The sequence below is a fragment of the Mus caroli genome, unplaced genomic scaffold (genome assembly GCF_978045245.1).
Source record: "Mus caroli unplaced genomic scaffold, Mus_caroli_1 scaffold_2, whole genome shotgun sequence".
Taxonomy (NCBI): Eukaryota; Metazoa; Chordata; class Mammalia; order Rodentia; family Muridae; genus Mus; species Mus caroli.
The window spans coordinates 31,435,844-31,507,932 of NW_028227257.1; the positions used below are offsets into that span (position 1 = coordinate 31,435,844).

The window sequence follows — 72,089 nt, forward strand, 5'->3', positions numbered from 1 at the left end:
ACATACCAAACCAAGGATTAGTCATGAAGAAAGTTCTCTCTCTCTCTCTCTCTCTCTCTCTCTCTCTCTCTCTCTCTCTTTCTCTTTCTCTTTCTCTTTCTCTCTCTCTTTTCTTAAAAAAAAAAGAGATAGAGGGGAAAGGGGAAGAGAGAACAGCTAAAAAATGTCCAACCTTTAAAACTGCTTAGAGCCATCTTATGATTGACGTGTTTATTTCAAAGTGTCCATTTGCAAAAGTGTCCCTTAAACTTGCAAAAGTGTCCCTTAAACTTGCTGCCAGTAATGGTGTTCCAACTGCACAGATCTGTCTGGGGACTGGAAGGCATCCCTGGTGAGTCACTTCAGGATCTCTGGGAGGCTTCATCTTAGTCGTCTCTGCTATTGGAAAAACTGAGACATGGAATGTGTCTCCATCATGAGGTTCAGAGTCTTTGTTCTCAGACTAGAGAACTTGGGTTTCTAGGATCAAAAGCACCCATCCCTCAAGTTGATATCGAGGAATCGAAGGTTAATAACAAGCAGATTCAAGACCTTTGGAAATATCTTAGAGAAATATATTATAGAAATACCTTTTTTTTGGCCAATTTAAAATGAAGATATTTTCATTAGTCAGTCTCTCTCTCCTCTCTCTCTCTCTCTCTCTCTCTCTCTCTCTCTCTCTCTCTCTCTCTCTCTCTGAAAACACAAGGTGGAGAGTAATGGGAAAAAGATCGGGCTCAGTGGGATGCCTGAAATGAGTGCATTTAAAAATCAACTCAGCATCTGGCTTTCAGTTGAAGTTTGGATGTTTGGAACAGGATCCCTGGCAATAACTGAGATTGGCAGCTAATCCATTACCAGGAGACCAGCACCAACCTTTCAGATCATTCAGATGAATTTAGAGCCATGGCAGTATCTGCATAGACGGACATGACCCTAAATGCATCACTTTTACCTCCAGGCCTTCAACTGCTCACCTTTATGGCTGGAGATGAAGAAGATAACTGAATCTAGGCTCCCCACAACCGTGCTTGATTTATGCCCAGGCTGCTGTGTAGGACTTCAACTGACCAGGATGACTTAGGGGATAGACATGAAGCTCCATTTCCAATACTCCCAGGGGTATAGGATCTACTCTGTGGGACCCACAACAGGGAAGGGAATGATGAGGAACATATTTTCTCAAAGTGTGCTTCAGCATGAGCCACTCCCATGGAGACAGAGCTCTCTCATCTCCTGACCTGCCAAAGCCTTCAGGAGAACCATACCTCATGTGGCAAAGCCAATGGAGCCACTCACTGTTCCTAAATGGGTGCTTTATTTTCACATATATTCTTTTTTTTTTTTTTTTTTTTTTTTTGAGACAGGGTTTCTCTGTGTAGCACTGGCTGTCCTGGAACTCACTCAGTAGGCCAGGCTGGCCTCGAACTCAGAAATCCACATGCCTCTGCCTCCCAAGTGCTGGGATTAAAGGTGTGTGCCACCACTGCCCAGCCTCACATATATTCTTGCTGTCCTCATAATTGAGACTGGAAAATTCTGGCTTAGGGCATCTAAGAGGCAAAGCAATAAATAAGGGAACTTCTACTGGACCAAAGGTGTGTTTAGGCTATGCCTTCTCTACCCATGACATCAGTGAACAGAGACAGAACACTCCTCTGCCTGTGAGGACCAGAGGAAGTACTACTTGGCAACAGAATTTCCTTAAGTCCAGACCTGGAAAAACTGTATTTTGGAGGGGCATACCTTTAAGGCTTCCAGCCTTCCCATTACTGAGTTGCAGGTGGCCATCACTGCCCTTTGTATATTATGTGGTTCTGGGGATGGAAGCCAGCACATGAGTATGGTAGACACTAGCCTTCCAGGATCCCTATACCCCTAGTACCTTGCATTATTTTTGTTCATTATTAAAGATAGACAAAGAACAATACCTCCTCACCCCCAGTAATTTGAGGAGTTAAAAAAAAAAAGCCAAAGTACTCAGAAAGAAGTGCCTCGGGAGGGAGCCCTGAACACTATTTGCAAAAGAAGTCTAGCCTCAGTTTTCCCTGGTATCTAGCATGGCTTTGATGCAACCCCAAATGTATGCATTTTCTGGCATTGGAGACCCACTTATTATCATTACTACCATCACCATCACCACCACCACCATCATCATCACTGTCATCACCACCTCATGGTGCTACGCATCCTCATGGTGCTTTATTAATGACAGTAACTGGATGAATCCCACCTGGCTCTAACTGAGGGCAAAAAGGCCAGATGAAAGAGGAGCAGAAAGAAAAGAAGCAGGCTGCTTTCCTTCAGCTTCATACCCGGGGGAAACACAGTAAGCCTCTGGGAAGGTCTATCCTGACTCCTTCCCCAGAGCACTGGATAATGTGGAATGAAACACAAATACTTTTGAGTACATGTTCACAGTGCAGGGCAAGCTGCCTAGGAAGAATTCTTTACCTTCTCATCAAGTTTTCCTTCTCTTTGAGTTCCTAACTAGGAGCCTTGCGTGGACTGTTATTACCAACGAAACTTTCAATAGGTGGATGGGATCACTAGGTCGTTTTGTTCTGCCCCTCTTTTCTCATAAATATTTCTGGCAAAACTAAAGGAACAGAGATGAGATTTGACCAAAAAAGGAAAAAAAAAGATTACTCCATTCAAAATAACATATTTTTTGAAAGCAAATATAGGAAAGCCTTTTCCTATTATTTTTCTTCTTAGCTTCCCCATTGTCTGAATTGGGAAAACAGGAAAGCATTGCTTTCTAGCACCTGCAAAATGGTTTAATGCCCCTGCATATTTCCATGTCCTTCCAACAATAGATTTAGCATGGGAATCTGAAATAGACGCCCTGAAAACATCTGTCCCTTCCCCGGTTCCTAAACCCAGGCTTTGATTATGTATGGTTTGTGAAACCTATCAACCAAAACGGGGACAGACACACCTCAATCCTCCATGGGGTCAACAACTATATACCCCCAGTGACCCCTTTAGGCAAGGACTTGTTGAGAACTGCATCACATTTTGACCCGTTCTCAACAGTACCCATCTATTTCAGGTGGGATCTCTGGACCTTTCATCCTTCCCATCTTGTCTGCAATTTGGCAAATGGCTTCTTTTTACATTTTTACTGCCCCCCCCCCCCCCGCCCAAAGCTGAAGTTCATTTGCAGATCAGGGATTAAGTCTGAATTGTGTGGTGGTCAGTCATGTTTCTTGTTGTCAGGGGTTATTGTAAATGTTAGTAATTTCGCCTCAAGCCCTCAGTAAGAACATAAATATTTTAAAATATGTGCGTTTGAAATCTGTTTCATGCATCCTGGAACTGTGGGATGCTCAGGCAAGAGTGACTTTAGTCTTTCAGTGAATGCTGCCCAGAATGTGGGTAGGGAAGGCTCACAGGTTAACTCTCCTCCTTAGAGCTACAACATAACATTCTGAGGGGAGTCACAGGGTTGCCTTTAAAAAGTGGGAGCTATGTCATGCTTTGAGCTTTCTGTTAAGCACCTCTCCTAATAAACTCTGAAAAAATATTTGTTTTGAACTTGTTTTGTGTCATTTGTGGCAACTTAAAGTACGTGGCAGAACTTTATTTGTGGTTATTAAATTCATGTTCCCCTTTGCAAAGAGTTACTTTGATGGACTTATTTCTGCCTCTCACTGGAAGGAATGCTGGTCTGGGTCTCTGTTGGTGCTGTCTCTCTGGAAGTGACTTTGGGGATGTGGAATACAGAGTGAGACTGCACTATAGTGGGGCAGTGTCCAAAGCAGCTGAGAGCAAACCCTAGGCCTCCTTCCAGATTTAGCATCTTCAGCCTGGTTGCCATGGCCACCTTTAATTCCCAGTATCTTATTGATTGCCTGAGTGATGCCTGGTGGGGGATTAAATGCAGCCAATTGGTGTGATGAGAAAACACCCCCTGTAATTATCACAGAGCATTATCACTGCTTTGTCAGTGAAGCTCGGTCAGTTTACTTAACTAATTGAACGGGCAGACAGAAACATTGCTTGTTGGGCTGCAAAGATCTCACGGAGATTTTGTGTTGTTGGAAGCAGATGATAACTCGTGATTTTCAGATGGTGTGCTTGGTAAAGAAGGGTTTAAGTGAGATAAAGGGCTCTATTCTATAATGCTAATCACATAGGACAATTTCAATAAATATCCATTAAAATTAAATAAAGCAGATCTTCTAGTAGTTAAGCCACTAACAAAACACACTGACACATTGGGAAATCTCAATTTATTCTGAGACTTCCAACACACACACACACACACACACACACACACACACACACACACACACCCCTATAGACATAGTCACAACATACAAACACAAACACACAATCTTAACATCTATTTCATAATGAATCAACCAGAGATCAATGTTCCCTGGTTTAGGGAAAGCTCACATTTTAATAGCAGCATCTTCTCCATCCTGTAAATTACTCAGATGTCAGGTAAGTCTGTCAAGTGTTTACCCAAATGCTCAATATACAGAGTTACTTGTATCCGTGGTACATTTTCATTGTCATCAGACAGTTGACTGAGATTGAAGAGTCATAGAGATAGTGCGGACGTTCTGTGGTATTCAGTTGAGTTAAGTGAGCATGCTAAGTTCTCGGCCAATTCTTAAATGTATTTCATAAGAAGGGAGAGTAGTATCAGAGAAAAACATACCTCCAAACCAAAACATTCTCAGCTTAGACTTCTTCTAAATGGCATTTTAATGTGACACAGGCTTTCAAAGAGAGTCTGTGGACTTGTTCTTCTAGCCTCTTGATGTTCCCAGGGAGATCCTTTTCATAGGAAAAAGAGAAGAAAGATCTAGGGCTGGTGGTACACACTATCTGAGAACTTGAGAGGAAGAGTCAGTAGACAAGTTCATGGTCAGCTTGAGCTATGTAGTGAGAGTCTTTCTTGAAAATAAAGTGAAATTTAAAAAAGGATGGAGCAAAGACAGGAAGGGGGAATGAAGGAAGGGAGAAAGGAAAGAAGAAAGCAGGAAAAGACAAACTAAAAGAACTGATTACATTTTTAGACCAAAAATTATTCAAAGAAGTTCAATTTGACAGACCTTCACGGGGTTTCAGGGCTGCTTAGCTCAGTGAGGGCACTGTCTTGCCTCCAGGAAGTGCACTGCTAGAGGTGGTCACAAGCCACTGTGTCTCTATTAATCCTATTTGTTGGGTTTTTTTTTTTTTTAAATTGAGATTCATTTCCATTGTCTTGGGTACTGATCTGATTTCCTATGTTCCACCCTGGTTCATAGTGTTTAAATTGATGGAAGGAAGAAGAAGGAGGAAAGCAAAGAAGGGAGGGAAGAAGGGGAGGGGAGGGGAGGAAGAAGGAAGAAGGGATGAGAGAAGGGAGGGAGGGGAGGGGAGGGGAAGGGAGGGGAGGGGAGGGGAGAGGAGAGGAAGGAGGAGGAAGGGAGGAGAGAAGGAAGGGAGGGGAGGAGAGGAGAGAGAACACAATGAGAGTCAGCCCCTGCAGAGTCAGCCCCTGCAGTGGTGATGGTCACTGGGATCAGCTATCACAGCTCTCACTTCAGCTGCTGAAGGACTTTTTTCCTCAAAGTCACACAGATCGTCTTGGCCGTATTTGAAGAAGCAAAGCTGTCTGGGTAGACCCTCATGGAGACAACACATCCCCTGTCTAGTGTTCATGTCCTCTTATGCTGAAGAATGCAGCTTCTCTCTTCCATATTAAGCTAAACACAATGTTCAGAAGAATATGTAAGAAGCCATAAGCTGAGCCTATGACCACTTCTGTTATATCGGATCCTTCTCAATTAAAATTCAACAGTAAAGTGGTAACTAAAAATAAGAATGTTAAATTTTATCTTTTTTTAACTTTCCAAGATCTTGCCCCTCACCTAAGATCATGTACAGAAACATTTTCCTTCATTGTCAAAACTACCAACTCTCCTGCCACACAAGAGTGCCGTGCGAATATAATTCCTACATCCTCCCCTACCGCACTTTGCCCACTGCTGCTCAGCCCTCCAGGCCTTGCTGAACAGTCTTCCTTCCATGTTAAGGTCTGTCAAAATCTCCCAGGGTTTTATCAGTTCTGTTTCTGATAAAAGCTGTGTTGTATAGGTGACTGAAAACATACTTGGTAGGTTGCTGCTTTTGTAGTTATAATTTCTTACTATAACTACAAATTCAAATTACATGTTGTCTGACTTTAATATACTGGGTTTATTCCACTGTAATTTTCTCCTTTTAACGTCACTTTGTTTCATCACAAGGCGCTACCTTTCACTTTGTGTGGTTTCTTTTTCGTTTCTTTCTTGTTTTTAATCTAATATTTTTTTTCTATGAAACCACCCTATTTGCATTTCCAAGGTTGGGGGTGCCTAGAGGTTTAGTTTATACATTCCCTTTTGAATGGTACTTTACTAACTATGTTGATCCATTACAATGGTTCTCAACCTGTGGGTCATAACTCGCTTGGCAAACCTCAGTCTCCAAAAGTATTTACATTATGATTCATAACAGTAGCAAAATTACAGTTATGAAGCAGTGACAAGAATAATTTTATAGTTGGGGGTCACCACAACAGGAGGTACTGTGTTAAAGTGTTAGGAAGGTTGAGAGTCTCTGATCTATTAGAAAGTATACCCTACTAGGCTGCCCCGACGTCTGGTCTGTAATACGTTACAGCCATCCAGATCAGGGACTGACATGTGATGATACTTGATACATTCATACCAAATATGTGACTGACTGGGAGATTGCAGTCAGAGGCAGCATGAATCGTTTCAAGGCCTTGAGGATCCTGTTGGAGGCCTGCACTTTCCATGAGCATTTCCTGACTACCCATCTCCTGAGACCCTGCAGGTACCTCTCTACTGGCTGCTCCTTTGCCTTGTATTTACTTGTGGGAACTGTCTACATTCAAGCCTGCACCCCTGCCTGCCTGGACAGTGGTCATCATGTCTATCTCGTCTCCAGATCTTTCCATCCACCCTCCTTATTAATCCCTTGCACCCCCATGAAAATAGCTCATGAAAACAACGAGAGGGGCAATAATGTCACTGGAAGCATGTGATAACTACGCAAACACATTGGATACCCAGCTTCTACTGAGCAGTGATAAAGAGCTGTTCAGATGCTATAGATGGTAAGTCCCAAAAGTTCCAGGTGACCAAATACTGAACACAGTGACTTTCTTCTTGGAGTAGTAGGGTCTCAGAGTGCAGATGAGACACTATCAGGTAGAATTTGACCTAAGTTCAACAACTGGCTACAGTCTGCTAGGGGAACACCACATCCCCTGTGTTCCTTATACCTGCTTTCTAAGTCCTCAATACTTACTCCTTTGAGAAAGAAAGGAATTGGTTTTAGAATTCCTCTAATTTCCCTCACCACAATAGTCAAGTAGCTATATGTCCTGGCTTCCTGGCAAGTGTAAGGCACTTGAGAGGGCAAAGGCAGATTCTTCATTATACCCTAACTCTTAATCCAGTCTCAGCTACAGTTAGACAGAAGGAGAGCAGGATACATTATTTCATATTATTTCATAATATTAAGGCAGTATCTGCCAGTGACCTTCCCAGCATCTATAGGGTTTCCCAGGGAAGGCAGTGACTCGGGGAGCAGTGTAGGCAGTTGGAGTCATGCTGATAGCAGAGAGGGAAGGTGACAGCAACTGGCAATCTATGGGGTCAATGCTACTGATAGAACAAAACGCATTTATCTGGGACTGGCAAGAATGTTTGGTGAAAAACTCTGAGCTCTTTTAACTCTTAAGCATGCATACATATGGACAGACAGATAGATATACATTTGGTAATTAACTGCTGCTGGTTTTTAGCAAGTGCTAAAAACGTAACTCTATGCTTAAATAAGTGCTGGGGAAATTTAACTCTTTATTACTGTTCTGTAATGACATAAATGCTAAATTCTGGCAAGTGAACACAACCTGTTCAGCTGTAGAGTTCCTTTCTCTGGCAAGTCAGCCAGGAGCCCCTCACTGGCCAACTGAGAGACTCTCAGAACTCTTTAACTCTTTCTGAACCAGAAAGAAAAGACAGGAAAGGGGAGGAGTCCCTCACACAGACCACACACACTGGGTGAAAAGGAAAACAGCTACACCACCTCCCCTTAGTGCTTTCAGCTATTTATAGCTTTCAGACAAAAAGTTGTCTATGTAAGAAAGAATTACCTCACAGAAAAAATGTTACATAAGAGGGGAGTCACAAAAGGACATCAATAACAAGTTCAAAGCAGTGTTTTCTACTGTAAGCTCATAGCAAGTTTTTACATGTCCTTGCCTAATAATGCACTCCTATGGCTTTAGCCTTGAACTTGAATTTTTTACCTTGAACACAAATTTGTCTCAAGCTTATTTCTCTTTTGTGTGTAATTATGAACACTCATTGGATTTCTTATTATGCAGCCTTTGCTTACTGTTAGGAGGAGGGGGCACATTCTATTCTTGATTCTAACTTTATTACATCTTTCTAGCAAAACACTTAAAACCATCTCTTAAAATTTTCTTCCTAAGATCAAATCAGGACTTCTATAAAAATTATTACCATCTAAGTAGTATTAATTCATAAAAGTTCATCTTTAAGTTGGTCTGCACCAAATCTGCTCAGTAGGGTAGACTAATGCCCAGGAGTCCCTAGGCTATGTTTAGTGACAGGAAAGGCATGTCAGCAACAAGATGAAATCCTGAGATGAAGTCTCTTGGGATCTTGCCTCTCAGAGCTCACCTATCTTAAGCCATGCATAAGGTAGGCCACTTCCAGGAAAGTCACCTGCTAGCTTTAGCCTTTTCTAGATAGCTCCTGACAAGTATCAGGAAAATCATTTAAATTTTACAACTTATTAAATATGAAAGTAGCGTGTATTTATTTAACAATAAAGTATGTTTCCGCTCCCCCAACCTTGGTAGGGACATTGGAGCAGAGAATTCTAGAATCTGTTCACAGATGACAGATGGTGATATTGGGTATGAATCACTAGGTTTCACTAACTCCTACTAAACATAAACAGGAACAACATCTGGAAGCTGTAATATGAAAAAAAATGCATCAACAAGTCATGAATAAACTGTTATTTTAGCCTTTACTGAGGATCTCATAGGAGACCCTTAACAGGAGACTTCTCAACAGGGGACGTGGAAGACTGAGCAATATGTGCATTTGACAATGTTTTATGTTCAAATAAGCACACTTGTGTCTGCATACCTGCCTCATCCAAACACAAGTGTGCTAAACACACTCAGTGCAGTCCCTGAGTTGTTGCACACACTGCAATGGGATCTGCCTGATTTAAGGCAGAGCCCGTTGATGTTCCTTGCTTACCCAGTGTGATCATCTTCTCTGCCTTTGTCAGATGATATACTTGTGTGTAGTAGCAGAAGAGGGAGAGGGGGTACTCACAGGTTGCCCTATGGTCGTATCTGGCCATCAGAAGAAGCTCAGTTGGAACTAGTGTAGATGCTGTTGGAAAGGTCAGTGATGTTGCTTCTTCAAAATTAGCCCCTAGTTTTTTTAAAGAACTAAACACACCCTCACCATTCATTTGATTTGGGTGTGGTGGATGAGAGTGTGCAGTGCTGGGGATTGAACTGAAGTTCAGTCTACCTCTTAGACCCTCACAATCCAGCAATTCTGCTCTCAGGTAGTTATTTAATAAAAATTAAATCATAGCCTATGCAGCCTTGGATATAGATCTTCATAGTTTGTTTATTTGTAGAGCCTCTGTCTGAAAGCCATTCAGACATCCATCAGCAGCAAACTGTAGATGCTCAAGGATTATCTATAGAGGGGAGCACTCCTCACTAGGAAATATCACATAGTTAATGAACAATCGAGGAAGATTCAGAGGGACAGGGAACCCTAGATGCTTAGGAATTAATTTGTATTAAATTCTTGAACAACAAAAATTAATCTATGATAAGAAAAGTTGGTAAGCAGTTATGTGAGAGGGAAGTGACGTTTTACTGCAAAGAACTATAGGACCTTCACAGAACCGTGGAAAATATCGGATCATATCTTGATCAGATATTGGTTGCATGGACATTTGCATTTTCAGCACTCATTAAACCCTAAACAGAAAATGGGTACATCTTATTGAATACAAATTACAGCATAATAACATTGATTTTAAAATGCTCCCTGTCAATGTATGAGGAAGATAAAGGCTTACAAGTTATAGCTTGATTAATTTTTCTAGAGGCATGAGATGTATTTTCCCCCAGGCTTTATTATTTCAGAGGTAGTAATAAGTGAATGAATCTCTTGTGGTGTTGAGTGGCCTAGTATTTCTCTACTGTTGATCCTTGTACAAGCCCACTAATCAGGGTTAATGATTGTGGAGACCCACTCCTGTGACACCGCTACCCTGAAAGCCTTTCCACACAAAGTAGCTGGGTGATCAGGAAGTTCTTTATTATACTAACCTATATCCAACCATTCAAACTCATCCTGAAGGATCTCCAGTCTACTCCAGTGCCATCTTCTTCCAATGTTGTGTTAACTTTGCAAATGAAAAGTACTGGACTCTTTCTTTCACCTCCTTTTGCTTCTTAGACAGAGCCAATCAATCTGGCTCTGCCTTTTTAAGGGAAGCTTTTTTTTTTTCACTACGGAGACAACCTTTCCTATTATTAAACTTCATGAGGAAAAAACAACCATAGCAAAGCTTCTGGCAGAGTCTACAGGTGCCAAGATCATAGTGGAACTGGGATCTTGGATAAAGTCATGGCTTTTCATTAAGAGGGATTTTGGGTTTGTTTTGTTTCCACTGCATAAAGACCAGATGCCCAGTTTGACTTGTTTAATGCTTGCTGGGACTGGATTGGATGCTCAAAGGGTTTCTGGCTGAAATTAAGTGATATCTATTAACTTTAATTGCATGTTGAATGGTCTTTAGCATGAGTTATTTATTCTTTCTGAGCAAAGGAAAAGATGACTCATTTAAGCCTCATTATTTCAAAATCTGGAGTCACATGGAGTTGGAACCAACCCATGCACCAGCTTCACAAACAAGAAAACAACCCAAAAATATTTTTAAGAGTTGGTTAAAGGAAATTAGTTTCATAAGTAGGCTAAGCTGCTGGTCTACTAAAAATTCTTCTGGTGGGACATTTGCCTCTATGTTTACATTTACACATGTATATTAAAAGATGTATTGTAAATGAATAATATGCAAATATAGAGGACCAAAATATCTTGTAGATACTTTAATCTGATTCTGATTATGTATAAAAACTATATTTAACAGTGAAATTGCTTCTATATGATAAAGTCTAATGGTCAAAACATTTGTGTTTTTCTTAAAATGAGACATTCAGAGTATCCAAATGAGGGTTTCTGCAATGGCTGTTCATTGTATTTTCTTTGTCTCTGTGGTCTTCCATCACCAGTGTGTGACTTTCAGTCTCATGATTGCCAGATAACATCTATATTTCTCAGTCTCATGCAAAAGGTCCACCCATTAAGGCACTCTTCTTGGAATTTTCTTTGGGAGGGGTGCTGGAGAAAGAGCTTAGCAGTTAAGAGCAATTACTGCTTAACTGCTCTTACACAAGCTTTGGATTTGGTTCCTCGCACCTACATATATCTACTTATATATCTATCTATAATCTATTTCCAGTGGATAAAACGATCTCTTCTGACTTCTAGGACTTTTGTATGCACATATAGATACACAGACATGCTCAAGCTCCTGAACACACACACACACACACACACACACACACACACACACACACACACACACACACATAAAATAAATAAATAAATGTTTTTAAATGTTTTGTTTGTTTGTTTGTTTTTATTTTTTGGAGACAGGGTTTCTCTGTATAGCCCTGGCTGTCCTGGAACTCACTCTGTGAACCATGCTGACCTCAAACTCAGAAATTTGCCTGCCTCTGCCTCCCAAGTGTTGGGATTAAAGATGTGCACTACCACGCCCGGCTTTTTTTTTTAATTTTTAAAAATTATATGCATGTGTACATCTATCTGTGGGTATGTGCTTGTAAATGCAGGTACCTGTAGAGGACAAAGTCATCAGATGTCCCTGGAGCTGGAGCTGTAGGCCATTGTGTGCTGCCTGACATGGGTACTAGGAACAAAACAAAGGTCCCCTGGAAGAGCAGTACATGTTGTGAAATGCTGAGCCATCTATCTAGCCTCATTGCTTTGTTTCTAAAATACTGTCTTGCTGTTCAGCTTGTGGTAGCTCCAAACTCTCAAACCTCCTTCCTCAGTCTCTTACAGATGAGTGTGCCATAAGCCTTTGTTAACACAGAACTTGTTACATACAGAGTTTTGATACATACAGAGTGATTAACTATATATTCTACCACAGCAATATCAGACATGGCAGGTTTAGTGGCAGAAATGTCCCTTGTGCTCTGTCCATTCATTCATCCTGCTTCTCTTGAGAACTATGACTTTGTTTATTGATTGCATAATTTTTTTCCTGGAATGTGTCTTGCCTACTGCATTGCATTTTTCAAATTGGCTTCTTCCACTTGGCAGAGTGCATTTAGGGCTTCTTCAGCCATTTCCGTGACTTGATCATTTATTGATTTTAATCACTGGCTAATATTCTATTGCCAATTATCTACTCATTCATGAAGAACATTGTGGCTACTTCTGCTTTTGACACTCAAAAATAAATCTACTAAAATATTCTCATACAGATGTCTATGTGAAACTAAGTTTTCAATTCATTAGCATAAATGCCTGGAGGTGGGATTAATGAATGATAGAGTTAGGGTGTGTCTAGTTTTGTAAAGAATGGCCAGCCTTCCAGAGAATCCAAGTCACTCTGCATTCCCACTACCAAGGGCTATGATTCTGTTCCACACTGTTCTCAGCATAGATGTCATCAAGTGTTGGATTTTAGTTATCCTAATAGGTGTGTAAGGTACACCACTGCTTTAATTTGCAGTTCCCAATGAGATATGTTGCTTACATACTTCCCTGCTATCGGTGTCTCTTAAGATTTTCTGAGCCATTTTTTCACTTATGTTGTTTGTTTTCTTACGGTTGGGTTTTAGGAAATCTTTGTGTCCTTTGGACAACAGTCCGTGATCAGATAGGTATTTTGCAAATATACCATCCAAGTTGTTGGTAGTTTGTCTTTGAATTCACTCAGCAGTATCACTCACACAGCAGCTGTATTATACTGTTCACTTTTGCTTCTCTTGGGTGTTAGGAGTTCACCGAGTGGTGGAGTGGTGTTGTGGTATGCTCCAAAGTGTGTGGTGATACAGAAACTGCAAGCCAAATAAAAGCAAGTGCTTTAATTACAGTGTTGCTGTATGCAAAAGGCTGGACCCAGGGAAGATGCTTTCTCTGTCATTTGACACTCCCCCCCCCCCCCTGTGAACAGTAGGCCATCAATTGAGAGTCAGATTTGAACTTATCTTGATATTGAGGGAGTTGTGAAGAAAGGATTTCAGCACTCTACAGACCTGAAGTTGGAAGGGAAGCCGTGGAAGGAAGGGCAAGACAATTCAAAGTTGAAAAAATCTGCCCCAACTGGAAGAAGATATGGATGAAGATCTGAAGAAGGCACCCCCAACGCCATGATGTAGGTAGGCTTCATCCTTATTTTGAGAGAAAAGACTGGGCTCAGGGAGATTCGCTAGCCCAGAAAGCCAGCTAAGAGTTGAAATACATGCTCATGTTGATGTCATGGCCTGTCTCTGTGTTAAGTGTAATGTTTGAGAATCAGTCACACATTCAGTTCTTTAAGCTCAATAAGCCACTATGCACCCATTGTCCTGTTGATTAGAATCTGGTGCTATAACTTGTGTTCTGGAAGCTTGATTACCATTATTATACTGAGCAATTAGTGGACTCTTTAAGACACAGGGCTTTCAAGAGATTAGGGTCTATATCAGGGAGTGAGTTAGTTTGCTTAGTAATGTAGTACTTTAAATGAGATCGGGTTGCTAATGGCAAGGTTTTTGCCATGCTCAGCCACTTCCCTGTGTATGCTCTCATGCACTCTTGTCATGTGACACCATCTGCCACAGCCTGTGAGCTGAATGACTCTCTTTACTTTATACCGTTTCCAGCTTTAACATTTTGTTACAGAAACAGAAAACAAACTAATACATATGGGTCTTTCTGCTGTGGGACTATTTTGAATACTGTGCCTGTGCATCCTGATCTATCCAATGCCCCATTCACAAGACTGTCTTAATGAAGACTTGGCACAGCTCAAAGGCAGACCCACACACTGTATATAAAAATAGAAAAGCTCATATTTCTTTTGATGTCTCCTTTTGCATAAGCCATTTCAAGGGTAGACATGTGGTTACAGGCCGGATATCAGTGTTTATGACTTACAACTGAAACCTGGTTTCACAGATGCCCTGTGCTTTTGGACAATTTAATCTGCTTACATTTGTTTCCATCCTCTGTAAAATGGGAATAATAAAAATAATGTGGACACTTGTTTGTTATAAGAGTTTAAGGAAATGATTTTTGATTTATACTTGATATGATGCCTAACACAAAGCAAGTTGTCAGAAAATGGAAAGAATGAGGGGAAATGATACATAATACAGGTCTAATAAATATTAACCAAAAACTGTAAACATCAGGGCATGACAAGAACTCTAGAACTTTCCATCAGGGGCATCTACAGAGTAATTGTTTTATAACATTTCTAAGAAAATGATTCAACAATTTGAAAATTTCTAAATTGCCCAGTTGTCAGGCATGTAGACTGTTTGCTTGTTATTTTAAATGTGATTTTGCCATTGGTCTTAGAGTAATATGGCATAGTTACATGATTTTGGCTAGGATGTATGTCACCGTTCCTGGAAAATGAAATGCCATAATAGACCTTATTTACTCCGAAGAGGAATCTGAGGAAGACTGAGCCCCATAACCACAACTGCCAATGTGTTCTGCACACCCTGGTGCATCAGATCACTTACAATGTAAGACCCTCATTGTCGACGGGTTCCTGAGATGAATGCAAACTCTTCCCAGCACAGGCTGTACCAACACCATGCTGTGCACAGAAAGTTCTTTTAAAGGGAAACACAATGAAAGTGGCAAAAATTTAGAAAACACATTTTCTTTAATTACAATATAAATGTTGACACTTTGATCCATTGCCCAGTGAGTAATCCACCTGACAACAGAAGTTTTAAAATGGAAATAGTCAATTTAATGGAGAAAGAAGTGACTAGGTCATTTAAGAGTTCATAAATTGCAATCCAAATACTTTATCTGTTTATGGGCAGTACTAGAAATACCAGGAACTTTATACCATTTGGGCAAGAAGGCTTTTCCCCACTTGGTTGGTTATTAATCTTTTAGCTTGATGGATTAGTGCACCCATAGAGTCTGTAGAAGGTAGAACAGGGCCACAGAAGAGTCAATCAAGAGAAGTGATGATGGAGTTGGGGAAGAAGGGAGGAAGAAAAGAATAAGACGGGGGAATGTAAGATGTTCTGTGATATTGACTTTGAAGAACGAGAATGCGATTGGTAGCCCCAACAAAAGACAAAGGAAAAGATTCTGCCTGGATCCTCTGGAAGGCCTTCAGCTCTGTGGACTGGAATTTTAGACCTCTTGCCTTCAGACCTTTAGAGCTATAAGACAATATGTGTCGTTATAAGCCACTTGCTTGTGGGAATAACTGTCGTATCAATTGAAACTGTGTACACTATATCATTGAAAATACTGTGCTACTCACTGTTAACAAAAGATTTTTTTTAAGTTTTAAAAAATACATATATGGTGTCAGAACAGCCTAGTGCATTGAAGAACAGTGAGAACAGGAATCCACACAATGGAGTGTACACAAGTGTGAAATCTGATGGGTCAGAAACTATGGCTCCTCTTGACAGACTCTGCCTGACCTAATTGGAGGACAGAAGCTCCTTGGTATGTAGGAAAGATGGATCTTGTTAACAGCCAAACATGATATAAATTACCACACATTGGTGGTGGTGAGTTCAGAGGCTAGAACTCAGACTTTCAGTAAGTCACATGATGAGGTATTCCCAGTATCCATTGAGGATGGGACTTAACTAAGATTTGGAGCTACTGTGATCATGGTTTTGTTGAGGGAAGGGCACTACAAGGATGCTTCTCCTCTTACTAAGGACACAGAATGGCATTTCTTTCTTGTCCTATAGTACAGAGAAAACCCTCTTCATCCTTCCTTTTCCATCCTCAAGTTTTCAAATATCCATTGAATTTTGCATTTTTCTTCTCTTCCTCTTCCTTCATAGTCAGTAATGTCTCTCTAATTCCCATGACTTGTTCAACATTTCTAGTGGGTAAGACTTTTATTTCATACTTTTTAAATAAAATGTTTCTTAGTCATTGGGTTTCTCCCTTCTATTTCTTTCTTCAACTTGAGGAAACTTTTTTTAGCAAATGCTGTGTCTTCTGAGATTCTTTTTTTTTTTTAAGTATGTAAAGCAAGTTGAAAAATTGATGCTCTGTAGACCCGATCTGTCCTCTTGCCTGTTTTTAATGCAGCCTGTGAGCCAATAAAAATAGTTGTTACATATTTTAATGTTTAGGAAAAATTAACAGAAGAAAAATATCTCATGGTACGTGAGAATTATAAAATTTCACAGTCCATAAACCAAGTTTCACTGGAAGGCAGCCACATGTATTCATTTACATATGGTCTGTTGCAGCTTCTCTGCTGTAACAGCAGAGACCAAATGGCCTGCAAAGGCTAGTGGATTTGACGTTTGGTCCTTAGCAGAAAGGGCTTGTTGACTCTGCCTTAAGAGGTGTGACCTAATAACCATTGTTTCTCACAGAATTTAATAATGATATTTAATTTATAATTGAGTCCAGGCTTTGAAGCTGAATGATCTGGGAGCCAATAACAAGCATTCCACAGCCCCACACTCAAACCTTGTTCAAGTTCATATGGGTGAGGCTGACATTCAGTAGCGCAGTCAGTATCCCACTTTAGTGGCAGAATCTAATGGGAATTTCTTCATGTACCCTCACAAGAAGGCCAGAGATTGACAGAGCATAACTGCTTGTGAATTCTGAATACCCCAGCATCCAAAGTCAGTCCTTTCTCTTCCTTGCATCCTGCTAAAACTTTCAACTTCATGACATCAATGCTTGTTCTACTTCTCTTTCTGTTAAAATTCTAAAATTTCATTTATCTTCACTTAAATGTAGATTTCTACTACCACATTAGGAAAGGGCTTGGAATAACTTTGCCCAAGGACAGAAACTGTCCTTATAGCTTATAAAGGCCAAGAAAGAGAAAGCCAAACCCACAAGGTAAAAGCCCAGAAGGGAGAGAGAGGTTGGGTGATAAGGATGGGATAGGAACCTTGGAAGCCATTCACTGGTGCCTTGTACTATAAGATTATGTTTCTCAAACTTGTTCCTCAGAATCCACTGGAAGCCTGAGAATAACTAACCCCAGAGATTTTTATTCAGTTGGTTTGGAACTCAGGAATTCTTTTTTTTTTTTTCCTTCTTCTTCAGACGAGTTCCCAGTGGAATGAAATAGAGAAGATACAACTGGTTGTCTTGATTCATTCTGAGCGAGGACATCAATAATCTGATGGGAACCAAAGGGAAGACTTAGTTCCTGTGCAGGATGCTCACTGAGGTCACTGGGTTAATGAGTTGGCTCCTTCTCTAACAGAGCCCTTCCAGGGGAGTATATGCAGCAAATCTCCCAAACACCACCCCGCTTCGGCAAGCATACTCTGATGTAAAAGGCAAGGGGTGAAGGCAAATATTCTGCGTTTCTAATAAGTCTAAGTGAGATGGAAAGGGCCAATCTGAGATGATATTATTAATGAGCAAGGAATATAGACTATACCTTCTTGATAGACTCTTCTATTCCTTAGCCTGTGCCATAGCAGGCCATCAGCTTTTCAATGCTAGCTGCCTTTTATTTGTCCAGGAACCCTGATACATTCAGCATTCTAGGGAAGAGTATCTGAACCTTTTTTACTTTTGTTGAGCCCTGGGAACTGATGAGTTTCAATGAGATTCTCAGCTCTTTAGAAAGATGCTGGACCAGCAATGGAGTATAAGAAGCAGGAAGAAAAATGGGAACCCAAATATCTTGTTTGCAAGGAAGGACCAATTAATTCCTAATGAAATACAGCCTTTAGACAGGAAGATGAAATACAAAAGTGATGTTTAGGCTTAAGACGACAGATAACAAACAGCAGGATGAAAAAAATCGAACATTACAGTGTCTCTAGAGTATAACAAGTTCTGGGTTTACTAATTTTTCAGCTGTTTGTGTTTATCCTACTTGCGGTGGAACCAGCTGGATTTGGAGATTTGCATCATGGCTGGTGTTACCAAAATTATCTTTTGCAGCTGTTGGCTCAGTAGCTCTTCAGTGGCCAGCTGGTCATCAGACACAGAAAAATGAATGCTTGCTCTGAGGAGAAACTAGACAGATAAGTTCCCATCCCACCACCCCACTTCTGGAAGACCCTATAAAGGGCTAAGCTACATTTTTATGTGTGTTCCAAAAGTTGCTTCCAAAGAGTAGCTTCCGCTGGTGCCTCTGTGGGATCTGGCATCATTTAAGATACTCCATTTAACTATCTGTAGTGATGTTGGTGTGGATTGGATGTTTTTTCACCTTTTTCCTTCACCTTGAAACCCATGATGGGTGGGCAGGTTCTGGGTGCAGGTGAGTGGGTCTGGATCTCTCCCAGTGAGGAACATTCTTCTGCTATTTCCAAAGAGAGAGATTCTTAGTCATCCACAGGCCTGTGATGAACTCAAGTGTTGGCCATTTCTGACCCCAGAACAACACTACCCATCCCCCCTCCCACACACCTGTCACTTCCTGTACTCGAAGTCTTCACTCCTAGAGGTATCTCACATGTCACAGCCACACACTGAGGTTGCTAATCTGCAATCCCTAGTCTTGACTAAGCCAGATGAATATATGTTGTCAATGTGTATTAGCTTCTGCCAGATGCTGAAAGAACCCAGTTCAAATCTACTCAGTTAATGACTTGGCTGGACAGGAAGCTCAAATATTGATTGTTCCCAAAAGACCATGTTGGGACTTTTAATTACAAGGCAGCAGACATTCATTTGGATGGGATGTAGCTAGTGTTACCTTCTTCATGATACCAAAGCAGGGTTGTCTGGTTGCAGCAGAGATGGGAGGGTCCAAACTTCCTGAAAGAGTGATTCTGACTTTTTATGGAAAAACTTATCCATCTCTATTCTAGGATGTCTCCAGAATTCCTCCAGGTCCCTGGGTCTTATAGAGCTCTGTTACTGCCTTGCCTTCTATACGTTAAGTCAAGACAAAGTGTGACACAGCAGCCAAATAGTAACCTTAGAATGGTAACACAGACAGGCTGGGCACCTTCTACACAGCCTGAACCCATGGAGTTAAAAATCTGTCCTTTTGTAAAATGTATGATGGGAGAATCAGAATCAATAGTGCAGGATGAGCTCCCAGGATGCAGAACTCAGACCTTCTTGAGTCCCAAGAGCAGCTGCTTCCTGAAGCTCATTGTGAAGCAGAGTTAGAAATTCATTAAAATAGTTCCTGTTTGCACAGGACTGCAAAATTTAGACGGTATATTAATAACCAAAATACTTGGATGTCACTGGTTTTCATTCTGTGAAGTATTTAGTGTTCCTAAAAACTGAAACCATTACTTAGGAAATTTATGCTTTTATAACAAAAATCGAAATCACAGAAAACTGAACATTGTTCTTAGGCTTTAACTCAGAGACAACTTAACTGCTCCATGCAGATTTGTCTAAATTAGATAAAGTTAATTCCAGAACTGTCCATCTAATTGATGTTTCAATTATAATCCTTTCAATATACTTCTCATGTTAACAAAATATTTAGCTATCCCCCAAAAGATTAAAGGCAAAATTAAATATGTGCAATTAATTTTAGGACAATGTTTTATTGCTGAGTTTTCCACCTTTAATATACTTAAAGTCCATATTAAATTATCCTTTTTATCATAATTGAGATAGTTTCTTTTTTACATGCCTTCTCCTAGCAGAATATGCAATTTTCTACCACATGCTTGATGTTTAAGCCTCATTTGCTGTTTGTACTAAAGCCCTGAACTTATCCCCAGGAAATGTTTGCTAGAAGTCAAAGCACATTTGACATCTTTCAAATAACACTTCTGAATTTTTTGGCTCTTCTCTAAGGGCTGGGTTCCAGGAGAGTGCTGCTGAGTGGAAGAACATTTTCATTTTAAACATGCATTGCTTTTCAAATTAAAATAAGATCTCTGAGAAATATTGTGTGCAGGCTGAGCAAGAGCATAATATGGCACAAATGTACCTTGAAAAAGCTACAGAGGTCTTAATACACACATATAAACACACATACACACACACACACGGTGGGGGGGGGGAGAGAGAGAGTCTTAATTTTGAAGTTTTGTCAACTTGAAATGGGAATGAGTACATTTTTGTTTTCATTCTTCTTTGCACGAAATTTAGTGGATCTTTTCATTCAGAAAGATGAGGGGGAAGAAGAGAAGAAAGAAAAAGAAATGGGAGGAACAAGTAGGAGGAAGAGAATGAAGAAGGAAAGGTGTAGGGAAGAAAGGAGGAGAAAAGGTCAAGAAAAAAGGAAAAGGAGGTAGAGACAAAGAAGACAATGAGAAGAAAGGGAAAGAGGAAGGTTTGAAGGTGAAGAAGAGGAGAGAGGGAAAGAGGAGGCGGAGCCAGCACATGCCATAGAAGTGTTGACAGGACCTGGGCCACCAGCAGTGTGAACCACAGACATTCGCAGATCTCTGCAGATCTCTGGGAATATTATTTACATAGACTACCAGTTTGAGATGATAGAGATTACAAACACTCAAAGAGAAGCATTTGTGGAGATCAAGCTCAGTTACATCATTGAGAATGTCAAGGCAAAGAACTGAGACAAGTAAGGCATCCCCCTGGATCAGCAGAGGCTAATCTTTCCTGGTAAGCAGCTGGAAGATAGCTGCCCCCTGTCTGACTACAACATCTGGGGAAAGTCTACCCTGTGCCAGGTGCTTTGGCTCAGCGATAGGATGAAGATTTTCCTGAAAACTAACCAAGAGCATCTTCTTTGAGGTAGAGCCCAGTGATACCATCGGGATGCTGAACAACAGGAATATGAACATACCTTTCTTACTGCAATATCTAGAAAGAGCCCTCTCTGTGCTTGTTCATGGATTTGTGGGAAGATGTTTTAGTTTCCTCTAGCTTTTAACAGGTTTCATTGCCCTTTCAATAATCTTTACTTTTTTTAAAAAAAAAAAAAGAATTTATTTACTAGTGGGTATTTGCTTTATTTGAACACATCTCAATATGAATTATTTCCCTTTGGAATTCTGTATTCTAGTAGATGTACTTATTTTAAATATTATTCTGAAAATGGGTCTATAGGCTTCATCCACTAGTGATAGATGGCTTATTGTGCAATTGCTTCTTACCTCTGGTAGCATTTAATCCCCTGAATTGAAATGATAGCCAGTTTTAAGCTGTCATGTGGGTACTAGGAATTGAATTCAGATTCTCAGGAAGAACAACCAGTGCTTTTATCTGCCGAGCCATCTCTCCAGCCACAGAGAGATTATATAATCCCACATAATAATTTGAATCAACTAACCATAATGGGTTACGCTTAGATTCTTCATTCTAATCCGTTGATTTCGCTCCATATATCCAACTTTCTCCTGCTGTGGCTTTGTAAGATGTTTTGAAAGGAGTAAGTGTGAATCTTCCTTCATTGGGCCTTTTTGCCCTAGGATTTTTATCTTTCCGTTTCACAACTGGGTGAATTACAGGGTACATGGCGAAAAATAATTGCCTGAAATTTTTGATAGGAAATGCACAGAATCTGTGGATCACTTTGAAGACCATCGCCACCTTCACTGTATTAAGTCTTCTGGTCCATGGGCATAGGGTTTGTTTACATCTTTTCAATTTTATTTTAATATTGCCTTATTTCTTTAGAATATATATATATATATATATATATATATATATATATATATATTCCAGAGTTGAAGTACCAACTCAGCTATCCTTGCTTTGTTCATGAGCATAGAGGGGAAATTTTTCAGTGCTTTACTATTAAGCGTGGTTTTAGTCGTAAGAGTTTTACAAAGTCAGCATATATTCATTTACAGTGGATCAGTAAAGGATTGCTCACAGTTACCTCGTTTCTTGAAGAAAGCTGGAGTAAGAGCCAGGACTTAGTAAGGTGCTCCCTTTGCTATAAGCATGCTACTGATGACTGAATATTTTCTGAGATAGCATTTAAGTCTCATCTATGAGTTGATACATTACCGCATAGCCACAGATACTTAATTTTTATGTCTGTATCCCACTAGTAAAATATGATGAAGGTGGGATGGGTAGGCACAAAGCTTTTGAAAGCCCCCTTCAGACTCTGGACTCTGCTTGGTGTCGATTTCAGGTACGTCTGCTTGCAGTATAGATGTCTAAAGGCTGTTTACTGGCAAGTAGTTTTTCATGCTTCCTCTATAGAATTAAACAGAAACTCCCAACTGAAAAGCTAGACTTCTAGAAGGACACAAGAGATTACAGGAATCTTTGAAAACGCTTTCACCTGAGCCCTTATAAATGCAAAACCTCCTCCACAGCAGATATTGTACCTCTGTGGATGTATCTGACAATTAGATATGTAAGAAAACGAGTCAAAATAATTGACATGTTACAAATTAAGGCCTCGGGTGTCTTCCACATTATAGATCTTTTATCCAAACAGGGTCTGGTAACTCAATTCATCGTCTATTAACTGTGTGACTTTGTGGGTCACCTATTCTCTTTGGGTTTTGGTTTCCACATCTAGAAAAAGAGGAGTTTCACGGTGGATGTCTTTAGTGTGGACTGGGACCCGAGGCCCTATACCACTGGACATCTTCAGTTGTTTCTTTATGCCTCCTTTGTTCCTTTGGGTTTCTTTTTCAAAATTATTGTTATAATTGGCAAAAATGCTTGGCTGCATTAAATTTAATCCAATAGACAGTGACTTTCTAGTGAGGAGCTGGAACCATGCTGAGAACTGGAAGCAATTAGTGGCTGAACTCAAATTTCAGGGGCATGTGTGATTATTTTTTTAGCTAAAACTTGAGAGTTCATTATAGTTCAGTTTTGGTAAATGCTTTACACACATAACCTATTCAGTTCTAGTAATGCATTCACCATTACTATTCCTCATCATCCAGGTGAGGGCATTGAAACACAGAGGGGTAGAGAAATGGGAAGTTACCTGCAAAGTCTTAAAATTAAAAAGAAAAAAATCTTGCAAATGGTGGAGGACTCAAGTCCAGCCAATTTAGCTCTGAAGTCCATACTCTAAATTATCCAAAAGATTCTGAGGTCCTTTATCCTTGGCTTTTTAGTTAAATTTGAAGAAATCACCTAGAGGGACACAGAGAAATGCACATAACTACCAAGCATGCAGAAGTTCATTCACCCCTGGGAGGTGACTGCATAAAGCAAGACATTAGGTGAGAGGGATACACAGAAATACAAGAGCCATGACTCACAGCAGGAAGGCAGAGTGTAAGTGTAACAAAGGTGCTGGGATCCACACATGACTGAGAGAGCTGGGAAGGAGCAGGAAATGGAAAGATGTACAGGAAGTCTGCAGGGAGATCAGCCTGCTTCCATGACTTAGAAACACTTGTTGATGAAGCAGCTTGCCAAGGGAGACTTAGAAAAAGGCAACATTTGTGGAAGACAGAGACTGGGATGAAGAGGAGGAGTTTTCCTAACAGAGGAAGAGCTGGGAGTCCAAGACTGGAAGAGAGAGGAATATGGCATTTCTCTGACACTGATGTGAAGTTTCTCTTGCCAGGGCTTTTAACATCCATTGGTCCCAGAAGTACGTTGGTCACTGAAACTGTATAAGGAGGTGGGGTGCGGGTTCTGGCTCCAACTCTCAGCCTAGTATTCTTGAATGCAAACTCCCTTTTGTGGCCATGGAATTGAGGCAAGGAATCCCTTCAGTGAGTAAGGGAACAGAAAGGAGCTCAGGCTTCTCTGAGCCTGTGGTGAGGAACACTGAAGAGAGTATGAGGATCCAAGTAGTATGGGCTGAGAAATGAGGGAGATTAGAAGCCAGAAGCAGTGTTGGGAGTCCAGTTGCCTCAACATCAAGTATTTATGTCAGGAACAGTGAAGTTTGAGAAAGGATGGGACAAGTAAGAAACTTCTCATTAGGAGACATTTTGTCATAAAATAACCACCGGAGATGGGTGTGGATAGTCCAAGCTGGCACAAACTAGTCATTTGGGAAGAGAGAAACTCAGTTGCAAAAAGGTCCCCAGTAGATTGGTCTGTAGGCAAGCCTGTGGTGCACTTTCTTGACTGATGATTGATGTGGATGGAACCATCTCCTTGTGGGAAGTGCCACTCTTGGGCTGGTTGGTCCTGGGTGATATAAGAAGACAAGCTGAGCAAACCATTGAGAAGCAAGGCAGAACACAGCATTTCACTATGGCCTCTGTGTCCGTTCCTGCCCTTAGGTTCACACCCTGACTCCTCTGGACAATAAACCTTAAGCAGGAAGATGAAACAAACTGCTCTCTCCCCAAGTTGCGTTTGGTCATGGTGTTTTATCACAGCCACAGAAACCCTAATTAAGGCAGTTGTCATATTGAAAAGTCCCCACGCAGGAGGGTAACCACCCTTTAATCCCATGCTCTCACAGCACTGAATAATCCCACCAGTTCACACTCTGCAGACAGTGCCTCTGGCCCATGCCCTGTTGTCTTCTACCTAGGGGATGTCCCTACTCTGGAACAGTGCCCCTGGAGGTCCCATCCCACATAAGAAAGCTGCCTCCTTCTCTAGAGGCTATCCCCATTGTCCAACCCTTAGTCATTCTTTTCTCTTTCCTAGGACGCAGGCATAGCTATATTCATTCCCATTTCCTCTGGAGTTTTCTTTACTGGAGAGCTGAGGCAGCTTTGATCCAATAAAGACAGCGTCAGTCAAGGGGGTGGTGGACTCTACAGGTCCCAGATCTGGCTTGACAGAGCCAGAGTCCCACATGGGCAAGCAGATGGAAGATGTTCCACCTGCTTCTTTTTACAATTTCAGTGCTTTCATTTCACCCTCTTGGCCACGCGTCCCTCTGCGCATGTTTTTCTCCACGTGAGGACACCGCAGCCTTCTGTTCTCATCTAAAGTCCGAGCTGTACTGAACCAGATAAGGTATTCATTTGTAAGCCATGGGAACTTCGCGAGGCTTCCCACAGACGAATTTCCTAACCTTCGGCTTTGCTCCAGGCAGCCTGAGCTGCTCCATGGCAGTTGTAGTAAGTAATGCTCTACTGTCCTTGGATTGGTCTAGAGTTCAACAGCACCGCCTCCTGGCAGTGGGGTGGAAGTGACTGCCACGGAGTGTAGGGCTCTCTCTCTCTCTCTCTCTCTCTCTCTCTCTCTCTCTCTCTCTCTCTCTCTCTCTCTCTCTCTCTCTCTCTCGTGTGTGTGTGTGTGTGTGTGTGTGTGTGTGTGTGTGTGTGCGCGCGCGCGCGCGTTTGGGGAATAGGCAGCTGAGAGAGATGGGGAGGAGGTGGCTAAGCTTTGATTTGAACACAGCCCTCCACATTCTTGGTGAGTGCTTAAGCATCTAAAAGTCTTAAGTGACAGTTTCCCTTCTGCCCCTCCCAGCTGCTGCCCCTCCCAGCTGCCCACAGGACACTCCTCTTCAATGCCCTTTGTGAGCAAACGGATTGTGTAGGCACCTCTATCTTTTGAGACTCTCAAATGACGATGGAAATGATCACATCAAAAGGAACCAAGTAGGCTCCATTGTAGCTCATATTGCCTCCTTTCGAAGCCCCCCCCCAGCGCCCCCCCCCGGCCAGTTTAATTGAGGGGTCTGAGATAGGCTTGGAGGAAAGCAAAACAAACCAGAACAAAACCAGAACAAAGGAACGCAACACACCTTCCCCAGAGGATTCTGCAGGAATTGAACTGAGAAAGGGGGTCACAATCTCTGAGGCCAGACAAAACTTGCGGACTTTCTCAAGCAACTAGATAGGGTCTGGCCTTGGCGATGCCTGCTCAGGAACGGAAGAGGAATGGAGACTGGAGAAGGGTTTGGGGTTATTAGACCACTCTCTCCTCTTGCTGCCCTAGTATTGTTTCCCCGGCTTCCTCCACGGTCATTTGGGACCTAAACCTCCGATTGTCAATGCAGCCAGGCTTCCTGAGTTTCTGCCTTGGATTTAGCTCACCTTTCTCAGAGTCTTGCAGGTCTCAGACACACCTCTACCGGACTTTTCTTTTCCCTGCCCCACCAACCGGACCATCTTCCAAACTTTGGTAGCATCTATGTGGAAGTGTGTGTGTGTGTGTGTGTACGTGTGCGTTCGCGTGTGAGTGTGTGTACGTGTGTAGAGGTTTAAACACAGGCTACCCGCGGGCTATACCGGAGAGTCTGGGGCAGGAACTGTCGTCTTGCTGACACAGTTCTGTTCTGTGGTGGCGCCTGCAGGCCACGCCCGAGGGCCTCCCAACGCTCAGACAGAGTTTTTAACTCATCACGCAGAGGTGATCCCAGGCTGGAGGGCGGGCACAAGGCGTCCGGAGAACCCAGTAATCCGAGAACGCAGCATCAGCCCTTCCCACCAGGCACTTCCTTCCTTTTCCCGAACGTGCAAAGAGGGAGGGCCGCGCATTTATAAACTGGAGCCTCAGAGGAGTGGCATGTCAGAGGCTGCCTCGCAGGGACTCCGAGCCTGGGCTAGAAACGTCTAGGTTGTGATAGAGGCTAGCTGCTGTCGCCGCAAGCATAGGGAAACCCCTCTGCCTGGACTGGGTGTCTGCACCAGCGCAGGGCCAGCGTTTCTCGGAGCTTGCACCGTGCACCCCTGGACAGCATGCTTGGGATTTTCTTTCTGGGTGTGCTGGCTCCAGCTAGCCTGGGGCTCTCCGCACTAGCCAAGCTGCAGCCCACAGTCAGTCAATGCGTGGAGCCTGAGTGCTTTGCCCTTTTCCAGGGCCCCGTGACCTTCCTCGATGCCAGCCAGGCCTGCCAGCGCCTGCAAGGACATTTGATGACAGTGCGCTCCTCAGTGGCTGCCGATGTCATCTCCCTTCTGCTGAGCGAGAGCAGTATGGACTCACGGCCCTGGATCGGTTTACAGCTCCCGCAGGGCTGTACCGACCCGGTGCATCTAGGGCCCCTACGAGGCTTTCAGTGGGTTACTGGCGATAACAACACCAGTTACAGCAGGTGGGCGCGGCCCGACGACCAGAGGGCTCCACTCTGCGGCCCGCTGTGCGTCACAGTCTCGACAGCAACTGAAGCTGCACCCGGCGAGCCGGCCTGGGAAGAGAAGCCATGCGAGACCGAGACCCAGGGTTTCCTCTGCGAGTTTTACTTCACAGCTTCCTGCAGGCCTCTGACGGTGAATACCCGCGATCCTGAGGCTGTCCACATCACTAGTACCTACAACACCCCGTTCGGGGTCCGCGGTGCGGACTTTCAAACGCTGCCGGTAGGCAGTTCAGCTGTGGTGGAGCCCCTTGGCTTGGAGCTGGTGTGCAGGGCCCCGCCCGGAACTTCAGAGGGACACTGGGCTTGGGAAGCGACAGGAGCCTGGAACTGCAGCGTGGAGAATGGTGGCTGTGAGTACTTGTGCAATAGGAGCACGAATGAACCCAGATGCCTCTGTCCCAGAGACATGGACCTGCAGGCCGATGGACGTTCTTGTGCAAGACCTGTGGTTCAATCGTGCAACGAACTCTGCGAGCATTTTTGCGTCAGCAACGCTGAAGTGCCAGGCTCTTACTCCTGTATGTGTGAGACAGGGTACCAGTTGGCTGCAGACGGACACCGGTGCGAGGACGTGGATGACTGTAAGCAGGGGCCCAATCCATGTCCCCAGCTCTGTGTTAACACCAAGGGCGGCTTCGAATGTTTCTGCTATGATGGCTATGAGTTGGTGGATGGAGAGTGCGTGGAGCTCCTGGATCCGTGTTTCGGATCTAACTGCGAGTTTCAGTGCCAGCCAGTGAGCCCCACGGACTACCGTTGCATCTGTGCTCCGGGCTTCGCACCCAAGCCGGATGAACCGCACAAGTGCGAAATGTTCTGCAATGAAACTTCGTGCCCAGCAGACTGTGACCCTAACTCTCCTACTGTTTGTGAATGCCCTGAAGGCTTCATCCTGGACGAGGGTTCCGTATGCACGGACATTGATGAGTGCAGTGAAGGCACTGAATGCTTCCCCAGTGAATGTCGAAACTTACCTGGCTCCTATGAGTGCATCTGCGGGCCTGACACAGCCCTTGCTGGTCAGATTAGCAAGGACTGTGACCCCACCCCTGTTAGGGAAGACACCAAGGAAGAGGAGGGCTCTGGGGAGCCTCCAGTCAGCCCTACGCCAGGCTCTCCGACAGGTCCCCCTTCTGCAAGGCCAGTGCACTCTGGCGTGCTCATTGGCATTTCCATTGCCAGCCTGTCCCTGGTGGTGGCGCTTTTGGCGCTTCTCTGTCACCTGCGCAAGAAGCAGGGCGCTGCTCGCGCAGAGCTGGAGTACAAGTGCGCATCTTCCGCAAAGGAGGTAGTGCTGCAGCACGTGAGGACTGATCGGACTCTGCAGAAGTTCTGAGGGATTTGTTCCAGAGACCCAGGTGGCTTTTGTCTTTCCGGGCTCTGTACCTCTCCTCTCCTCTCTCTCTCTCTTCAGCCTTCCAGCTGTGTTCTCTGGCAACTTAAAAGCACCCTGGCTGGTATAATAACCAGAGAAGAGCCCATCCTCTCAGGATAAGCGAGGGTAGGGAGGACTTGAAGCAGGACAGCCCAGTTTCTTCCAAGTAGATACTGGACAACTGGGCGGAGGTGGCAAATACAGCGGAGATCCCAGAGTACCCCAGTCCCTTGCCTCACCTCTGAGTGCAGGATGTGTGGGTGCTGCTGATCTGTAGGCTTGAAGGCAAACTTTGACTCCATGGACTGGAGATGACCCAGATATTTATTATTTTTTAAAGTATTTACTATTTTCTTTCCTTCAGTTTTCTTCTGCTTGTAAGTCTCCAGCCCCCCACCACTTTTTCTGTCCCTCCATCCCCCACCCCCAGTCATTCTCCTCCCCAAACCTGATCATAACTTTGCCCTTACCATTGTCTCCAAACTCTCATGTGAAACAGAAAAGAAACACTAAAAGCAGAAAACATTCTTTTTCACTGGCTTTGGGTATTTAGTCAGAAAGTTCAGGTAACCAAAGCAAAAGAATTTTAACAAAAGTTAAAATATTTCAGCTGAACACTAACTAGTCAATAGTGCTGGAATGTCACAGAAAATAAACTCAAGGAAGTAGGTTTTTTTTTTTTATTTTGAAATCTTTGTTTTTGAAAGGGTGAGCCTGGGTTTTATGATTGTTGCTGTTGTTTTGAATGAGAATGACAAAAGAGGTCATTATTATTAAGATTTTTATGCAGGCTTTACAGTGTTATTAATTTTTGACAGTGTTCAAAATGTGCAGAGCATCCTTTGTCCAACCCTTTGACATGACAATAGGACATTGCTCTCTTCAGACATATTGGGCCACATTCATAGCTTTCCAAGGGTGTATGTGGTCCTGCCTCAACATATCAGAGACTGACAGATGGAAGCACCTTCCAGGAAAGCTTGAGTTGTATGCTTCATGCCGAGCTGACTCTCAACTGTGCTTGCCCCTTGTAGTCCCGAAATACAAGCAATGTGCTGCTTAGGGAAACATGGAAACTTGGGAATGGAGTCTGGGGGTGCTTAGATGGGGCTTTCTTTTAATGAGACTCTTGGACAATGTCTTGTAATTCAGAGGGATCTAGCCTTGCCCACTGGCCTGTACATAAGAATTGGGACCTCCCTTGGGATCTGGCTAGAATTGCAAAATCCTAACCCCCACCCCTACCCCACCCCAGTGTGCCAGTTCCTAAGAATCTGCATTTTGACAACATCCACAGGGACATTGTCCAGTCATTTCAGGACAACTGGTCTTAAGAGTTTCCAACCTTTGGAGAATATTTAAATGTCGGTTAATAATAAGTAGCAGGCCATGTGAAGGCCATTTATTATCAAGAAACTGAGGAATTTTCTCTGCATAGCTTTGCTTTCTGGATAAAATAAAGTGAGAAGGTACACACCTCTAGATAGTGCCACACAGAGCCCAGAAGGGTTTTGTTTTAAGTAAGCTAGGAATGAGTTCATATGTTAGTGTAAGGAACAAATGTATTATATGTGTATCTTTTGTAAAGAAAGGTTTTTCTTTACTGTTTTGTAAGCTCAGCATATTTGTACATATTTATTTATTGGAGTTTCGCTAGAACACAAGCAAAGCCTTTGCTTATGACGTCACATGTACAAAATAAATAGATGACAATGTGCTGATGGATGTCTCATCTCCTTCCTCTCTCTTCTCCAAGTCCCTTCACTTTTTAAACCTTATTTTATACACACAAACAATGCTACTCCAGGAGATACATTACAGGCTGGCCTGCACCTTACCACCTGCCAGCAACAGTCTCTGACTTTATCTTCCAAGAGGAGGTTATTTTCCATGTAACAGGAGTTTGTATTTTTATATGTGCAGATATTTTTTTTATGTGTAATGACCATAGCAACTTCATACTGGAGGCCTCATGTCTGTGTTTTCAGACACACTCTGGGATCTGAGGAATCTTTGGCCTCCTAGCTGAGGGTTGTTCATTCTGTGTGTGCTTCAATATTCCCTGTTATCTGACATTCGAAACTCAAGTTGTCATGAGAGGTCTATGGCTTGGATTCATGTATTATTTCTGAACGCCAAGGTGTCATTTTCATATGTTGTGAAACCATCATCGTTCCTGCTGGCAATGATAAGCATTACTGTCTTCGTGACACTGGTCTCTTGGACCCCCCCCTTTTTTTCGGAATGGTTGAGCTGTCTGAATTTTACATATTGGAATATGAAAATTTCCATGAGGCAAACATGAGAAAAGACAGTTAAATATGACAATCAGATAATTTTAGAATCTAGATATGGCAGAGATTCTCAGTGTTGGCATGAAGTGTTACCATGGGAAGATATAGGAGTGTGTGTGTGTGTGTGTGTGTGTGTGTATGTGTGTGTGTATGTTGGGGCTATGGCTGCATGCTTGTGCATTCACCCCTGTAGGCACCTGCAGAGGTCCTAAGTCAACATCAGGATGTCTTCCTAAATTGCTTCTCCGTTTTATTTATTTTACTTTATTGAAACAGGACCTCCCATTGAATCTGGATCTCACTATCTTCAGGTAGACGAGTCCCTCAGGCTCTGTCTCTCTCCCTTATTTCTTAGCACTGGCACTGCAGGTGAATACCACTGTTTCAGGCTTTTATGTGGAGTTGGGGGAATGTTAACTCAGGTCCTCATACTTGTGCAACAAGGCGCTTTGTCTTGACCCCACTGATGGAGATTTCATCATGCATCCTAGTGATCTGCGAGAAGCAAGGTGAAACCAAATGGATGGTTCTGAGAGTGCAGAGGGAAGGGGGAGTATCCTTAGTGCTGCAGGTGTTGGGATCAGAAAATGTTCAGAAAGAGAATAGAAACGTCTAGACTATTTACACATTCCTAAAAAAGAAACCTTCAGTTTGTCCTGTTAGCAGCCAGCAGAGATAACGTGGGCTGGGACTATCACAGAAGTCTTGATCTGATCTCATCCTGATTCTTGGGTTTACCTTACCACTCCTGTTTGATTGGGAGTCAACCGTACTACCTCTGTGTGGTTGGTTGCACAAGGAGTAAAAAGAAGAGCAAGCAGTTTCTGGCATGTGGTACATGCTTAATAACTGTTAGCCTGTGAGACACTACCTTAGTAGATGCTTATATGAATAAGAAAAGGTTACATTAGAATGGGGAACATCATGGAAGCAAATGCAAGCCAGTGAAGAATGACCTTTAAGGGTATACAGCTGCTGGGCAGTGGTGGCACACACCTTTAATCCCGGCACTTGGGAGGCAGAGACAGGTAGATTTCTGAGTTCGAGGTCAGCCTGGTCTACAAAGTGAGTTCCAGACCAGCCAGGACTACACAGAGAAACTCTGTCTCTGATAAAAGAAAAAAGAAAAAAAAGGGGGGGGGGATGTTATACAGCCACTTTGCAAGGGTGCTATTGGCCCCGAGGGAACTGTGGGGGTGGAATTTGTGGTGCTAGTTACAGTTTAAAGAGAGAGATGTTTGCAGGGCAAGAGTGAACCTGCAGGACCTGGGAAATTCAAGCCTCATCTCCTCTAGGTCACTCTCTGCTTATAAGTGTCATCAGTGGGATGGGGCTACAGAGATCTCTGTACATCACAGAGAGGAGAAATCATGCTTTCAGAGGACTAAGGAGAAACTGGCTCCAGTACAGAGGGTTGATGCCTCATGTGTGTGTGTGACACTGTGAGTAATCCTTTGTTATGGACAAGACCAGGATCCCTAATGCCATTCCTGTTCTTGGGCTAACAGTGGTGACTCTGCAATGTCAGTAAAACTTATTTTATAAATAACACAGGCTCTCTGAGGGTGGTACCCAGTAACATCTCCTGACCTTTGCCTGTAGTACATAGACTGACACAGGACACACCCAGATCTGCTTCACCCCCACCCCACCCCAAATAAATGCCTGGCTCAGCACTACCTTTTTGCTTCAAGTGGGTCCTTCCTTCTTTTTCTCTTGGTCAGCAGGTTCAGACATAAGCAAACAATTGATTTCCTTACTCCCGAAAAACAAAATATTGTTTTAACATTATACTCTAACAGAATCAAAATCTTTTTCAGCCTGTTTTGAAAGTGTGATTGCAAAACACAGAAGAGGCCATTGAGTCTGTTCCCTCACATCATGCCTACTCGAAATGGAATGGGGCAGACAGCCGAGGGCTTCAGGGATCTTGGGAAAAGCATCATAACTCAAAGCTGGGCTTTGTTCCTCTTGGGCCATAGGATGGGGATGTCTGTCTTTAAACCTCACCCTGAAGGAAATCTGTTGTGACAGGAGGTTATAAGATAGGGTCAGAACCCTGTCATGTGTTTGCGTGTTCACCAGCGGCCTCATGTCATCAGCATGGCCTTGGCTTCTGCCTCTCAAGCCTTTAAGCCTCAACTGTTAGAACACTTGGCTGGTGGAGCAGGGTGAGGTTTTTGTTCACACACACACACACACACACACACACACACACACACACACACAGAAAGGCAGAGACGGAGAGACAGAGAGGAGGGGAGCTTTGTGATGGCCATCCTCATCCCACTCCCCCTGTCACTCTGGCTCTGCTTGGGTTTAGTTACCTTGAGCACAAGACATCACCTTCCACAGATCCAGGCGCTCACTCTCATAACGGTAGCCCCTGCCCTCCCACTTTTATTAGAAGATACAGGAACCCAAGGAGCAAGCACCCTTTGGGGCTTTCAAGTTCTTGTGTCCCAGAACAAGAAACTTGGCAGGGACACACAGACCTGGTATAAGCTGAAAGAGTTTATTAAGGAAGAAAGCACTTCCAGGGAGGAAGTGGGCTGGATGGGAGAAAGGTCAGTAGCTCAGCGATGCCCACATTGTGTGTCAGAGATAGGAACATTGAGAGAAGGCTTTTTCTTTTCTTTTCTTTTTTCTTTTTTTAATTACACAGCCTGTGTTTGTTACAACCTCAGCTTTGGTGGGAGGAGTTACTTCCCTTAGTCAGTTTCTTTCACATGTTAATTTTGCCTTCCCTAGCCTACTCTCCTGAGAGCTGGAAGGGTAAGTACCTAGGTATACACCACAAACATCCAAGATTCTTTGTAGATGTTTAACTGCCATCAGTATTTCCCCTTCCTGCCCCCCCCCCCCAAAGGTGGTTCTGCAGAAATTCAGCACTGACACCAGGAGAAACTGAAGTTGGCTCAGATGGGCTAGAGGGAGATAGAGCTTTCATGACCTTCCAAAGCACAGGAAGCCACTTAAAGAAACTTAAACAGAGTGACACAAACCCAGTTCAATTGTCTTCATGCCAGCAGTTAGCAGGTAGTGGCAGACTGCAGCAAAGACAGAGTCTAGAGGAATATCCTTACTGTTCTTCCAGAAAGAAAGCATGGGTTCCTGACCTTTAAGGAAACCACACTCCTCCAACAGTTTATGTTCGGTATTCAAAAGGTTACCAAGTCCATAGGGAATTCACAACTTTGCCCAGGAACTTATTTAAAGCCCCAGTTTGTTTAGGAGGCTTCTGAAGTCCAGAACACTTCTTCCAAGTTTAGGACTAAAGGGCAGGGAGCAGCTGTCTGGGTCTCTCAGCTGAGTTCCCTCTGACAGTGGGAAGAATCCAGAGCTGGCAGAAAAGGAGCGGCCCCTAAAGATTTAGGGATAGACTCACCATAATTCTGCTTCCTGTCTTCCCCGTGGCCCACTTCTGTAGGCTACAGATCACAAAGAAAGCAATGAGGATAGAAACAGGGCCTCTCGTCAACTTCAGAATTATAACTGCATCACAGAACTGCATACGTGCAAAGGGTGAATTTTATCCTGTGCAAGTGATGCTTTCATCAAAACAGAAGAAGAGATGTCACTGCCTGCACAAAGTGACTAAAGAAAAGCCAATTTGAATAATAGCACACAGAGAAGCCTTCACACCACCCTAGTCTCTCCTCCTCAGTGTCCCAGGAACACTTGCTGTAAAAGCAGGGCTGATTCTATTGCATTAGCTCATGGGTGCCAAATTCCTTCTTTGAATAGTGTGTGTGTGTGTGTGTGTGTGTGTGTGTGTGTGTGTGTGAGAGAGAGAGAGAGAGAGACAGAGAGAGAGAGAGAGAGAGAGAGTCAGTCTACTCACTCATGTGAGAGCACATGCACGTTTTTTTGGACTTTGCACATGCAAACACTCTACCATAAAGGTACATCTCTAGTCATGGTATTAGCTTAGCTTTGAATTGAATCACACCTTTGTTTGTATGGTTATTTAATTAATAGCCATCTTTGCCAATTATTTCCAGGTTCCATACTGTACAGACTCACCATGTTGTCTGGAAGCTGGTTGAATCACTGAAAGAAACCCTTAGCGCCCTGTCACTGAATACACACATATCCCAGCACATGGACCCACGGAACAGAATTTTGGGCCACAGTGCTGACTAACACAGTAGAGTTGTCTCAGCAAACACAGCTTCAGGATTATGACATCTGTGCTCACAGGTTCTCCTATCAGACAAGTGTTTCAAAGTCCAATTTTTCTGCATTCAGAAACAACAGACACAACAGAAGAGCTAGGAACTCAAGCCTTCCACTTATACATATATTAAGAGTGGGCAAATCAGGATGCAAAATGAATAAATAAGTTAATTAATGGAGAAAAGAAAAAGAGTGGGAAACTGAGGTGAGAAAGCCAAAATTACTTCTCTTGGGCTAGCTAAAGCTAATGTTTTCTGTTATTATTGGTGACTTTTCCAGCTTGAAGCTATTAGCCTTTCAGCCATGATTAATCTCTGTTAAAAGCTTGCATTTTAAAAAAAAATGGAATTTGTCTTTTTCCAACGAACAAACATGTCTTGGGGCCCGGGTGAGTCATTAGAAGGCTGAAAACATAAACTCCAGACTCACTCAAACTACTGCAACTATTGCTAAGGCCAAAAGTTTCCACTATATGATCCTTGCAGTGAAGTTCAAAACTATCAGATATCTACTTTGCCAGGCACCAGGGACAAAGAAACAATTTAATAATAATAAAAAACAAAACAAAACAAAACTGCAAGAAGTTGCTGTTATAGACATAAGACCTATAGATGTGAAACTGACTTTTTCTGAATGCTCAGGGTGACTGTGAGAAGTAATGACTAGGTAGGAATGGTCTGTGCATGTGCGTGAGTATATTTGTATTCATGCTAGTGGAGACAAAGAGGTCAGCACTCTATTTAGAGCTTCCCAACCCATAGCCATGGCCTTTGATACAGAAGAGACCTGGCTATGCCGTTTTCTCATAGGTAAGTCAAGATCAATTGAGTAACAGACTCTGATGACTTCCACATACTCCTGCACCACCCTTGAGACACCCACAATCAATACCAGTTGTCACTATCAGGCCATCTAGCTGGCTGACTATTTCAGAAAGTGAGAATGCAACAGGTCTATGTCCACACACTAAACTTTCTCTTTTCTACTGCTACTGAGGAAGTTGGAATCTCCAGTCTTAGCTGCTAAGAGTCACCATGTGGGACTGGGGATATAGCTCAGTTGGTAGAGTGCCTGCCTAGCCTCCATGAGGCTCTGAGTTTTATCCCTAACATTGAACAGGCATGGTGCTGAACAAAATAATCCCAACACTCAGGGGGTAGAGGTAGGAGGATCCTAAGTTTTAAGTTCATCCTCGGCTACCATGTAGTGAATTGATGGCTAGCTGGTGTTACATGAGATCCTGTCTCAACAGCCACAGAACAACAATGGCTAAAACAACAGAAAACACTGGATCAACTAAAGAGTTGCCAAACAACAAGGATCAGTTGATTTTTTTTTTCCAGGCAAAAATTCTGAAGACCTGGCCTGAGTGACCTGCTTGGGTTTTAAGACATTTGTGCCTGGGACCAGAATTCAGCCTTCTTGTCCATTTCCCACATACCAGGCAGCTGCTACTGTCATACAAGTCATGGCTCTGGGCAAGAAGCCCAGAAAAAGGTCACCTCCTGCTTCTCCCAGGGTTTCAGAGATTGACTGTAACCCACAGGGTGGTGGAGCATTCCCTCAGGCCCCACTCTGCTTCCTAGTTCAGTCTGGATCCCCATTAGCCTCCCAACAGCTAGAACTCATGCTGACTGCCCTTGAAGACACAGAGCTATGTTTTCTAGGCTGATAGGATCCAGGTGTTTTCTTTTAAAGAACACTCTCCCTTGCCAGGCAGCTGTGGGGACTGCCCAGATGACTGCCCTGTGCCTCCTCCTCCCCCTCTTGACTTGTTGTTCTAGCACCACCAGCGATGGCTCAGTAGAACTCGGCAGGGCTTTTTTTTTTTTTTGCTGTATTGATCTGGGCTGTAATCAGCCACTTCTCACCCAAATGCTGCATAAGCTGGGTTCCCTCCACCGCTTTAGCCGAAGTAAAGCTCTTACAGGCTGTGAATCTTCCTCAGGGGAAGTATCACTGAAGCTGTGGTTAACTTACAAGGCACAGGAATGGCTTTTCACTGTGGTCATCATCTGATGTCAAAACAGAGTCTGTTTCCCCTCCACCTAGTTCTCTGGTCTTTTTCCTATACCTTCCCCCTCATAGCATAGCTCGGGTTTTAATGGAGTTTCATATTCCTGCAATCAGCGACAGGGGTGGAAAAAAATTGCAGCTGATGAGATTTTAATCCTTTCTGCCTTTGAATTCCTGACCAGAAGTTTTATGCCTTGCAAAACCGCCCCACATCATGCTTCTTTAAGTCTTTCACATTCACAGGAAGTCTCTACTGGCCCTTTGACAACTGGAAAACACTTGTAGAGTGACAGTGCAAGTGCCCTCGTCTGTTGCATAGACATCTCACTTAGCAACGAGAGCCTCAGACCGACAGAGAGGGAAACCACTTGGAGGTATCATATCTTCTCCCTTGTCTCACCATACACACTATGCTACCATACAGCAAAGAGCCTACACGGAGCACAGGCTCTGCCTACCTCAGCCTCCCAAGGGCTCTTTCAAGCAGTCACTGTCACAAGTCACACAAGGCTAGACACCCCTTTCTGACCACCACCTGCTTCCCACCTCTTGAAAACTTTTCCAGAGGCCCAGGAATGGATGGTACTTTAGCCCAAATCCCAGGGCAGTCCTACCCCCATGGAGGTGTCCTTGGAGTCAGTCCTAGGAGAGGGAGGGGCTAGCAGGAGTCCCGAGGCTCCTGGGGACAGCACACAGGCTGCAGAAAGGGCCTGGCTTAGTGAAAACAGGAGTTGTTCTTGAAGTTGCTGGCTTGAGAGAGTGGCGCAGACCTGTTTGCAGGTGAGGTGAGGGAGGGTAAAATGGTTTTCAGAAAGTAGTGGTCTTGGTGAAAGGGACTTGCTTGCAGCCAGGTTCTGCTTGCACGGGCTCCTGCTGGCAGGGCAGAGGAGGGCATATGCATCCTGCACCCCCTCTGCTTTTGAGAGCAGTGGCATAGTAGTCCAGGGGCTCTTCCTCAGCACCTCCAGTTGTTTCCAGGAGACAGCAGCGCAGGCACAGAACCCGCTGGAAAGAGCGCCGGAAGTTGTCAGAGAGGAAGCCATAGAGAATGGGGTTAGCACAGCTGTTGGCATAGCTCAGGATGAGGGACACATGGTTGACAGTGGCATCGAGGCTGGTGACAAACAGGTTCAGAAGCTGCACCACATAGAACGGCATCCAGCATAGCACAAAGACGGTCACCACCATTAGCACGAGCCTAGTGATCTTCTTCTCTGAGCGCCTCCGTTGTTGCCAGCCAGCCCGCAGGGCCACAGCACGCATCTTGCCCACAATAAGCAGGTAGCATAATCCGATGGCCAGAACCGGGAGTAGGAAGCCCAACAAAAAAGTATAGATCACAAAGACCGCAGACCAGGCCGGGTGAGGCCAGTGCAGGTTGCAAGCCACGGCCTCGCCCCCACGAGCTGGCCTGGTGTCAGCGAAGACTGCGATGGGCAGAGTGACCAGCAAGGATGCTAGCCACACTCCCAGGTTGATTAGCTTGGCCACGCTGGGCCGCCGGTAGGTGGCGGCGCGCAGAGGGTGCACAACAGCCACATAGCGGTCCACGCTGAGCACGGTGAGGCAGAAGACACTAGTGAACATGTTCAGGCCGTCCACGCTAAGCACTGCGCGGCACAGTACCGCCCCGAACGGCCAGTGGCGCAGGGCAGCCGCCGAGGCCACGAATGGCACGCTGAGCATGAAGAGCTCATCGGCGACGGCCAGGTTGAGTAGGTAGATGTTGGTGGCTGTCTTCATCTTGGCATAGCGTAGGATCACGAAGATGACCAGGGCGTTTCCCACCAGGCCCACCAGACACACGAGCGCATAGATGCACTGGATAGTGACCATGCCCGCTGTCCCTGTGCCGTCGGACCCCATCGCATCCTCCTCCTCCTCGTCCGGAGCCCAGCTGGCGTTGATCCCAGGGGTCCAGGTGGTGTCCTCGACCCCCGGAGGTAGAGTTGCCGGTGCGTTCATGTCTCGGGGTGCCCACCCCGTGCAGCGGAATGCGGTGGAGAGCAGCGGAGCGCTGAGCCAAGGACCAAGAGGCGGGCTGGGGTCGCGCGCGCACACGCTCGGCTCAGCCGCTCCGCCTAAGAAGTGCGCGGGGGCCCCGGAGCACCCGCCAATCCCTGCGCTGCCGCGCGTCCCTCGGCCGCGGGAGCTCCATTTGCCCGGCGCGCGCCCTTCCCTCCGCGCGCCCAACCTCAGGTGCCTTTGCCCGAAGAGCTCTTGTGGGCTTTTCTTACCTGAGCCACCTCTGCCCTGTTGCCAGTTTCGCTGGGCTATCAGAAACTTTACTTGGACCCCGTCCTACCTTGTGCCGCTAGATCTTCCCTCCCTCAGCTCTTCAGATCCTCTCTCCTTAGGATCCTGGTTCTCTCCGACTTGCTCGCTCACTACCTACAGTTTTCTGGGTATTAAAGTATCTGGATGGCCCCAGATTACCCCAAGCACCCAAGCACGCAGAGCCATCATCCCAGCACCTGACAGCCCTTCCCTGCTCTTTCAGTGTTCAGAAAGTCCTGTATCGTCCTTTAGCCCAGTCCAGGGATGAAGGAAACTGAAAGTCTCTACGGACATTTCTGTGAATTCCAGGTCGATAAGAGGCCAGAGGTGGAGGTGGGGGCCTGGGGTGTGTGTCTTGGATCTCTCCCTTTCTTCCTGCCGGCCCACCCTCCCTCACCCCAAACACTGGCCCCCTGAATCTTTTAAATGGAATCTGCATGGAATTAAGGTCCTCAGGAAATGGAGTGGTATTAGAACTAGAGATACTTTTAACCCCAAGATAACTAACCTCAGGCAAGTGAAATGGCTCAGGGATAAAAGTGCTTGCTCCTAAGTCTGGAGAACTGAATTTTATCCCTATGATCCACAAGAAAAGAAATTTGACCTCTATTTCGCACTGTGGCATGCATGCATCTGCCTCCCATCATTCATATATATACACACATGAGAGAGAGAGAGAGAGAGAGAGAGAGAGAGAGAGAGAGAGAGAGAGAGAGAGAGAGAGAGAGAATGCTAGTGGTGACATAAGTTTTTAATCCTGGCACTTGGGAGGCAGAGGCTAGCCTGGTCTACAGAGTGAGGTAGTCAGAGCTACACAGAGAAACCCTATCTCAAAAAACAAAACAAAGAAAAAAAAATAAAAGAGAAAAAGAAAGCAAATCCCTGTCTGGGACCAGGTGCTTAGAGTAAGTGGACTTCAGTGACAGAGAGACCTGCTAACTCCCACATGGCACTCACTCATGGAGGTTCCTGTCACAGAAAGAAAGATGGCTTGTCAGCCTGTGTCATCCATCCCTGCTTCCAAACTCACTGCTAGACATCAGCAGGGAACCCTCCACTTCTGCCCTAGATAAGCTGCTAAAGCAAGGCCCCAGAGAAGAGCTGGCCCTAAAGGGCATGACCCCTTTTGTGGTCACTCCTTAAATGTGCCTGCTTTTTCCTTTGGTCTTATTCCTATCAATGTCTCCATGGGAGGGACCTGGACCCTCACAAAGAAAAAAAGCAGAGCAAATGTTTAGGGGAAGGAGGTGTCCAGTGCTTTCTGTGTAACTCTGGACTCCGGAGAGACTCTTCAATAACTGTTCCCACAGATTACTTTTATTTCCAGGTCAAGCGTGTTGTCTGGCTGTCCCCCTCCCTGGACTCACCTTCTCCGAGGTCCCTTCACCTATTGAGCATTCAGTACTCTCTCTTCCTGGAATAGTCTTTCCTGGAGTTCTCCGGGTGAGCTTTTGGAATCTTTCGACTTCTTCCTCTAAAGTTCCTTCCTGGTACTTCCTGCCTCCATACTCTTTGCCTCAGGCTTTTCTAAACATGTGTCATGAATGAGGTTCAGGGACTGGTGGGGCCATCTGATCTTATTTTTTAAAAGTTGCTTCATGAACTGGTTGATGCCAAGAGGCCCTACCTACAGTATAGCACTGTTACAAAGGTCAAATCTCTTGTGGTTGTGCAAAAGGAAGTTGGGAAACCTGACTTTGTTTTGGTTTGCATATCTCATGTCTCCCATAGTCTGTGTCCCCTTGATGGTGACACTACTTTGCAGAATGGAAACTGGGAAGCAGAGCCTACTTAAGAAAAATAGGTCTCTTGGGGACATGTCTTTCAATTTAAAAGGAAATTATTATTTTCAGTTTCTAAGTGTTTATCTGTGCATATGTCTGAGCTACATGCTACCTGGTGCCTTGCAGAAGCCAGAGAGAGTGTTAGATCCTGAGGAACTGGAATTACAAACGGTTGTGAGCTGCCATGGGGATGCTGAGAATAGAGACACAGTCCTCTGTAAGAGCAGTCAATGTTCTTAACCAGTGAGCCATCTCTATAGCCTAGGTAGTGGTGGTGTGTGCCTGTGTTTTTAAAGATCATAATTGGCTCTTGTATTTTCCTGTCCATTTGCTTCCTGTCTGCCAACTGCCATGGCATTTTGCCTCAGTATAGAATCCGGGGCACAATAACTATGGACTAAAATTCCTCAAATCAAGTCAAAATAAATCTCTTCCAATGTACCTTGTCTATGGCAGTCATTTGGTGATAATGGCACGATAAACAGACAAGATGTCTGCTGTGGCCTTTGTTCCTTAAAGTCCAGAAACAGATCCCAAAGTTGAAGTTTTGATTTTGCTGATGGTACTGGGTGAGGGATGAAGTCTGTTCAAATTCTGGGCATTTATAGAACATACATGACATTATATTCCCCCCAAGCCCTTGCTTCATTACACCAGTGAATGATCTTGGGCAAGACATCTAATTTGAGTTATCACACCCTCCGCTGTAAATGGGCATCACCCTATCCCTTTTCCCCAGTATGCTGTTGTGTGTTCCAAGCAAGTTGACATACTTGAAGCTGTTAGAAGTCTGACATGGTGGGCATGGTGGCACATACCTGTAATTCCAACATTTGGAGGTAGAGGCAGGAGTATTAAGAGTTCAAGGTCAACCTGTATTGCATAGTAACTTCAAGACCAACCTGGATCTATGAGGTGCTATATCCTAAGAGCAACAACATGAAAAACCAATTACAACATGAAAGACATCTGACACTGAGAAATTCCATACATTCATTGCTATCATTATCACCAGAATAGCACAATAGACATTGTGTTAGTAAGCTTTTCGTTACTAAAACAAATACCCCAGATAAGCAGGGCTTTTTGTTTTGTTTTGTTTTGTTTTGTTTTGTTTTGTTTGTTTTGTTTTGTTTTGTTTTGTTTTGTTTTTGAGAAACATGGTTCATGTTGAAATTTCCATCACATTAATTGAGTACCTGGAAGAGGTATTGGCCAACTTGTTACTCTACCAGGAGAGGAGGTCTAGGGGAGCATTCATGCTGAGAAGCAGGGAAGAGGTGGGTTTGGGGGCTCTTCTGCTTCAGGAAGAGAAAAAGTTGCCTGCAGGCATAGTAGTCCAGAGGCTGCTCTGAGTGTCCAGATCCAGGGATCAAACAGGGAAAAGAGGGCATCACTTGCTACCAAGCTTCTTGGTAAATTCTATTAGGGAGTACCTTGTCTTCCCTCTCCATCCTTCCAATGTGGCTCTTTGGTAAGAAAAAATGAAGGCTGGAGATGTCTCAGAAGCCTCAGCCCATAGTCCAGGGATACTTGAAAGGCTTGTCTTCCAGACAAAAGTACCCAAGGGAAGGAAGGCTTAGCCTGCTCCTGAGAGCTGCTTCTGTAACTGGCTGATGAGCAAAATGGTCTGAAGTACTTTAATCTTCTCAGATTTGTTGTCAGCAGCTCTGCAGCTGCTCAGGTCAAGAGCCTAGTTTACCCAGCACCAAGTGCCTGGGATCCTCAGAAGAAATTCACAGACTACCTCACCACAAGGTGGAGAAAGTGCCTTCCAGTGTCACTGGAACTGCAGAGATGTCCTAGAGAGCAGAATTACAGGGTACCTCCATAGACCCAGTGTTCACACTAAGTGCCTTTTCAACCTCCTATAAGCATCCCTAACTCCAAATCTGACATCTACAATGCTTGCTCTAAAACTTGAAGCTTTTGAATGATGGCATAACAGAGGTAGGTAATTTCATAGCATGAGACTCTTTTAGGCACAAAATTCATTTTAAAATAGCATAATATTACCTCCAAGCTACCTGTGTGAGGTATATATGAAGCAAATAAGTTTTACATTTAGATTCGGGTCCTGTCTCATTATGTACATGCAAATATCCCCAAATTTGAGAACTATGCAGCTTTGAAACAAGCATCATGGACAAAAAATTATCAGGTTTCAACTTACTGGCTCCCTTCTGAAATCTTAGTCAATAAAAAGTTCTGGGGCACGAGGCTGGCTACGAGGGTCTATGGATTCTACCATCTACCCTTGTTAGCCAGGCTGTAGCCTCTCACATGACAAGTGAGAACACTGACAGAGGAGCTTGCAAATCCTGCTTGATAGCAGCCTGGCCTTGCAGCTTCTTGCAAAGAGCAGAATAGTTGGCAGGCAGATGCAGGGTCTTGATTCTGAATACCTGTATGGAAAATATGACCTTGAAGGCCTCTTACGATATTATTGCTGTTTTAAACAATTCCTTGCAGTGTAGCCTGGGCTAGCCTCAAACTCCTAACACTCCTGTCAGAGCCTCTTGAGTTCTAAGATTACAAATATGGGCTACCACAACCATCAGGTCAATGACTTTAAAAGAGTAACCCTGAGCCAGCCTGTTCATATCCCATTTACATCGCCATCCTCATCCCCAGCTTTGTGGCATAAAGTGCCAAGGATATCACACCATTGGTGTCACCAAGGGACTTTGCTGAGTCTCAAATGTGAGAGTGCTAACTTGAGTATAGCAGTGCATGACTGAAATCCCACCACATGTCAGGTTGAGATAGGAAGGTTGGCAAAAGTTAGAGCCAGACTGTGAGATTTTTTTTTTGTCTCAACAACTACAACAACAACCAAAACAAGCAAGAAAAGAAACCCAAATGTTCTTTGACCTTTCTTTTCCCTGGCTAGTTCACCTCTTCGGACTGGAGGTAAGCATTACAAAGAACTCAACCACAAAGAACCACATACTAAAGTTCTCTGCCAGATATACGTAGGATTCAGGACATAGAGAACAAACAAACAAACAAGAAAATGAATGTAAGTTTCTCAGACGTACAAAAATATTGGCTACATGATGAAATGGTAATATTTTGAATACGGAAGTAAATAAGTTGTATTACATAGTAATTTTTACCTGTTTATCTTTAAATTTTTGAAGGTTATTTTAGTCTCTCTCTCTCTCTCTCTCTCTCTCTCTCTCTCTCTCTCTCTCTTTCTCTCTCTCTGTGAGAGGTGGGCATGGGCACATGAGGTGCCTAAGCAGGACAGAAGAAGGTATTGTGTTCCCTGGATTTGAAATGCCCAATCAGGGTGCTGGGAATGGAGTCATGGCCCTCCCCAGAAGTGCTACTCATTCCTAACCATTGAATATCTCTCTGGCACCTCTTTAACTTTTCATGATGTAGCTACTAGAATTTGACATTCCAACAGTGTTGGACTATACTCTACTTGCTATGCCTGTGGCTAAGGCCCACAATACAACATGCTCCTTAGGAGGGCAGTGAGGACCTTGAGGTTAAGAGTGGAGCTTTTACTGTTTACAAATGTTCTGTTACAGCACCAGCCTAAATACTCATCAACAACTGTGTGGGCAGAGAAAACGCTCTCTATGTGCATTGTGAACTTTTATTCAGCCAAACAGAGGGAAATCGTCAACTGCAGAAAAAGAAATGCAACCAACGATCACTGTGTTAACTGAATAAGCCGGGCTTAAAAAGACAAATACCAAGCATTTTCTACTTTATGTGGAATCTACATTTTAAAAGAAAGACATCAACACAGTAGAGGCAGTATTGGGGAAGACCAGTTTGCTCAGGGAGGAGCAAGAACAGATTATAAAGGGGTGCTATCATCAAAGTACATTACAAACATGTATGAAACCCACTCCTCTGTACAGTTACTACTACCAAAACCTAGAAGATACTAGACTCTGAATCCCGTCTTGCACCTCCCAAACCCTGCTGCCTCCTTCTCCTTGTGGGTAGATCTTTCCTGTTTTTAACATGGCAATTTACATATGTGCATTCTCACATTGGCTTCCTTCCTGGGACCCCAGATTGCAGGGTGGGTATGGGGTTCAACTCTGACCAAGGAGGTAAGTGAACCATCTGTAGGGGCAGGGAAGGTTTGGCCTTTCTCTCACAGAGATATATGCTGCTTGGAGTTGCTGTAGTTGTCTGGGACTGTGACCATTGAGATGGCCAGTGATCTGAGAATGGAGGGTTAGAGAGAAACTAGAGGGCTTGATAACAGTGAGACGTAAAAAATGTCCAACTTAGTTGGTGCCATTGACTTCTGCCTGTGGAAAACATTAGCCATTCTCATTTCACTATGTTTAGTTTTGATTTTGGTTGCATGAAGGCTAAAGCTTTCTGGTACACTTACCTCTTCAAGCCCCTGCTCTCTCATCCTAAGAGCCCCAGAATTTTTATCTTGTCTAATGAGTCAATATGATAATAATGGTAGAAGACATTTCTGTCACATTGTGTGGTCCACCCTGTTTAGAAGAGGCGACTCACCTAGCACACACAAATGCTCAGCACAGAATTCAGAACCTACACCATCTCAAACTCAACATCTCCTGCTCAGACTGTAGACTCAGAGGGAAACTGTGCTCTCAGCTCGTCACAGGGAATGTCTGTGTGTTCTGGGGGTTGGGGTACCCTTTCCCATCCTCCTCCCACAGCTCCAGGAAGAAAATTACAGAGATGTGTGAAGATTGATTTCAGCACTATGTGAGCTTTGGACATTCAGATTCTCTCACAATCAGATGATGTCAGAGGCAGTGCGTGGAACATGTTGCCTTTCCAGTGTTCAGGATGCAATGATCATGTTTAAAAATAGATTCAGTAAAGTTCCTGAAGCTCTGCCTGAAAGCTGGGGGAGCTCAGCAATGGGAGTTTTATCTTGCTAGTCACCAATCCTGTCAATTCTCTCTGCCCGATTTAGCAGCTCAAATCACTAGCCTATTCCTTACCCCTGCCAGCAACTGTGAAAGGCTGCCTTGACTGCTTGCCTTCCTAGGAAGCTGACAGCTTTGGTCATCACAATTTCAGGGCAGCTGGAAGAAAGCTGGGCCAGAACAAGGGCTATATTACTCAGGGCACAGCTGACCTCCTGGCCTTCATCAGTCTCCTTCTCCCACCTCCCTTCCATCCCCTACAGTTTACAAAAGCCTCTTGAAGATGCCTACACATCAACATAGAGTAATCCTTAAGCTTGAGAAATCTTAATCTTCAAAAGGGCACATAGCAAGCCTGTCTAACCTTTGCTCTAGACAACAGATGCTATCTTTATTATCCTTCTCAAAGAACACATTATCCTTTTGACCCCAGGGACCATATCTCTGTTTCTTAGAATCCTTGCTATGCAGATATCGCTGAAAAGGTAGCTCCATGCAAAGTTGGTAGTAGCTCAGCTTCAACAGGTGCATAGGCCTCAGATAATTGTCTCTCAGGGTATCCTGGGGTGGAAGGAAACTCCACTTCCACTGTGAATTAGGAGAGGATTCTGTACACCATTTCTTGCTCTTTGGGGAAGAGGAGAACCACACATCCTCTGTCAAATAGTAGAAGCATCTGAGCATCTTGTCCCAGCCCCTTGGAGTTGAGAGAGTCCCCTTTCCCACTGTTGAATAGCAGAGGGTTCTGTGGCTCTTGTTCCAGTCTTTTGAAGTGGGGAGGACGCCCATTCAGACTGTTCTGCTCACCTCCACTGCACTGTCTTGTGTTTTGCTAACTTGATACAAGAGAGTCATTTGGAAAGCAAAAACCATGCTTTAGAATGTGTCCCCACTAGACTGGCCTGTGGGCAAGCCTTCGGGGACACTTTCTGGATTGATGATTGATGATTGATGAGGGAGGGTCCAGACTACTATGGGTGGTGCTGCCCTGGGCAGGCACCTGTACAACTGGTCCTGACTTGTACAAGAAAGCAAATTGAACAAATCATAAGAATAAGGCAGGAAGGTGCACTCCCCCCATAGTTTATGTGTCAATTCCTCCCTTCAGTTCCTGTTCAAGATTCCCTGGACAATGGACTACACGCTGTAAGATGTAATAAGCTCCTCCTTCCCCAAGCTTCTTCAGATCATGGTGTTTTTATTACAGCAGTAGAAACCCCAACTAAGACAGCCACCATTCTCAGAATGTCCTCCCTGTTTGCATCTCCCCATGGCATCTCTCTGTATTTGTCACTTAGCCCAAACTACTTGGAGCCTTCCAAGTATTACCTCTCAGTGGTCCATCATAATTTTAGCAAAATATCCTCACAGGCCCAACTTCTGATGAGCAGGCAAGTGGATCTGCTCTGTTCAAATTGGATCCAGATGCCAGACCTAGTACAATGAGCTCTGGCCAAGTGCTAAATCCATTTAACATAGTCTGCTCAGCTTATGTGGCTAGATGGAGAAACAGAGACCCATATGATGAGGGCAGGGACACCAAGTCAGTGAAGAGTCGCTAAGCCAGCACTGACTGCTCAAGTGGAAGTGTCCTCATTACTACAAGTCATCTTTGAAATCTTCTTATAAGTCACTCACATTAACAAAGTCACCAAAGGCCAGGCCTAGTGGCATATACCTGTAATCTAGCACTGTAGAAGTTGGGGCAGCATCCAGGCTGTCTCAAAGAATCAAAAAACAAAACAAAGTAAAACAAAACAGAAAACAAAAACACAAAGTAATGATAAGTAAATAAATGACAATAAAATAATTGTAGGCAAATATAATTAAAATAATTTCAGCAGAAAACATTTTCAGCCGTAAAACTATTTAAAACTCTAGATGGTACATATTCTGACTCTCAATATTTTCTAAATGGTTTGGATCTTGGTGGTGGGTGCATTGAAAGCAGTGCTTGACAGCTCCTTTCTTTGCTAATGGCTTGCTGGCTCTTTGTTCTTTGCAAGATGCCAGAGGTAGTAGGTTACCTTGTTACAGAACTGTGTATATAAATGCAGCTCAAAATAAAACAAAACAGAAAAGCAATGCCAAATAATCCAGCAGCTGGGGGTCAGAGGCAAGGCAAACAATAAGAAGGAAAATTCTTGGTAGACATTTCCATTTTGACATTCTGTCTGAATTATTCCCAACAGAGCCTTGGGAGACTTAAAGCTTGGCAGGGGTAGGGGTGAGGTTCTGCCGAGCCCTAGCTCAGTCACATGTGAGTGGAGGGCTGGGAAATGGCAAGCTGGGTCTCCCTCATGGCCTGGCTTTGCATCTGATTCCAGGGAGACCTGTTTCTTGAGGTCCCCTGTGAGAAGAGCTGGTGCTGAGGTGCTGCCTGAACTCTGCTCTGTCTGAGGCTCCACAGATTTCTCTGAAGGTTAATAAGTCTTTTATAATACAATGGAAGAGCCGTGAGGCTGAGTCCTTTGGTCAAGACAAAAAAAAAAAAACAAAAAAAAAGAGGGTACCCGGGTGTGGTGGCACATACCTGTAATGCCAGCATTTGGGAGGTAGAGGCAGGAGGATGGACGTTCAAGCTCATCCTTAACTCTTTGGAACATTCAAGCCAAGAGTGACAAGAGACATTGCTTCGAACAACAACAGCAAGCAAACAACAAACAAAACAAACAACAACCAGAAGGATAAAACTCAAAAGCTCATGAGACAAAAGGATGGACCATCTAGAGACTGCCATATCCAGGGATCCATCGCATAATCAGCCTCCAAACGCTGACACCATTGCATACACTAGCAAGATTGTGCTGACAGGACCCTGATATAGCTGTCTCTAGTGAGACTACACCGGGGTCTAGCAAACACATAAGTGGATGCTCACAGTCAGCTATTGGATGGATCACAGGGCCCCCAATGGAGGAGCTAGAGAAAGTACCCAAGGAGCTAAAGGGATCTGCAACCCTATAGGTGGAACAACATTATGAACTAACCAGTACCCCGGAGCTCTTGACTCTAGCTGTGTATGTATCAAAAGATGGCCTAGTCGGCCATCACTGGAAAGAGAGGCCAATTGGACTTGCAAACTTTATATGCCCCAGTACAGGGGAACGCCAGGGCCAAAAAGTGGGAGTGGGTGGGTAGGGGGTTGGGGGGGGAGGGTATGGGGGACTTTTGGGATAGCATTGGAAATGTAAATGAGGAAAATACCTAATTAAAAAAAAAAAAGCTCAGAGAGCACAAATGGGCAGCTGTAGTACCCCTGACACATGGTCACGGGTAGTATATAGTATATAGCTGTGGACATTTCCGAAACTAGAATTTGATGGGGGCATTTGAGGTTATGGAGTGTAGCCTGTGGCTTTAGCCCTTGTAATTATTTTTGACTCATCTACCTTCTTGCTTTGCTTTCTATAACATAGAGTTGTGCATTTCAACTCTCTTCCTTGGGCTAGTTATCCTCAAGTGCTTTCATGTGCTATATTGAGTCCTGGCCTTCCTTCTTTAAACATCCAGTGAACCGACTTCTGGATTTGTATTCTAATCAAGCCCTAGAAAGTAGATTTTCTTCCTCTGCTGTGCTGTTTCCACCGATATGACCATGATTCTCAGTCAGCGGCCTTGTGTCTGACCTGGACTTTAATCACCTTTGCAGGTTAGAGTTCTTGGCTATTAGTTTATCCATTCATGTATACATTCACATATTTGTTGGCAGGTGTTTTAATAATCTGCATATGTTAGACTAAGCATTTTGAGATATAAAGGATGAAATAAAATTTGAGTGATCTGATTTGAATGAGAGGAGTGTCCTCAGTGGTCTCTGTGTTAAAGACTTGGCCAGCAGAGCAGTGTCCTTGGGAAATCCTGCAATACATGGGACCTAGTGGGATGTTCTTTGTTCTTTGGGAATACGCCCTTGAAAAGAGTTGGGAAATCCACTTCTCTTCCCTTTCTCTTCTCTGCCTCTTGGCTTACAATGTGACTGATTGCTCAGACATGAGCTCTCCACCATTGCCATCAGCTACAGAGGCCAAATACATGGGACTCCCAGACCTTCCAAAACTGTAGGCTTAATAAACCTTCTCACTTCATAAAGTTGTCCAACTCACGTATTTCATTGTGGTGATAGAAAGTGGACAAATTTCCTTTCTTGAGATCTCAGGAAACACAGCACAGATAGGCAAAGTATGAATTCTCCCTTCACAGTGATAGTGAGAGCAAAGCCTGGGGCCAATGTTGCAGGCCTATGATGGGAACACAGATCCCCTTCATCATGGAGTCCAGACTGCAAATCTAAGACTCTCTCTGGGAATCAAAATGGAGCAAAACAACATCATTTGGGAAACTGACCATTCAAACATTTCATCACTTTGATGGTTTGAATGCAAATGTTCCCTATAGGCGCAAATACTTGAATATTTGTTTTTTTCCCAATTGGCAGACTGTTTAGGAGTGATTAGGAGATGTGGCCTTGTCAGAGGAGGTATGTTGCTGGCAGTTGGTGTTTCAGGCTTCGAAAACCCACACCAAGTCCAAACTCACTCTCTGCCTAGGGAACAGAATGTAAGCTCTCAGCTCCATGCCTGCCTGTCTGCTGCCACGCTCCCCACCACTATGATCCACTGAAACTGTAAGCAAGCCTCCACTTCAATGCTTCTTTTATAAGTTGCCTTGGTTATAGTGTTGCTTCATAGCAGTAGAACAGTAGCCAAGACAAGCCCACACTGACCCTTTAATTCTCTGCCTCCCTGCTTTTACTGCCTCTAGAGAATCCTTAAAGGAGATCACATCCTCTTTGCTCTATTGATAAACCAGGTTCTGGGTAGGAGCCTGGACTGGAGAAACATTGCCTTGTCCAGATTGTTATATCTCCCTAAGAAAATGTTCAAAGGAGCCAGGAAGTTGTGGACACCTCTGATCCTAGTGCTTTGGAGGTTAAGCAGGAATACTGTGAGTTTGAGGTTCAGACTTGAGTTACATAGCAAGACAATCTCAACAACAGATACAGCAGCCTGCATACAACCCTGTTTAGAGCAGAAAACAGTGTGCTCAATTTTGTATGAGCTCTGTCTTCTCTGTGGGCCTTCTAGAAACTATGCAGAGGATGTGGGAGTAACACCTTCAAAAGCAGCGTATGGAGAAACCCTGGGAGGTGTTTTCATAGTATTAGAAGCTGTTACTCCAACAGGTTCCACCCTTGTTTTAATAATACAAAATACATAGTAAAAGCAAATATTTGCTGAGTGGTTCAGTTGATGCTGATCTTTCAGAGGCCCTAGAATAGAGTTATTAATTTTCCTTCACTGCGACATTTCTCAGAAACAGTGAGGGAACTTGCTGAAATGCAGTCTACTGCTCATCTCTGGGGTAAGATGTGGGCCTCAGGCCCGAGATCCAGACTGTCAACACATTTCCCAGATGATTCCAGTGCAAATCAGACTTGAAGAACTTGTCTGCATAATGAGAAACAGGATTTGTCTTGAAAACTGATTATAAACAGGGGGAGGTTTGTGGAGAGTGGGGGAATGTGCATAAACTACAGTATATACTTACATCATCAGCCTAGCTTCTAGAAGGCCCACAAGGAAGACAAAGTTCTAGAGTTTATGTTTCCAATAAGCACCACAGCATTGTAAGGTGGAAGGGATGTGCTTATGAGAAGCAGATCTTGAGTGTCCCCCAAGGGCCATTGCCATTGTCAAAGTCTTCCTTTCCTGTGCTTCAGGAGGTGGCAGAGCATTTAAAAATGGGGTTAGTTGGATGTCTCTAGAGTATTAGGACTTGTGTTCTGTGGGAATAGAGTGCCTGGTCCCTTATCTTTCATTTTAAATTCTTGGCTATGAAGGAAGCCATTTTGTTTTTCCATCCTGATACATCCTGATACTGTCTTAGCATCCACCCAAAGCAAAGAGACCAATTCATCATGGACCAGAACTTGCCAAACTGTGAACCACAATGAAACTTCTCTCCCTTAAAGTTATTTTCTCATGTATCTTTTTTTATACTGATGGAAAGCTGAATAACACAGGATTGCTTTTGAGTAGAATCGCTAATGAACTGTCGATGTTCTTAATATTACAACTAAGAAAACCAACCAACCAAGCAAACAAAGCCTTCTGGACTCTGCAGCCGTAGATGATGGGGCTCACCTGTAATCCCAGCTATGGGAAGGATGATGTCTTGGAAGTTCAAGACAAGCCCGAGTTACATAATGAGTTTGTGGCCAGCTTGATCCATGTATTAAGACCCTGTCTTAAAAATTAAAACAAAACAAAGCAACAAACAAACAAATTTGAGCTCTGTGATTTGAATTAGGTAATTTTTAATTGGCAATGACAAATAGATGAAGATGAAGTTGCTGGATGTTGAACAGACTTTGTGATGGTAACCATGGGCCTCTTAGAAAATTGACTAAGGGGTCTCTTTCTCTAGGAGTTGTGTTGGTGTGGAAAATTTTATGAAGACTAGAAACTTATTTTCTCATGGGGGTAAGTCTAAAGTCATGATGTCAGCAGGTGAGAGGTTTTATGAAGGAACTCAGTTTCAAGATGAGGCTTTACTGTTGTATCTTGCAGAGTAGAGAGACACTACCATCTCTTGACAGAGAGCTGAAGGAGAGGAGCTCAGAACACTTCCGGAAGCATCTTATCATGAAGGCAGTACCTGTACAGTATAATTGCCTTTCAAAGGAGCTGTTACAACCATCACATTAGCCACGTGGTTTCCACACTCAACTTAGGAGGTGACTGTCTTAATTAACTTTCTATTGGTGTGATTAAACAGCATGGCCAAAGGCAATGTGGGGAGGTAAGTATTTATTTTATCTCCCAGACTGCAACCCATCATCAAAGGAAGTCAGAGTAGGAGCTCAAGGCAGGAACCTGGAGACAGGAAGAAAAGCAGAAGCCATGGAAGAACACTACTTACTGGTTTGCTTTCCAAGCTCATGTTCACATCTTCTTATCCCTCTCAGACCACCTACCATGTAACATGTAGTTTCTGCCACTTGACTTTTTAAGCTCCAGGTGGACCGAGCTACCATCCCTTCCCAGGAGCCACCCTGGATCTGCGGATGAAACATACACACACATTAACTTATTTTAAATATGTTTTGGCTCAATGGCCTTGCTCTTCTAAGCCTCTCTCAGCTAACATGCCCCTCTCTTCACTCCCAGCTCAAAACCTCCAAATCTTCCCTTACCTCAGTTGCTCAGTTACCTTTAGTCCTAGCTCAGTAACTCTAAATCTGATCCCAACATAGTTGCACTTCTAATTTCTTGCCTGCTACCCCAGGTTCAGTCAGGGAAGCAGGCACAGACAGTGGGAGATGAGCACTGAGCATTGGTTTAGTTTGCACTGCCTCACTATTCTTTGTTAAGAACATGCATGTGTTGGCTTATATTACACAGCATTGTTAATCTCCACTAGTGGAGATCCCAGAGAGAAACTGCTTGTGAGGTTCCTGTGGCAACTTGGTTGGTGAGCCTGGCGGTTTCTTCAGGATTAAACTACAGCTGCTGGTTTGTGCCTGGTGTCTGCCTGCTGAAAGGAGTGAACTGTAGCTACTGGTTTATGGGTGGTATCTGCCTGCCTCCAGGACTTCTGCAGCTGCTGAGTCTTATTTGGTGTTTGCTATGAGACTGAACTGTTGCCAAAGAAAATTGAGCTTGCCCCCAAAGAACTATTTCTGAACAGGTCCACTTCCCTATATCCTAATATTTCTTTCTCCTCCACTACCTCTGCTGGGTAGTGGGCTAGAGGAGATGTGGGACCCTTATTAAAAGTAGGTTGCAAAACCTTTATGCCAACAGATGCCATACAAAATTAGTAAACAATACTCTAAAAATGTCAAAATCAAGCCATACACGGTGGCACATTTGCTTGTGAAACCACCACTTGGGAGGCAGAGGCAGGAGGATTGTGAGTTTAAAGCTGCATATCAAGATCCTATTGTGAAACAAACACATGAACAAAGAACTTAAGCTATCAAAGTCAAGAAACACAGTGAGGGTGCTCAGACAATCAGGAGCTGAGAGCTCAATAGTGTGTGGTCATGGGTTGGATGCTGGATGAGGTAAGACCTATGAAGGTATCCTTAGGTAACTGACAGCACTTAAATGTGGCCTGTAGATTTGATAGAGTTATTGTTTAACGTGAACTTTTCTGATTCTGATTATTGTATTCAATATGAAGAGATATGGAAGAGAATGTCCCTGCTCTTAAGAAAAAAAAACAACTGAAATATTTATGGAGTAAGTGAGTCAGGACATCTGCAGCCTACTCTCAAATGGCTTAAAACAAGAAAGGGAGTCAGAGAGAATGAAGATAGAACGAACATTAACAACTGATGACCTAGGAGAAGGGGATAGGGAGAGTCTCAGGGTTACTGTTACAACTTTTTCTTCCTATGGAAACTCAGAATCATGCCTAGATTGGTAGAATGAATATTCAAGCTATAGACATTGTTTTCTAACAATGAAACAGTGAGAAACATTTATTTTTCTTTAAAAAATCTGTTTCTCTCAAAATATTCTGTGGTAAACAAGACTTATTCTTGAAACCAGAGACCCATGAATGAAACTCAGATTGATTCTTTCTACAAATGTAGAGAGGGTGAGGAGACACTGGAGCTACTGGCCCTACACTGTCCCATCTGGTCTTTACATCCTATATGCATTAGCCTCTGTAGTCACCGAAATCAGGGATTCGTCCTGCGATTCTGTCATTCTGTCTTCTTTCTACTGACAGAAAGACATCCTGTTTTGTCATTGTTAGATTTAGAATTGCCTAGAGACAGAAACACAGAAGAACTACCTAAACTGTCCCAGGATAATAAATATACAGTGGTTACCCAAATCACAGAGGTACTGTTTCCAAGAACTGATCTGTGTTTGATGATCATGGACAGTTAAGCCTCTCCCACAAAATCCTGTGTATTCATATAGCATCCTATTGACTTTTCCCTGTACACATTAAATCATCTCTGGAGCCAGGTGTAGTGATACACTCCTGCATTTTAGCACTTGGGGAATTTCAAGCTTGGGAAACACCCTGGGTTATGTAGGGAAATGTGAGTATCTTAAAGCAAAAACAAAAACAAAACTGTAGACTGCTTACAACACTTAACACAATGCAAATGCTATAAACAGTTATTATATTGTTTAGGGAAATTTGATAAGGACAAAGTCAAAGTCTGTGCATATTTACCATGAGGATATTTTTCCTAGATACTTCCCACCCATGTTTTGTTAAAGCTGAGGATTCAGATCCATGACTATAAAAGATGAACTGTTCTCAGATAGTGGGAGAAACCTCTTTATTCACTCAGCTCTCCAGGAGTCTGCTGGTAGCTATTGCCCCCTTGCATACCATCTTGGATGCTCTTTTTTATGGACTTCAATATATCCACAGTGTCTATTTTACAGCGAGAAATAGTCTGTTTCTTACAGAACAATTACACTTTCTCCTTTGGTGCCATGGGTAAAGCAGTGGGATGCTGGGGAGGCACCAAGTTCCCTTCCTTTCTGGCTCCTGTCCTGCCAAGAGTTTGCACTTCATCATGAAGATAGCTATCTTTCCTCAGCTTCTTGGTATTGTTACTGGGTATAGATCTGGATAATACTTTGTAGACGCCAAGTACTTGATAATGGGTGTTATTCTAATGATCTTCCTCTTCTATGGCTGTAATTGCTAAAATGACATGTACAGATTGTGCAGAGCCAAATACAATGAAACAAGTCTGAACATACAGACTGGGCAGTGTCCTGAAATCTCTGGGTGAATCCAGAGGGCTTCCGAGGACATCAGATGGGCAGAACACTGTTAGGGCTTTCTTCCAAACAATAGGTAGTGAGCTAGAGGAAATGCCTTCAGAAAAGCTTGCTGTTCAGCTACAACGCCCTGTTCTGTTTTAAAGGGCAATGAGAGGCTCTCCACTGTCACACTTTGAAGCCAAGGGGAAACCTGGGTAGACTCTTACCTTTGCTCATTTCTAGGATTTTTTGTTTTGCTTTCTTTTGTCTTTATCATCAGCTTTGGAATTTGCCCTCTAATCAACAGACTTCCAACATACTATTCACAACACCTGCCAAGTCAGGATGCTCATAGTTCCTCAAGTTGTTTCCTAGGAACTTGTAAGTTGCCAAAACTTCATCCCATTCATATGAGACTTATAGACATGGATAAATGACCTGTGAGGTCAGAGGGTTCAAACGTCACCCTCAGATCATTCTGTATCTCCTCACCATCACATTAAAAGCCATGCAGCTTGACTATGCATTCAAGGGCCATAATGATCACTTTCCCTTATTCTTCCAGCCTCATTCCACCCTGTGTGGTTCCTTTACAAATTACCCTAAACCCTATCCTCAGGAAGGTGAAATTGGGACTTAGGATTTTGCCTCATCATGCTTGGCTGCCTTGTAAATAAACTCTTATTGGGAAACTTTGACAACTGGAAAAACAGACCTCCTTTGGTAACTATTAGACATTTTTGATGCATAGTTTTTAAAAGTACTTTCTTTTTTGAGATGTATTTGTCAGTCCTTTGAAAATATGGTCTATATACACAATGGGATGTTAGTTTGCTGTAAAAAAAAATAAAATAGTGAAATTTGTAGGAAAATGGGCATTACTGGAAAGTATTATAAGCCAGATAACTCGGACTCAGAAGGACTCTTACATTTGGATCTTATCTTACATTGTTTACATGTGTATGCAGAAATGGGATGAGTGAGGTTATAGGCTATGAAACCAGAAAGGAGACCATAAGATGGGGAGTAGGGAGGAGGTGTGGAGAAAGGAAAGGAGAGCATTAGGACAGAAAAAAACCACATAAGTAGGAAGAGGACTGATGGGGGACTGTCATGGGATGGAAGAAAATGGGAAGAGGATCAACAAACACAAATTTTCAAACTGTCATAATGAAACCCAATGCCGTGCATGTTAATTTAAAAATATTTTAAATAAAAAATAAACAACTCAGATTGAACTAATTTTCCATAATTCTGTGAACACACTCAGTAGAAGACTCTAGAAAGTGACAGCTATTCAGTGCACTCTTTTTGTTAGTTGTTTCTTATAACTTCTCCCTACACAATACAATATAGCAGTCATTAACCTGAGAGTTGAGTGAAAGACCTGGTTTTAAAGTCATGCACATTTTTTTTTTCTAATAAACTCCCAAGGAGTTAAATAGTTACAGATCTCAATCCTCCATAATTTTCTTTGCAGAACTGGGGTGACAATTTCTGTGAACTAGATGAACCTGTCACAGGCAACTTGAGAAATGTGCTTTGTCATGTCTATGACCAACAACTTAACCAGTGAGGGGGGTGAATAGGGGATACTTTAATAACACAGACATCCAGGCTCCAGCCTGGGACTTCTGTTATGATTATTGAATGTGTGTATGACTTGTGTGCTCTAGTCACTCCTGCTATGTCACAAGTCACCTGGTATGACAAATATCACAGTTGGTGGCCTATACCTTTCTCCATTTTCCTCTAACAATAGCTCAGCTTTTACCCTTTAACCCTTTTCTGCTTCAGTTCCTCAAAGTAGAATGATTGCAGGGAAACCCTCTTAGGTTGTAGCAAATATCAACACACACCTATGACTCATGTCTTGTGCCTGAAGAGCAATACTCTAGTTATCATCTGGGCCACAATGCTCCTAGTGGCGCTAAGGCAATTAGTTGTTTCCAGAAACCAGTATTCTCTGCAGCATCATTCCTTAGACATTCCCCCAAGTCTCACCTTTAGGAGGGCCACTGTGTGGGCCACAAATTACATAGATAAGGTTTGTGAATAGTTAGTAATCTGGATGTGGGTATCTAATTGTCTGGATGCTGTGGCAGGTTAATGGTTGTCCTTCCTCTTATGTGGTCCAGGATATTGCTTCTTTGGTTTGTCTAATGCATTGGGCGAGTTTCCAGGCTTGGTTTTCTGATATGGTCTTGAGCTACCTATTGTATTCATTCATTTCTGAATTAGGCTAATGGGGTCATAGGTGGTAGGACTTTGTTTGTCTCTCATTATTTTGGACAGAGTGTGGTTGTGTACTTACAGAAACAGTATGTAAAGACATTCTGTTGCCATATATGTCTTAGTTAGGGTTTCATTGCTGTGAACAGACACCATGACCAATGCAAGTCTTATAAAGGACAACATTTAATTGGGGCTGGCTTACAGGTTCAGAGGTTCAGTCCATTATCATCAAGACGGGAGCATGAAAGCATCGAGGCAGGCATGGTGGTGCAGGCAAAGCTGAGAGTTTCACATTTTCATCTGAAGGCTGCCAGCAGAATACTGGCTTCAGGCAGCTAGCATGAAGGTATTAAAGTCCACACCCTCAGTAACATACCTACTCCAACAGGGCCACATCTTTGCCACTCCCTGGGCTGAGCATATACATATTTTCAATGAAAATGGAGCAAATTCTATGGACACACCTAACTCAAAAACTCTTGTTGTATACAAGTGTAGAGTGATTTAAAGTGAACTTGTTTAAACTGCCTAGCTCAGAAAGGCTCAGGCACAAAGAGAATGTTTCATTTTCTTCCTTGAGTGACCTATTCTGATGCCATTTGTGCTCCTGAGGATCCCAGGGTCACATTGAAACTACTCTTCTATTACGTGTCTTCTTCCTGTATAGTGCTCGGTTATTGTCACTCCTCTTCCCTTCTGCTGTCCTATAGTTCTAGATGAACCAGAGTCCTCCTAGCCAACTTTTAGTCAACCTAGCCTCAAGGCTTCTCTTAGACAGACAGGACTCACAAGCATATCTTCCTTCCAGGGGTGGTAGCAGTCCAGAGTGCCAGGACAGGAACAAACAGAGAATGCATTAGCATTCATAGGCCACAGAGGCTTCCAGTGGACCTATCCACCATATCAGGTTTACATTTCACAATATACAATGACTGAGGCTTTAGGACATACATGCAATGTGTCTTCTACCCACAGGACATACTAAAACTGAAAAGTCACTTATTTGTCTAATGTTAAAGTTCAACTGGAAATCCTGAACTTAGATGAGGTAATCTAAGACTCTGTTGAGTCAGATTTGACTTGGTTGATTGGAAGCTTGGGAAAGCATCCTTCATTTCCCCTTTCCTTCTTCATCCTTTGGAAGGATACCTCTAGCATTCCAAATTCCACAGAGAAGCCATGCCCAAGCAGTGAAGAAGGTGAAGAAGATGACAACTTTAGATTTTCAGAGCTCAGAACCTCTAATTGTCTTTGTAATGACCTTCCTTTGACTTTAGTTATGTCAACTAGCACAAATCACCTGCCTTACCATTAGTGTATATCTAGTGCCTGTACCTTGCTTGGGACAGAGAAAAAGAAAGGAGACATTCACTGAGTGAGAATCCCTGGGTAGCTTTCCTCTTTTCCTCCCTATAAGGGCCCTTTGCTACAGTGAGCCTTCTGAATGTGGTCTGTGAAGACATTCTCCCTGTCCCTCTTTTGAATATTGCTGGCCCTTGAACAAACCCATGTCCTACCTAACAACTCTCATTTTCCAAATATTAGCCTTTTAGGACTTAATTTGTGTAACAGAGGCAATAGTAGCAACAGCAGTAGGCACGACAATAGCAGTGCAGTAGAGGTAGTGCAGAGCAGCCACAGCAGAATAATTGTGCTAATAGCAGTATCCAATCTAGTGACAGCGACATCTACAGTAAGAGAGCAGTAGGAAGAAGTAGCATCAGAAGTATGTATAGCATTAGAGGCAGTGCTGATACAATGAGAGGCTAACACATGGCCTCCATGGCTTCTACATCAGATAGTGTTCTAAATAGATTCCAATTGTAACTTAGTTGATTGCCCAACACCTTCTTCCTGCAGTGGTGGGTGTTATTATGATCCTCACCTTCCAGGTGAGGAAACACAGGCACTCAGCAGTGAAGTGATTCTTTCAAGACCATACAGTTGAACAGTGTGATGGACTTGGAACTCAGACAACTGGGGTTCGTAGTTTCAACCACTACACTAGTTACACATTATGCAGCAATCTCCCAGAAAACTTGGATTATGTGATTTTCCAAAAAATGTGGGATCATTTCTTGACCAAAGCTAGGAGGCTTCTGGAACTTCCCCAGTACGGCTGTTCCCCAACCCTGGTCCTGTCTGTTGTGATATAGATAGGCTTTCTTTTCCTTGCCTGGTGAAATTGCCATGTAAGCCTATTAGGGACTCCTGTACAGCCAATGCTCCTGTCTGCCCCTGTGCTGGGCTCTAAGTTGAAGAAAGGGGCTCACTCTGACCAGGGAGATAGAGGAGGCCTCTGTGCCCTGCTGTGAGTCAGCAGCTTGCTAGTCAAGGGGGTTTGTATTGTTCTAGGTGTTCTGTGGAGTGTTCTGTCCCACTATGATACAAACCTTAAAACCGTGGGTTGTCTGGTCATTCAGCACTGCTGTGAATTCTTTGCTTTCCAGTTAAATTGAAGAGTAGGAGCCTCAGCAACATGGTCCAAGAGGTCTTTGGTCCTCTCTGAGCACCAGCCTTTTGTTTGCAGCTCTCTGAGGCACAGAACAGGCTTACAATGGCTGTCTCAAGACCACACTAGGGTAATGATTCCAGCTGAGAATTGTGCCCCAGCCTAAAAAAAAATGTATGGAACTGGTCTAGGTATGATTTTAGGATGCAACATTTACCAGCTATTGCTTTAACCTTGCAGCCATAACTTGCCCTTTCTGAGTTATGCTTCATCTTCAGGAAAATGTGGGGAGATAGGGAAGGCCTGGCCTGTGCCATCAGAAGGATAAAACCCCATGCCATGATTTGCTTTCTCCCTAGATTGAAAAATCAGATGTCAAAGTTCAGAGTGACTGAAGTTGTTTAGGAAAGGTACAACCTGAGAAGACATTTCAGAAAACAGAGTCCTGGTTCTGTGTGTAAGCCTTGCTACCTCTCTGCCAGATCTCTGAGCTGCACACAGTTGTGCGGGTGGCAAGCATCCCCAGATCACTATCGTTTTAAAACCAAGAACATTAGCACTCTTCAAAGACTGTGATCGACTTCTCCCCTGCTCTGGTCACAGTAGCAACTTCTCAATACACAGAGAACAAGGAAAATGACATCTGAGAGCACAATGCCAGTCCCTGCACTGGAATTACAGTCGTGGATGCTGAAGTCTTACTGTGACTATACTCCACATCGTAAAGGAAAATATGCTCATAGTTTAAAATGCAGAATTTCTAGTGGAGAAATAAAAAAAATATAAGAGATAGAATTTTTAGCAATAATACAATGTCTGGAACAAAGTACTTAGTATAATGGGAGGCACTCAGAAAATCAGGCAGATAGTAAAGCAATGTAGGATAAAACAGACATTCAATTTTATCTAGACCGAACTCTAGCAGCTGAGAGTATACTTCTACACACAAATAAAAGCCATTCGGATGTCTGTGGTTATGAAGGTTTTAGTTGTTGTTGTTTGTTTGTTTGTTTGTTTGGTGAGGCTGAATTCTCCTCACATTACTTTTGGAAGAACACTTAGCAGCTGACCATATCTTTCTTTGGGTAAAGCCAGTAGCTTGATGGAGTATAGGGATAGTGGAGATAAAAGGCTGTCCATCAGCTCAATGTACTGGCAGAGGGAGGGAGGGAGAGGAGAGAGAGAGAGAGAGAGAGAGAGAGAGAGAGAGAGAGAGAGAGAGAGAGAGAGAGAGAGAGAGAGAGAGAGAGAGAAAGTGTGAACTGAAATCCCGGCACACTTACAGATTTGATTTTTCAGCACCAGATACCCCAACCAAGGTATCAGATCCTGAATGCTATGCACATGCTCTGCTGCTAAGTAAAGTCCCCAGCTCCCATGGCGGGCGATTTAACCGAAGAGGTGTTCCAACGAGGAGCCTGGCCTGAGAAGGTATCACTTCCTCCTCTGCCTGTGAGACTGAAACAGGAGACTTTGCTGGATAATTCATCCAATTGGACTGGTTGCCCCCTGGCTTTTGTGATGTCCGTTCAGGGGCTCATAGTGCCTCTGTTGTACCAGTGTGGTAGGTGGCTTGGGGGTTTCTCTTTCAGAAGCTATTTTTAGCAGGTTTGGAGCTGTTTTGGTGGCTACATGTGTGAGGCCTGGACCTCTGTCCAGAGTCCAAGGGCAACATCTAGGGTTCACTATAGGATGAACTGTCAGATAAACCACTGAGGACAGGCTCCAGTCTGGATAACAGAGCCTCAGAACGTTTAGACCGACTTTGGGTTCTGAAGCTACCAAGCACAGGCATCTCAGTAGACACTGGTCTTTGCTCTTCCCAGATCTGCAGGTTTGGCAACACTGTTGTCTTCATGGAGCCCCTACCTCAACAGCTCTGGCCATGATAACGTGCTGCCCCCTGGTGGTCTGTGGACAAGGACCCATGAAGGGTACCTTCTCAAAATTGTCTGTTGCTGCTGAAAGAACTTGCTTTAACTCCATATAAGTTAAAACTGAAGACTGAAAACAAGATATTTGTTATTTGTCTCTCTATTGAGCCAAGAACCCGTGGAGCCTCTCAAGGCTCTGCTACCTGGATCCGCACAATCTTGTTTCTCGCGTTGTCTATTAGAACCTTTGATCACTGTATCCTAAGCTCTCCGGACAATGGACTGATTTCCTAGCCAAGCCAAGCCAGCCCTCTTCCACCACAGGACCTTTGCATATATTACACCACACACTTCATTTTCTTAAGCTTACACCTACACGCTACTTCCAACTGCCATTTCCTGTTGCTGTACAAACAACCACGTAATCGAAAAGCTTTGTCACCTCCCAGCTGAGGCTAGACCTACCTTCTGCTCCTTGAGTTAAGATGACTCAACATGGCATGATTGCGTAGTTATAGACCTTGACTGTGACAGCAGGAAGCTTGGTGTTCATTGTTCTGTCCACCAGGGTGAGCATAAAGTAGTCAATCATCAAATGAGTGCTAGAGAGGAGAGCAGCTCCCAGCTTTTAATGTGACCGTGGGTGTCTTCGTTTCTCAGGCTTTCTAAGAGACCTGCTAGAAAGAAGTTTGTGATGCAGAGGTGTAATGAGGGCAATGTGAGTGGCAGTCAACTGAGTCATTTTACAGTTTTGAGCAAGATACTATAAGTTTAATAAATTCAGATTTTCTTACTGGGCTTCAGAGTATGGACCTGAAATCCCAGCTACTGGTTGGGGTAGAAGGATCATAAGTTTGGATTGATTGAGATACCAAGTTCAAGACCAATCTGGACAGAATGAGAATTTCTTGTTCCTAAGTAAAAAAGTCATTTAAACAAAAGGATGGAGGGTATAGGTCAATACTAAAGCATCTTCCTAACAGGTTCTAGAGTTAATCCCTAAATTCAAATAAATCCAGATTTTCCTTCTGAACTATTTTCTTAGTAGCCTCATATTTGAATTCATTACCTGGAACTCTCTACTGAGCACATGTAGAACCACATCAATAGTACCATCGGTAAGACAAAGACAAAAGTGGATTGGGTATCAGCTGAGCCATATATATACACACACAAATATAAAATACAAAAGTAAAAGCATTAGGTAAAATTGATAAATTCAGAATTGTTTCATAGCCTTAGGACATGTTTTTCTGCAAGTAGGATGCTATTCCCAGGTCTGAATAGTCAGGGCTAGCTGTGGATGACTGCTCAGATGGGCTAAGTATTCCAGTTAGCTATTGTCTATAATAAACCAATTTAAAATGTTTGTGGCTCAAGACAGTAATAGTTTGTTACTATTCATGATGCTGCAGGTTGGCTTGGCTCAGTTGGATAGTATGCCTGATCCTCTCAGCACTGGAGCATAGAGAGGATGGGACAGTGGCTAAGCCTTCCAAGGCCTTCTGTCAGCAGATAGCTGAGCACACAAGATTGAGGGAATGGCACTTCGTATCAGTGATAAAAGCCATTCCTGTCACTAGGAGAGCCAGCACCTTTCCTAACAGCCTCCTTAAGCCTTGTCATCTGTCATCACCTCACTCCCAGCTTCTGCTGACCTTGTCCATGGATTTGGGTGGGAGATGGGGAGGGTTCTGAGGAAGGCTGTTGTACATTTATGTCTTAAAATGTTTATCTTGTGGGAATGAAATGGCAGTGTTAGATAAAGCTTTGTTTATGTAGCACAAGCGTGAGAGGCAGACAGCTGGCTTGGGTGGAGAAGCTTGCCAGCCTTAGTTTTTCTGCACAGCGCTAATCCCTTTACTCAGGAAACTGAGGAGCCTCATAGCACATGCTTCAGCATTTTCCTTTGAGAACAAACAAATGGAAAGATTCTCCTAAATCCAAATGTGTGCTACTCCAGCCTTCAAGGATTGCCACATAAAAAAGTCATAGGTCACAAGCGGGGTGACTGCAGTCATGATAGAAGAATTCATCTTCAATGGGATTCAGATAGGCATATTTAATTCCCAAGCAGAGCACCCATGGGGGAAGGGTTGTGAATGAAGGACATGAAGAGCATTTTCTTTGTTTTTTTTCTTTCTGTTCCAGCATCTCTTAGAAGATGCCTGCATTGGCTTGTCAGTATAAATGTGTCCCAGGTCCTGGGTGTATAGTAATGGAAACACAGGACCATCAAATATTGAAGAAAGACTTAAAGTTAGGAACATTTACCAGAAGGTGGTGGAAGTTGCGTAGCGCCTTTATTCCAGACATAATCTTTGCAAACACTGTCTTCCCCAGTCTCACCACGACTTTGCAAGATATCATAGGGAGTCATCTCGTCTCTTTCTAGAGAGCTTAAGTACTTGCTGGAAGAATCTTCTAGCTATGCCATGGCAAAGCCTGTTTTTGAGAGGTCCAAGACTTCAATAGTCTAGGGGTCATAGTCCCAAGTTCCCCTTGGCAGCAGGCAATGATATAAGTGAGTGACATGTGGCAAGAGAGGGGGGCAATGGCAGTGTGAGGGATTTTAGGCAATGGGAGTTGCTTTCCATCTAAAAGAAGGACTGCTTTTTCCGCCCTTCTTGAATGTAGTTTTGTGGTGATGATCTGGCTTCCTTTTGCCAGATCTTCCAATTTTATAAAAATTCTTGCTTGATGACAAATCATTGGGCAATGCTTTGAAAGTGTTCATGGTAAACAAAACATTTTTTTCCTGGGGGGTAATGCATCTCATGGGATGTATTATATTTGTTTTTCCATCATGTGTCTTTGTAGAAGGAAGGACTGGGCTGGAGCGATGATGAAGGAGGAGCAGCTGTCAATGACCTGTGCCCTGTGTTCTCAGCTCTGTAGAGCCTGGGACAGCTCCCATCCATTTCTTTTAAAGTGAAAAAAAGGTGACAGTGAATCCCATTAACCTGGAAGGCTGAAGCTTGGTGCTCCAGCCAGCCCAGCTCCTCCTCCAGCCCAGCTGCCACAAGGGTTCCTCACAGGAAACTCACTCTGTCAGCCCATTTTGGGAGTTCATGGCCAAGTTTATGCTTTCCTCAGAGAGGAGTGCAGTTAATATCTAATCTCTGCTGTCCTCAGCCCATCTGTGTTCTGTCACATTTCCCTCGGGAAAGGCAGAATGAGAGTGTGAAGCCTTAATCTTATCTGCAGCTGTCATCTTTGAATAGTTAAACCAGTGTCTTCATTGTTCAAGAGCTCCCAAATGGTGGGTGAGGCCTCCCCAGTCTCTGTCCATCATTCCCAGTGACTTCATCCATCTGCTTCTCCATAGGCAATGAGAGAGGCCTCCTTATAGTTGTCTTTACTAAGAAAGCCTGTCTTACTTTCATACAAGAAACCTCTGCTACCCGCTAGATATGCCTGAGTGGCCTCACAAAGAGTTGTGTTCAAGGTCACTGTTTCTCTCACAAGCATTGATGTAGTTCCAGCAGACATCAGACACAACCAAACAATATACACCTCTGTCTTTCAAACCAACCTGCTGGTCACTCCTGCTTGCCCTGTCCTGCCTCGCTTTGAGCCTGTGCCCAACAAGGGTCCATTTGGAGGGTGAGAAGCATGTACTCTTATGGCCATTTCTAGTTATGTCTAGGAGCTCCTTCTGTCTCAGAAACAAAGCAAAAACAAATAAGGCCAAGGCATCCTGACCATAGAAGAAAGCAGGACTTATAAGACGACAGATAGGACTTATCACACCATGCTTTTTATCTTGTGGAAAACACTCAGAGAGAGAGAGAGAGAAAAAAAGTTTCACCCCACTCTTACTTGACAAGACTAAATGTGGATAGGTTATCCAGCTTCTGCTAAAATGGCTCTTGAGAAGGTGTGGAAAGCTGAAGGGATTTATAGCCCACATACTCTGTCTGCTATGCACAAAATCTTATCTTAACCTACTGAAAGTGACATCATTGTGATCCAGAAGCCCTGTTTTTCAGCTAGGTTCTTATGAACTGTTATCCTTCCTCTCACTGAGGGCCCCTCCTGACAGACATATCTGATTCTTCTGAGATCTGTCTCCACCAGCCCCTCACACATAGTTTTTCAGGTCTTGCCACCTTCCAGAATGTCTGTCTCTCACCTTGGCTCATTGCCAGAGCTCTGAGATATGTAGCCCCCTCACCAAGGGTCATGCTGACATCTTTCATGCTGTCCGACATGCTTCAGACAATAGTTGGTGTCATTTCCAAGGAGTTATAGCTTTTGGAAAATACATACAGACAGTTCCCCTCTCCTGCAGACACACATTCTCTTCTGCTGCAGCCTCCTGTGGTGTGAGAAAATGAGGAGCCTTGGGCAGAATCAATAGAGGAAAACATCAGCTGAAATACAAGAGTCAATATCTCCAGACCATAGCTCTTGACTATGATCAACCAGTGACTCTGATCATTGGTGATAACTAGATAGTATAGATTGAAGACGAGAGACATATCAAACTGATGTGAACCTAGAAGATTCTGTAGCTTGGAATCTTATGCTGCTGTAAGCTCTGAAGACTATTCTGGCCCTAGGAAATGTCTCCTAAGTCAAGTCAAGGCTTTTGGTCATCACCATCACAATGTGACCAAAAGAGACCAAATCTCATGACACACTGAAAGACATGGAATTCCTGGCTGGGCTGGGAGGCAAGGGCCTTCCCTAATACAGAATCCTCAACTAGGCCAATGTCTAGACATGGCGTCTTGAATTTTAAGGTTCCTAGTTTCCATTTAAAAATATTTCTTTGTATATATATATATTTGTATATTCCTGTATATACTACTGCTGGGCTATAAAGCCAGTTCAGGTTCTTGCTCTAAGGGAAGAAGTGCCATGCACAAGAGATCATGCTAGGGCTGATGTTCAGGGATAGAGAAGAATCATATTGCCCAGGCAGTTAGATAACTTCCATTATTGCCTTAGTTCTTCAGACCAGGGAATGTGATTTCTAACTGAACTTTGGGAGGCTTTTCAAGTATATAGCCATTTCTTTAATACCCTTTTCTTCATAACCCCCAAAGGCTGTTTTTAAATGCTGCATTCAGAAACTAAAATCTCTAGGTAACTTGAGTGTCCTCTTTCCTTAGAGCTATAATTTGGATCTGGAGTGCCTCCTAAGGCCCATGTGGTAAAGTCTTGGTCCTCAAGCTGTGGCTCTATGGGAACGTGTGAAGCTTTTAGGAGGTGGGACCTGGCAGGAGGTGGTTACATCACTGTGAGCAAGATCTCAGAAAGGGAGGTTGGGATCTTGGCCTCTCCTTTGTCTTTCTCCCTCTTTTCTGGACATCGTAAGGTAAGAAGCTTTTTATAGCACCATCCTCCTTCCAACCACAGTATTCTGTTTTCACAGAAGTGGTAAGAGTCAACTGACCAGGGCTGAAACCTCTGAATTCACTATGTAAAGCAATCCCTTTCCCTTAATACATTGACCAGCTTAGTATTTAGTCTTGGATGTCTACTTCTAAGAGTTATAAATTAATCTTTAAAGAAACTTTTTTGAGTATGACTGTTTGCTTGTATGTGTATACTGGGCCACATGTGTGCCTGTTACCCAGTGAGGCCAGTTCTCCTGGAGCTGAAAGTACAGACAGTTGCGAGCTTCCATATGGATGCTAGGAATCAAACTCAAGTCCTCTGCAAGAGCAGTCAATGCTCTTAGCAGCTGAACCATCACTCTGCACACCTCCTTCATATTAAACTTTTAATTGATAAAAATGGTTTCCGTTGTTAGGGTGGTTTTTTAATTTTGGAAACTAGAAAATATGCAGAAAAAACCCTATTCCATCAGAGAAAGAAGTCATTTCATGAATTTTCCTCCCCATCACCGTCACCAGGGTACTTAGAGAGGTGTCCACTTCTGTTGCCATCTGCTCTCCCAAAGGAGACAGCAGGTTGTGATTAGTGGCCTGAGTCTGAATTCATTTTGACTTGTCTTGAAGATTCTGCATATTATTGCCTACAAAGCCACTTCTGTTGTATACAACTGGGCAGGACACAGATGTTGGTGGTTGTGGTGAACATCTAGAGGCCATTGGTAAACATCAGGTGCCAGTTCTAGCCTTCTACTTTGTTTGAGGCAGGGTTTCTGTTATTTGCTATTGTGAGTTCAAAACTAGCCAGCCTGCAGTTTTCCAGGGATTCTCCACCCCCATCTCACCATCGAAGAACGCTGGCAATGCAGGCATGCTCTACTACTACTACTAGAGAGGGCTTCACATGGGCTCTAGGGATTCAAACTCAGATCCTCACACTTGCGTGGCAAGTGCTTTCTTGGCTCCCATCTCCCCAGCCATCACCTCAGCTTTGAATGACAGCAGAGGATTACAATGTGTGGACATTGCACATTCCCTTTAATTCAGTCTCTGTCTGAGGTGTCATTTCCCATCTTCACCACGTTCACAGAATGCCTCCTTGTTAGTTATTTGCAGCTGTGTAGTTTTTCTTTTGTAAAAATAGTTTTCTATTTCTGATTCTTCATTTCTTTTTCCAGTTCATCATCTTTCCTTTCCCAAAACATCATGTGTGCACATGTATTAGATGCAAGCAAGTCCTTCTTTTGGTTTTTGTAGACTAAAAAGAAAAAAAAAACCAACCCAGTAAAAATTTTTGTCCCCATGTGATTCCTGTAGAGCAGAATGAAATTGAATTCTTGGTATGACTCACGTTCTGACTTTGGTACCAGTCACTTTATCTCTACACCCTGGAAATTTATGGACTTTCCTAGGGGGCTTTGTGTTCAGTCTGTCTTCCAAGAAGATACAAAGCAGAAAGCTGACTTCGCTGGTATCGTTTCTTATCCTCTGTGACAGAGCCACACACTTTTGTGCATACACAGCAGGGTGACTGTAGAGCAGTCAACCCCTCCTACATCTTGGGAAGAGCTAGAGTAGAGGTGAGAGAAGGCTTAAATGTAAAGGAATGACGAGGAACTAGATTCAAGGAACTACTCTGATCCAACCAGGACAACTGTGTCCAGGTATGGAAAGTCACATCGTACCCTGCAGTTGTGACTTTACTATGCATTCATTTTTAAAATCAAGCTGAAAAAGATATGTGTGGCAGCTGCAGAAGCTCCAACCTAGATGACTGTGGGAAAAACACTTCCTCTCCCTTGGAGTCTCAGAGTTTTCCTAGCTTTGCCGGGAAACTAGGGAATTTTGGAATCTCTGAGAATCCTCAACTTCAGACTCATTTGAAGAACTTTATAAATTGCTGAAGAATTGCAATGCCTGACTCTAGGCATTTTCCCTGCATGTACCTAGTGCCAATGAGCCTGCGACTCCTCACTGTAAGCCTTGTGCCTGAATATGGAGAGCTTAGAAAACTCGGCCAGTTTGGGATTAGCTTACTAGGGTTTTCAGGTTTACAGCTCTGAATGCTGTTCACTGTCTTCACGTCAGTACTTTGTCTAGGAGCTCTCTATTGCATGGAGTAGAAAAGAAAGAGTATAGGATTCTTTTCCTTCTAAAGTCAAGAAAAACATAGCCGAGGAGTTGGTGGCATCCCAGAGCCACCCACCTCTGTCTCCCAAGTGCTGGGATAAAATACACTCATCATTTGGCTCAACAGCATGTAAGGCTTGTAAAGTGAATGCCTGGTTCCCAGCTGGTGGCGCTGTTTTTGGAGGCCGGACCTAGCTGGCCGTGGTAGGGCACTATAGTGCCTTTAAAGGTCCTGCCTGGTCACTAGTCCCTTTTCTGTGTCTTGTCCACAATGATGTGAGATGCTATACTACACTGTCTGGTCTTCCCTGGCACACAGGAAACTGTGCCAAAACAGATCTTTCCTCCCCTAAGCTTTTAATGTCAGGTGTCATGTCCAAAGAAAATTGGCTAAAATAGAAAACCCCCAAATATGCTGTTATTATATGTGTGAGCTGGGGTATGTATGTTAATCTGTCTACAGAAAGTGCCTCCACCCTGCCCTCTCTTATGAAAGACGGAGCTAGTCATACCTACCACAGGGTATTCTCATGAGGATGAACACATAGATGGTATGGAAAGCTCTTTGTACTATAGAAAATGCACAGTAAGTACCAAGTAACTACTATTTAACTCCATTTTGTCCCTAAAGCTTGAGATCATTTTGAAAACACACACACACACATGTATTTATTGCAAATTTATTTTCCAAGTTTATATGGTGATTTTTACACCCTCAGTGTGTGTTGCCAGAGGGTCAATCTCTCTATCTCTCTCTCTCTCTCTCTCACATGAGCATGTGTGTGTGTGTGTGTGTGTGTGTGCGCGCACGTGCGCACACACACGTGCTTGTGTGTATGATCACATGCTGCAGATGTTGAGTGTCTTCCTTTTTCTTTATCTCGGTTTCTGAGACTCTTATTCTGAGTCTCTTAATGAACCCAGAATTAGCTATTTTGGTGACACTGGCTGGTCTAGGCCCTGGGATCTGTCTCCAACACCATTTCCAGTGTTGTGGTTTCAGACAGTGCTACCACATCATGCTTGGATTTTGGATGCTGGAGATTGGAACTCAGGTGGTCATGCTTGCACATGCACTTATTTTGTAGGGAGTTGACTATCAACCTTCTGCTTTGAGACTTGAGCTTGTGCAATGGTTTTGAGAATTACATACTCAAGAACACAAAAACCAATCTCCCATTTTCGTTAAAAGTTTTATCATTGTGCTTTTTACACTCAACCTCTGATCTCTCTATCATGACTTTTATGCGTGATATGACAGTCAAGGGTCACTTCCTATTTACACAGGTCAGTGAACCAAGTACCTCATTGAGTAGATCCTTCCTTGCCTGCATACTGCCTCTCAGGTGGAGCTCCTTTGTTGTGAATCAGATGGTGGTCTTGTCTACATCTGTGCCATTTAAATAGCACACACAGGGAATCCACAAGGAACTCTTACAGGTGAATAAAAATGGGGTAGTGCATTTTATAGAAGTTCGAGCACATTCTTGTCCTATGTTCATACCGAGCACCTGCTGCTTAGCATTCTAATAAGAAACATTTGTAAAATATGCTCTACTAAGTACATACATAGTTCCCATTTGGGTTATTTCCTTTTTTTTTTTTTTTTTTTTGCTTATGTGTAATCACATTCACTACCCCTATAAGTCTTAGTTTATATGTTTCTAGCTAGATTGTAGAAATCTTACAGCTTCAATTTATTTTACATAGTGTTTTACCATTGTGCCTATACTTTTTATGGTTAATGGTTCATAACTAGGCAGAGAAGCAAGTCTAAAGATTTTGAAAGTTCACCCTGGGTCAAACAGAAGCTTTGGAAAGATGACATTAGGGCCTAGAATGGATTTGAAAGTCAAGGGGTCATGGATGGTAGGAGGCTCACAGACTCATGTTTTAAAGGATATTTATGTTAGAAAGGAAAAGTCCAATACATAGTCTGGTTGGAGTGAAGCCAAATGCTCAAAGCATTTCTGAAAACAATGTAAAATGAGACCCCCACCCCTGGATGTGTTTTCTGGAAAAAGTAAGGAAAGAAGGCCCAAGAAAACATGGATGATGAAAGGAAGTCAAAGAAGCATTCCTGGCAGTTGACTTTGCCTTCTAACCAAGGGTTTAGGAACATTTGGAGCAGGGCAACACTCATCTCACTGTGAACACTTTAATGTGCAGGGTATAGTCTCTCTGTTTCAGTACTGTTGTGAATTCAGTGATGAATCCTGCCAGCCCTTGTCAAAAGACATCAACATCAAGGACATGAGCCAT

At 43.5% G+C, this 72,089-nt stretch overlaps 2 protein-coding genes across 2 annotated transcripts; one reads left to right on the top strand and one right to left on the bottom strand.

Annotated features, from left to right (window-relative positions):
- Positions 1–26,602: 26,602 nt before the first annotated feature.
- On the top strand, positions 26,603–30,324 carry Thbd (thrombomodulin). Its single transcript, XM_021156407.3, has one exon. It carries the CDS (start codon positions 26,831–26,833, stop codon positions 28,565–28,567), a length of 1,737 nt encoding a protein of 578 aa, XP_021012066.1. The 5' UTR covers positions 26,603–26,830; the 3' UTR covers positions 28,568–30,324.
- A 3,022-nt stretch (positions 30,325–33,346) lies between these two features.
- Sstr4 (somatostatin receptor 4) lies at positions 33,347–39,657 on the bottom strand. Its single transcript, XM_021156883.3, has one exon. It carries the CDS (start codon positions 39,058–39,060, stop codon positions 37,903–37,905), a length of 1,158 nt encoding a protein of 385 aa, XP_021012542.1. The 5' UTR covers positions 39,061–39,657; the 3' UTR covers positions 33,347–37,902.
- Between the last annotated feature and the right edge of the window lie 32,432 nt (positions 39,658–72,089).

Coding starts and splice junctions, on each gene's coding strand:
- Thbd (XM_021156407.3), top strand. CDS start 26,831: ATGCTTGGGATTTTCTTTCTGGGTGTGCTGGCTCCAGCTAGCCTGGGG.
- Sstr4 (XM_021156883.3), bottom strand. CDS start 39,060: ATGAACGCACCGGCAACTCTACCTCCGGGGGTCGAGGACACCACCTGG.